The sequence below is a fragment of the Capsicum annuum genome, chromosome 3 (genome assembly GCF_002878395.1).
Source record: "Capsicum annuum cultivar UCD-10X-F1 chromosome 3, UCD10Xv1.1, whole genome shotgun sequence".
Classification (NCBI taxonomy): domain Eukaryota; kingdom Viridiplantae; phylum Streptophyta; class Magnoliopsida; order Solanales; family Solanaceae; genus Capsicum; species Capsicum annuum.
In genome coordinates, this window is record NC_061113.1 from 36,158,414 (window position 1) to 36,222,544 (window position 64,131).

The 64,131-nt window shown below is 34.0% G+C and overlaps 1 pseudogene; it reads right to left on the reverse strand.

Annotated features, from left to right (window-relative positions):
* Positions 1-29,474: 29,474 nt before the first annotated feature.
* LOC107865465 lies at positions 29,475-60,745 on the reverse strand (annotated as a pseudogene).
* Positions 60,746-64,131: the final 3,386 nt, after the last annotated feature.

Consider the following 64,131-nt stretch of genomic DNA (forward strand, 5'->3'; position numbering starts at 1 on the left):
TTCAGAAGTTCCACATGAAGAACATGGTCAATGTTCAATTTCATCTCCAATGCCAAATGTTGTATGGAGAAAGAATTATTCTCAAGTACAACCCAAAGAAGATCACATCTTTAATCACTTTTAAAAGTATTGAAGACTCAAGTCAAGAGTCAAGAAGCTGGATAGATAGAACTGTTGTAATTTCAGTTATCTCTAACTTGTAATTTTTATTTTTGATATAATGACAGAGCCGCAAACCAAAACCTCAACAAAACCTCACTCGACTCTCCAACTTGGTATAGTCACTTTCCTTGTCAACCTTAAAACTACATGTGACTTAATTCCCGTACAACTTGAAATAGACAGGATGCCCAAAATCAAGATTCGGTTGCACTCCATCCTTCTGTTTCTTCCTTTTGAATAATGGTCAAATCAAAATTTTGTTTTGTTGTCTACATCTTTGTATGCAAACACTTTGTGTTTACAAACAAACAGGGGCATGATGTAGACACGTAATTTTTCCCCTCCAAACGTTGATTTTATTCATTTTACCTCACCTTACCATACACCCCATCCTATTTAATAATTTTTCCACAAAAGAATAAAAATAACTAATTCTCAAAAAAATAACAACTTCTCCAATTAAATGTGAACACCTCACTTTTACCTCACCCCTACCTCTACACCCTTTCACCTTTTCCCTTCAGCTTTAACATCACACACACACAACAAATACTAGGAATCTTCACCGATATTCACACACACAGAAAATACACATCACCCTCACTAAAAATACACACACTCTCCCAACTTTACACAATACGCGAGAGATATACTGATACGAGAATAATCACGAATATGGACTTATGAGAGTGCGAGTTAGACTCGAGCCTTGGTGTGTGAAATTGAAGTGTAAGAGAGGTCCAATATGCACCAAAATCAGTCCATAACTTACACTTGATGGGAGCCCACTATTTGAAGGGCCTTTTTGTTATTTTAACTTATATTTTGTAATAGCTATAAAAGGAACATTATAGGGATTTTAGACTTAGATTTTTGATGAATATTTAGAGTGTATAACACTTTGTAACCCAAGTCCTCTCTTCTCTAAGAGGCAAACCGGAAACTAGGGCTTATACAAGTGTGGAATCACTTGTGTATACATTTTACTTGGAAACATCGATGCTTGAAAGGTGGAATCCGATCTTGTGTCACATAAGAGATAGGTTTTGTGTTGTGTGTGGTGTTAAGGGTCCAAGAGTGGAATAAGTTCTTGGGTTCTTAAGATTATACCAACCATTGGTCTATCTATCTATCCTTTTACTTTTATGAATCTTGTATTGTTTTCTCTTGATTAGTGTAAGCCGGGTGTATTCCTTGTTGTTTTTATTGTTGTCTCTTTTGTTGTTGCTAATATAGTTTGTTGGTTGGATGATTTGTTGTTAAAACACCTTGTAATCCCCTCCTTTTTGTTCTTGTTCTTGAATTCGAGTGTGGTCTCCTAAAGGGTCCTCGGCTCATTAAGTTAGTGGACTGTTTAGGGAGTATGTTTTCATGTGTTGTTGGTCGTTATCATATCATTTGGTATCAGAGCTTGTGGTTGATTTTGTTCAAATAAAATCAATCTTGGGCTTGGTAGTTGAAAAATACAAAAAAAAAAGTTGTGTTCTTGAGATCTTGTTCTTGGCCGAAAGTTGTATCTTCTTGTTGTCTTGGATGAAAACTTGTTTTCGTGTCTATATCTAGTAATCTTTTTGTTAGTCTAATGTGTTTCTTGTGTTAGTTTTTTGATTCACTAACACTAAAGATGTCTAGATCTATATTTGAGCTTGAACTTGTTGAAGTTTTGTTGTGAACTTGAAAGGTGGCCGTGTGTTGTGGTGTTGTTGTGAAGAATTAGAGCGCGCGTTGAAGGTGTTGTTGTTGTAGTTCTTGAAGATTGTTGTTGTGTTCATCTTGTTCTTCACCTATTCTTATAACTTAACCAACAAAAAGTGCAAAATAGATTCAAAAAGTTGAAGATAAAAGTTGTAAAGCTTATTGGTGAAAGGACTTGAACCTATCACTTCCTAGACTTGCCATCAACTTTTTTCAACCACTTTTACTTGTTTCAAGGGCCTTGTTTTGTGGAAATAGTACTAGTCAAGTCAATACTTGTGTTTGAAAATTGGAAAGAGTTCCAAGACTTGTAGTCTTCCCTCCATTAACCAAAATTCACCATTTCAAATTGTAAAGTGATCAAAACTTCAAATGGTGAATAAAATAGCGCCAAAACAGTGACCAACAGTGGGCTTCCATGTCATCACTTTTACTATTCACATAATATATTTTAAGCTCAAATTTTGATTTTTTAGTCTCATTTTGTGTCTTTAGTTTTGTTTGTTGATTCCAAATCTAACTTACAAGCTAGTACTAAATTGTAAATTAGTTTTGAAGTTGTTCTTCGTGTTAACCATCCTTTATGTGTCTTAATTCTTTTGAGTCATTGTAGTACGTCCTTGTGTGTTTTCCTTACTCTTTGGAGTACTATTAAACGTTGGATTCACCTCTCAACACCTCTCGGAGTACACACAAGCTTACAACACTTGTGAGATTAAGAGTGAGGGATCCGACAAACACGAAATAAAAGAGAGAGTGAGGATATTTTGTACAACTAACATGTTTTCTGTTTTGTAGGAATCTCCTTGGCAATAATGGACACCATTTTGGCCCACCTAGATGCTATTGCCCGAAAAATAGCTAAGGCAAATACGGATCTTGAAAAATTAGGCTCGAATATGTCTACTATACTTGAGAGGGTGGATCAAGTGGAGAGTCGAAGGAATTCTTGTGTTTCTACTTCCAAAACTCTACCTCAAAAAATCAATCCTCCAAGACCACCACCAAATGACACAGACATAAGCCAAGCCACCAAATGTCCTCCTACCCGAGACCTAAGTAAGTCACTTCTCTCACAATTCGATCAAGTACAACAAGAAGGAATTAGAAGCCAACCTCTTCCCATCCAAGCTCCACAATCAAAGCTCCACATTACCAAATCAATCCTTTCATTCGAAACTCCACTTTACCTAAACCGATATATCCATATAGAGGAGTGTGGTAGAAAGGAACATGAGGGATATGGAGTCTACAATGATGTGTCTAGGATAGAAGAGAAGTTGAGGGAAAGACATAAGGAACCACAAGGAACCCGTCACCATGAAAAGAGGTGGGATGTGTTTAGTGTTTTCTTTGCCATTCACTATGTGTTTCGGATGAGGATGAAGACAACGCTCAAGATGGAGAGGAAGTCAAGTTCAAAATAAAGATGTTGGCCGAGACTTGTTGTTCTTGAGCCCTCGAATTCTTTATGTTTTTGTGGACTATTTTTGACTTATTTTTGTGACTTATTTGTGGACTGTTTTGAGTAGGTTTCCTTTGAAGTGACCAATTGAACGAGGTGAAGCCTTGAATTTGTGGACAAATTCCTCTCAATATGGAGAGGATGATACAAGAATAATCACGGATATGAACTTATGAGAGAGCGAGTTGGACCCGAGACTTGATGTGTGCAATTGAAGTGTAAGAGAGGCCCAAAATGCACCAAAATCAGTCCATAGATTACACTTGATAACCGCCCACTCATTGAAGGGCCTTTTGGTCATTTTAACTTATATATTGTAATAGCTATAAAAGGAACATTGTAGGTCTTTTAGACTTAGTTTTTTTATGAATATTGAGAGTGTATAACACTTTGTAACACAATTCCTCTATTCTCTAAGAGGCAAACCAGAAACTAGGGCTTATACAAGTGTGGAATCACTTATGTATGCAGTTTGCTTGGAAACATCGATGCTTGAGATATGCAATCCGATCTTGTGTCACGTAAGAGATAGGTTTTGTGTTGTGTGTGGTGTTAAGGGTCCAAGATTGTAATAAGTTCTTGGGTTCTTAAGATTATACCAACCATTGTTCTATCTATCTATCCCTTTACTTTTATTGTAATCTTGTATTATTTCCTCTTGGTTAGTGTAAGCCTAGTGTATTCCTTGTCGTTGTTATTGTTGTATATTTTGTTGTTGCAAATATAGTTTGGTTGTTGGATGATTTGGTGTTAAAACACCTTGTAATCCCTTCCTTCTTATTCTTATTCTTGAATCCAAGTGTGGTCTCCTAAAGGGTCCTCGGCTCATTGAGTTAGTGGACTGTTAGGGAGTGTGTTTTCGTGTGTTCTTGGTCATTATCGTATCATATACTCTCATACCCACCATTCCATATAGATAATACACTCTTCACATATACTCTTCGATTTCAATCACACGCCATACATATATAAAAAGGCAATACACTCTTACATACAGTAGAAGAAGTAACGGGCAAAGGGAGAGTAGGGAAAGACAATAACAGTAAGAGAAATTGAGAGAGATGGACTAAATTGATAGAAAACACATAGAATAAAATTGAGAGAAAAATAATAATAAAGCAGTAGAGAATAGAGGGACAACAGTGAGGAATTTGGAGAGAACGAGAGACAAAATAGGAGAAAGAAAAGAGAGAGTTCGAGAGACAGAATAGAGAGAATCAGAGAGAGACTAAGGAAGGAGAAACAAAAAATGGGGAAGTGGAATTAAATAGAAATATAGTAGGAAAAACGGAATAAAACAAGTTGGTCACTCGGGTTTTTCGACAAAATTTTGCCGAAAATTAGAATACTATTAAAAATCCAACCAAATCGATCCTGAATCGACCCTTCCCGTCGATGCCCGAGCTCACTAGAGCTCCAGCGAAAGCCAACCACCACCTCCTCACCCAAACCCACCTTGCCGAAAAATAACCACACATGCACAGACAGAAAAATGCAAAAGAGGAGATAAGAAAAAAGAAAATAGTGGTCGTTCTAGTGTTTTGATGTCGAGTTCAAAGAGGTTTTAAATTTGAGGTCATTCATTGAGGTTCTAGATTCTGGTTACCGGTTTTCCATCAATTTCATTTTCATAAGTATGGATTTTATTCACTACTTGAATTCAAGAACTGCATTCTATTCCATTCGAGTTTGTAAATTGAAATCAAAAGCGACATTAAGCTCTATTCTTCACTAATCTTTAAGTTTTTGATACTTTGTGTGGTGAATTTGTGGTGTTTAGATTTTGTTTTCGCTGATTTTGATACCTTTGAATCATTATAAATGATTGTTGATATTGATTGATTGATTGATTATTTGAATTCGTTAATCGAATTATTTGAATTCATTTGGGGTAAAACTTAATTCGGGGAGGAATTAACCTTGATAAAAATGAATACGATCGGCTTGCGTGATTTATCAATTGTTGTTCAATTCAGAACGAGCATTAATTTTGTTGAATATGGTAGTATTATGATTAGGCCATGGTAGGAAAATGGTAGGTTGGTTAGGCAAACCTTAGGATTGTATGTTATCGAATGTGTGAATGCTTATTTGGAATGATTTTTCTCTTTATATTGTATTTTCTATCAATTGTACTCATTTGATGGGGGAATGCCCCAAGTTTTATTTGTATTGATTTATTTAGGAATGACTCAACAGAGATTTACTTGAAGACGGTGCATGATCAAGGCCCAAAACATCGGGTGGAGCTTAGTGTAGAACTAGTTTAGGATAGAGTAGGTTTATATTTTTGCATTTTTCATTTTCCGGGACTGTATAATTGGACATTATTTTGGACCCTCGTATTTGTTTGTGTGCATGTTTCCTTATGTGATTCTATGTAAAGTTTATTCATTTTATAATGTCGTACTAGCCAATATACTCCATGAAGCGACCGTGGTCGAACCACGGGACTGAGAGGTGCCTAACACCTCTCCCTCAGTCAATAGAATTCTTTATCCAAAATCTCTGTTCGTGGACCAGTTTTAAAGAGTCAATCATTTTGAGTTTTTCAAAGGTGACTTGGCACACCATATTTATGCCAAGTGGAGACTCTGAGTTTATAGGTAAAAAATTCTTTTCGAAACACAGTTTATCTTTTGTCACATAATAATAAAAACCCTTTCAAACATAAAAATTAATCTTTTTGGTTAAAATAGGAGTGTGACACTGGGAAGGACCCAATGCACACCGAGGGCATACCCTAGCATTATGATCAATCTCGTGACACATAAAACACTCTCTGCGACTAGCATCACACCGAGAGGGCCCAAAAAAACTAGAGCGATCACCCTAGCCAGATGTCTGACTACCCAAAGTCACTGAACCTGAAGGACTACCACCTGATCCATGCAAATAGAACTGAAATGGTCTACCATGAGAGACTCTACTAAAAAATTCTCTACCTCGAGAGGCGTGTCCACTAAACTCATCATGACAATGCACCTTCTCGATACCCCCTTGAGTAGCCTGGATAATCGACTCGATCATCTTGGCATGTTCAATAATACTTTAAAAAGTAGCCCCAAAGACTACCATGTGAGTTGTAACCAACTATAAGTACCATACAATCCTTTCACAAAATTTTGAATCTGCTTGGACTTGGGGAGATGCTAGGGGCTGAATATTTGGCAAAAGTGTGGAACTTTGCTCCAAATGATCAAAATTATCATAAGTATTTTCCCTCAAACTATATGGTACAAACCTCTCCAAGAAAGTCAGAAAATTGAGTCAAAGTCATAGCAAGCGAACTCAAAGATCTACAACTCAAATACAACCTCCACCAATCTCTAGCCACATCCATCAATTGATAGATAGTATAAGAAACTCCATGAGATTCAAGGGATCTAAAATTATGTAAATTCTCCTGGATATCAATGAAACAAACATAGGCATCCTCGCCAATAGAACTGCTGAACTTGGGCATAACCAAGTGAATGAACCTCCCAAACCTCTTTTGATCATCAAAAAAATAATTGTACCCAAAGTAGCCGGAGAGATAGTAAGTCTTGCAGGCTGAGAATCCATATATGGGGGTACCATAGATGAAGAATGTACCCTTAAACTAGGAATACCATGATTAGATACTGGCACAGAAGGTGGAACTAGGGTATGCAAAAATTGAACCGGTCAATAAATCGAATCAATAAAAATGCTATTGATTATTGTTATTGTGTTATTGGGTTAACAGTTTCTCAATGATTTTATTAAAAAAATTATTGTGTTATTGGTTTGATTTTGATTTTTTATTATTGGGTAACTAGGTAAACTGATAACACAATAAGAATATTTTAAATTATATCTACTTAAATATAAGAAAATCAAATATGAAAAAACCTAATATTTCAATTATACAAACTTTTATTTCCTCTTAACCAACATTTAGTTCAAGCATGAAGATTCTTGTAAATTAAACACATCATGTAGGATTTTGGTTGCAACTAAGATTTAGTTACTTTCCATATTAGTTGCTACTATTTTTATTTTATGAGTATTTTCATATCGGCTAAACCAAAAATCGAACCGTTAAGGACTAAAAGTTGATAAAAAAATATCTTATTGATATGGTTATTAGTTTAGCATATTTTAAAATAAAAAATCGATAAAATAAATCGATAATACATAAAATTGAACCAGACCAACTGGTGTACACCCCTAGGTTGAACACAACTCAAAGTCTAAGAATATCATAAACAGATGCCAGTACTGGTGACGGAACTACACTCAGGGTTGGAGGAGTACCATAAAAGGGCGTTGACACAGACGACAGTACCATGCTCGAAATTGGAGAAACACCAGGTGCACTCAAGGGAACACCGTCCAAATGAGTCAATAACCGAATAAATAGACCTTCTAAAACTGGGGTAGCAAATGAACCCCGTGGGACTTGAGTTTACCATGAATCTCTTGTACGCTCAATCTCGAGTTTAAGGGAGGTCCCCCTAGAACTACCTATGACAGGGGAAGATCCTCGTACCCATCCTCTACCTCTGGACCATCTACGACACCTACCTCACCATCTAGTTTGGGCTCCATCCTCAGGTGCTAGCACAACATCCCTAACCTTTCGAGACCTAGTCCTCCCCATTTGTGCAAAAAAGAGTAGACCACAACATAAAACATAGGGTATGAATAACCTACACGATAAGGAATCAAAATATAGAAGTTTTTTTAAAGACAACTTATAGCCTCTCAAAGATAGATACGAACATCTACATACTGATTAGAGAAACTCTACTAGACATTCTGCCCTTACACTTATGAGATGATAAACGTGACTGCTCTAATACCAATTTATCATGATCCAAAAATGGGTCATGATAACACTTATCATGTCTGAGCCTTGATAAGTAAGACAATCACCACAACTGATAACATAATACAGATATAGAAAAATCAAGAATAAGGCGAGACTTCTCAATGGAAGTCAGACCAATAATAATATAATAATAGCAGAAAAACTGAAAAGAATGTCATAATAAATCCAAGACGTGGTGTCATACATCAAGAACATCTAATACAACCCAGAAAAGTACAAAAAATGCTTTTCTGTCTCCAAAAGTTAGTAAAGACATAAAGGAAATAAGATGAGATCCGAAAGTCGTCCTCAAACTCGGAAGCACATCGGTACCTCAAAGATTAACCCAATCTCGTATGAACTCAAATATCCTTTGTTGTACCCGGACCTATATCTACACCGAAAGGGTACATTAGGGACGAGTACAGGTCCACTTATACTCAGTAGATATCATACGCCGACTGAGCAAAATAGCTCACCTGCAAGTAGAAAAGTTTCAAACGGTAGCTCACATCATCTCCACTAACAGTTATATATATATATATATATATATATACACATACATACATACATAGAAACAATAGCATCAAATAACAAATATGAAGGAGAAATGCATGAAATGAAAAAAGATAATGATACGATTTCTTAACATCTTCATTTTGTAGGAACATAAATTCTAGATTTTTGAACTTTTCTTCAAAACTCCCAGCTTTTATTTTAAAAGTTGTTAAACACACTAAAAGTATCCCAAAATTCCATATGTTTCCAAATCTAAAGGATAGAGGAAACCTTTTTTGGGGACAACAAAAGCAACATGTTATATTAGGTGAAAAATAATGCTGAGATTTCTTATCAATTTCATTTTGTAGGAGTAACAATTCTAGTTTTTTTTCCCTTCCTTGTGTTTACTTAATCGGGAGAAATGTTCTTATTTCATAAAGATTTTATAGAGCTGTCAATACGGGTCGGTTCAGCCCATACGGGCTTTGGAATTTGAGGGGTCAGGCCGGGCTGGCCCATCAACATAACAGGCCAAAAAATAGCAAGTCCAACCCATCACACTGTGGGCTGTGGACGGGCTGCGGGCCTCCACGAGACAGCCCATTTTTTAAAAATATATTATTCTTATAATCTTAATTAATTTAAATTTAAATTGCTAATTACATAAATATGTACAATATAATATTACATGAAATCACTACTTGTTAATGAAGTCTCAAATTTACAAAAAATTCAAATAATCTATGAAATTAAATAACTTTTGACACCAAATTTAAATCAAATAGAGATGTTGAAAAACAAATGAAACTAGTAATCAGTAATAATATAACTAGCTAAATAATAATATTAACTTATTTTTGTTTTAATTGATCACAATAAAAAAAAAACAAATGTCAATGTTTTGTTCATTAAAAGTGAAAATGAACTCCTCAAAAAGAAATTCTCATGACACTTATGAGTTATAGTGTGTTCAATATCGCCACATTATCTTCATCAAATATATTTGATTCCTTAAAAATTTAGTATTTTAGTTATTTATATATTTTATAAACATATTTAATATTTAAATATCTATGGCGGTCCAAATAGACTTTAAGTTTGGACTCTTTTTTTAATTCTTAGTACTCTATTCTATTTTTTATCATTTTTTATTTGTCTTACGAGCCAGCCCAGCCCATATGCTCAAGCCCCATGGACTAACGAACTTATAAACGGGTTGTAAAAATCATAGCCCTGCCCTATCAAAGTACAAGTTGGGTCAGCTCAACCCAACGGGCCTAACCCATATTGACGGCTCTAAGATTTTAACAGAAGATGAGTAAGGGCATATTTGGATACAAACACATACTTTAAGAGCATATTTTTGGTTCAATTAATCATAACTGTGATTATGTAACAACTTGTATAGTCATATTTATGAAGCAATTTAATTAAATTATAGTAAACTTTCTAAACCTGTCAAATGAGCTGGGTTGGCCCATTTCAGCCCGTTTAGTCTGACCCAACCAGTGGGCCCAGCTCGATTGATCCGCCCTGGTTATCCCACAGGCTGTAGGGCTGTCGGGCCTGGGCCAGCCAAGTGGGTTTACCCGGTGGACCGGCCGATTAAAAAACCAGACTAGACCCATCGGTTAACCAGACTGGACCAGCCCGGTTTCAATTATTTTTTTTTTAAATTTGTAGTCGTTGAGGCTTTGCCCCACATGGACCGTTGGAGGACCAACGACTATAATACCATTGGCCTACCAAAGGCTATTTAGCTAATTACCCATTAATTTTAAAAAAAAAATTCTATAAATATCCCCAATTCAAAATTCATTTTTCACACAAATCTCATTCTCTCAAATCTCAATATCTCTCAAATCTTTTAATTTATCTCCTAAAGAGCTCAATTTTATTTGTTAATTTTGCAATTACAAATACAAGGGGAAGTTTCTAAAGTCGCAACTTTCGAATACTTCCAAAATTTGGTATTGTCGTTTTTTAATTAGTGTGTTAATTGTTGAATATTTATTTTTATTATTTTTGTATATTTAAAATATTTTTGTTTATTTTTTAATATTGATAAAATAAGAAACCTCGGTAAAAGTGTCAAAATATTTTATCCTGAAAGTGATAGTGGTAGTAAAAACTGAATTGGTGTTGGTTTCGGTAGAGGTAGTTCAAGTAATAGATATACCTATGTGCCTTCGGTACCGGTTTGTCAACCTTTTGAGGGATAAATAGGTGTAGGTGCTCACAATATGAATTATGTAGAAGCTCAGGAAAATTATGGTATAGAAGAAGAAAATAAAGTAGATGCGGATAATTTAGATGAAGATGATGATAATATTGGTGAGACACCCGCAGTAGAAAATGCTAATGTTAAATCTGAATTGGTTAATCGTCCTCCCCGTGCCCCAAGAGGTCGTAGAAAAACTAGTATTGCATGGAAATTTTTTTCTGAAATAGAAGGAGAAAGTAAGGTGCAATGCAATATTTGTGAAATTATATATGAGCATAAAATCGGAGGCAATAAACGGGGTATGGGTTCATTGATGAAACATTTAAGAGATAGACACACTAGAGAGTTATCTATTGCACAAGGTGATGAGGCTGTTGGTGGGTGAACCAAACTAGATTGAACCCAACAAGCGTTCAATTAATTAAGAATTATAATAAAATGAAGGACCAGGAAGAAATAGAGAAAATGATAGTTGTGGGTTGTTTGCCTTTCACTTTTGCTTCTTCGGATACATTTATTCATTATACTCAAGAAATTTATAATCCTATGTTTAATGGTATTCCTAGAAGTACTTGCCGGACCGATATTTTTAGATTCCATGCACAATATGTTTATTGTTTATCTACATTATTAAAAAATACTCAATGTAGAATTACTCTAACTTCTGATCTTGGTCGTGCCGTTAATAAAAATGATTATTTAACCATTACTTGTCATTGAATAGATAGTAATTTTGTTATGCAACAACCTATTCTAGCTTTTTTGTATGATGAAAATCGTAGACATACTGAAAAATGTATTTCGGAATCTATTACTACTAAAGTCACAGAATATTATGGTATTGAAAGAAAAATTTTATGTATTGCTTTTGATAATGCATCTAAGAACAAAGTTGCTATTGAAAAGTTAAAAGTTGAACTTTCTCTGTCGTTACCTGAAATTTTTCATGTTAAGTGTGTTTGTCATATATATAAATTAATTGTAAAAGATGGTCTTGAATTTTTTGAGATTTATATTGAAAAGCTTTGGCTTGCTGTTGGCTTTATTCACGAAAATAATCGAAGAGGTAGAGTGAAAGAATTTAAGGTTAAATGTGAACAAAATGGACTTAGACTGATATTAATGCCTGAAGAATGTGATACTAGATGGAATCCTACTTATACTTATTTAAAAACTTGTCTTGCTTATAAAGTTTCTATTACAATGACTTTTAATCAATTTTGTGGTTCTTTTTCTGAGTGTATGTTACATGATTCTGATTGGACTGCAATTGATGATCTTGTTAAGTTTTTGGAAAGATTTTATATAGCTACGGTTAAACTTTTCAGTGTTTATTATCCTACTGTTTGCAATATTTTAGCTTATTTAGCCGATATTTCTTGTTTGCTTAAAGAATATAAGGATAGAGAAGGTTACAAAGAAGCTATTGGTGCTATGTTTGCTAAATTTAAAAAGTATTTTTTCACTTTCCCCAATTTACTTGGTTGGTGCTATAGTAAATCCATACATGAAATATAATACTATGTGCGACTTTAGTACTATTATTTATAATTCGTTAGAGATAGAGCCTCAAGAAAAACCAGATTTGTTTATGGCTATGAGTGAGGCGAACATTTACATAGAAGCATTATATAATCATTATGTTGATTTATTTGATGTAGCTGTACCGACAAATATCACTCCAATTATCGCTTCTCAAACTCCCGAGGAGCCATTATCTTCTACAAGGCCAGCACATAGTGGTTTCCTGATTATTTTTATGATTTAAATATTTGGGGCAGGGTTTCTCCGTCAACAACATACACAACAAATTATCGGGAAGAGCTTAGGTATTATCTTCGACAGCCTACAGAGGATCGTAGAGCAAGGATCAATGCATTAAATTGGTGAAAGAATAATGAAAGATAATATCTTGTGCTTTCAAGATTAGATAGATATATATTTAATGTTCCAATGTCAACCGTTGCATCAGGGAGAGCTTTTAGTCTGGGACGACAACAGCTTGGAGACAACCAACACTCATTGGGAAGCAATGCTATGAATATTCTAGTTTGCCTTAGGGATTAGATTAGAGCAGAACGAAGAAATCTAGGAATGGAGGTGGAGCCAAAAGACGAACAGAATATTGAAGAAATTATGACTTCAAGGGAGAGCTCAGCACAATCAAGTCCAATACATGGTTTTGTTCCCATTGATTTTGACTATCCTATGGCAGTTCCCGTTAATATTAACATGAATAAGTTGAAAAAAATGATGCGAGATTTGTAATTTTTCATTCATGTAAATTATAAGTTTTGGATCATTTTCCAATCAATAAAATACAACATTCATTCACTCCTTATTTTGTAATTTTTTGCATTTAAATTAAATTTCTTGTTTGAATTAAATACTTTTAATATATTACTATCAAGTGTATACACCTTGTATATAGTGTATACATGTTGTATGTATATTGTTTCAAGTGATATTTTAAGTAGTATATATTCTACATATATGTCTATATATATGTGTATAAGTTTCTAAAGTAGTATAATATGTAATATATAATATGTTACTTTTAATATATTAGTATCAAACTTTACACTAAGTAATAAACATAACAAACATATATACACATAATGAAAAAATAAATATCTTTTAAGTTCAAATACAATGAAAACATATAAGAATATATGTTCAAAACTTCAACTATTATTATATTAAGTAGCATACATTGTAATCTTGTATATGTGTTTCCTAGAGTACTATAATATGTAATGTATATATCTTTCAACTTTCAAGTGCTATTTAAAGTAGTATATATTCTACATAAATGTGTATATATTTTCTATGTACTCTAAAGTAGTATATATTTAGTGTATATATGTTGTATGTATATTATGTAGAATAGTATATATATTGTATTGTACGTATATATGCGCATATATTTCCCATAGAATCTAAACTAGTATCTATTTAAAGTGTACACGCGTATATATTTTCTAAAGTAGTATATATTACGTGTATATATGTTGTATGTATATTATGTAGAATAGTATATATATTGTATTATACGTATATATATGAATATATTTCTTATAGAATATAAACTAGTATATATTTAAAGTATACAAGCGTATATGTTTTCTAAAGTAGTATATATTTAGTGTATATATGTTGTATGTATATTATGTAGAATAGTATATATACTGTATTGTTCGTATATATGTGCATATATTTTCTATAGAATTTAAACTAGTATCTATTTAAAGTATACACGCGTATATGTTTTCTAAAGTAGTATATATTTAGTGTATATATATTGTATGTATATTATGTAGAATAGTACATATATTGTATTGTATGTATATATGTGCATATATTTCCTATAGAATCTAAACTAGTATCTATTTAAAGTATACACGCGTATATATTTTCTAAAGTAGTGTATATTTATTGTATATATGTTGTATGTATATTATTTAACGTTTTTAAAATGTATATAGGTGTGTATATATTGAAAATTTTTTGAAAATATGAATTTATTTATTTTTTAATTTTGAGTGGTTTTGATTGCTCAAAATCGGATAATTCTTAAGTGGGCCGGTTTCGATCTATTTGAGCACATTTTACTGTTTGGGCCCGGCCTGGCCCAGCTCGTTTACAATGACCCGGTACCGGAACCGGCCCAAAACTGGTAAATTTTCACGGGCCGATGCTGGTTTGACCCGAACCAGCCCACTTAACAGGCTTTCTCATCAATTTTAAGATATATCATAGACATATTATGAGCCATTGTATCGTCATCTTTTCGAGAGCCCAGAAACCATTTTAACGTGTCATTTTGTACAACGAAATAATTGTTATTCTGAATTTTCAGTAAGAATATGCCTCTATATATTAATTGAAAGCTTCAACAAATTGAACTACAGTGCAGGAATTTGAAACATCTCCAAATTAATTAAACAACACCACAATGTGCTGGGATTTGAATTTCACTCTAAGTGAACTTCTAGCAATTTATTATTCCCTCCACCTGAAAATAGGTATTACTTTAGCATATAACATTATCCCAAAATACTAGGTAATTCTTCTCATCCGTCTAGCGTTGGTGAACAGAGTTACTTAGTCCTGCTGACTACCATTGATGGGAGGTGACAAGTATCTTATGAATTTAGTCGAGGTGTGTGAAACCTGGTCTAGACACCAAAGTTATCAAAAAAAGAAAAACAAAATAAGTGTCTCATCTTCAAAATAGTGCTATTTCAACTTTACTCTTATATTAAAGGGCTATTTCTCTAATAGTGCTCAATTTTCAAGAAATATTACCCCTACGTTCTTAAATATTTGTCATCCTTACTAACAATAGATATTTTATAATTAATTGTTTCTTTTTATTTTGTTACTCTTAGTCATAAATATGGAGAGATGTTAATATGGTGTAAAAGAGAGAAGTAATATTTGATAGAAATGAGTGAGAAATAAGGATAATTTAGTCAAATTATCTTTTAGTTAATTATTTTTTAAGGGACGTGCAAACAAAAAATGTGACATATATTTTTGGAAAGAAGAGTGTAATAAATAAGGATGATTTAGTAAACTATGTCTTCTATTCACTTTTTCCCTTTCACATTTATTTGTCACTATTTTTTTTAATTTGATTTTCATTTTTACTTGTCATTTTTGACAAATCAAAAAAAGACGAAAAAAAATCATGTTTTTACCCTTAGCATTAATTATTTATTCTCTAAATCGTTTTTCAATATCGATTACTAAGCATCAATTAATTGAGGTAATATGATAAAGTCACTATACTAATAATTATTTTCTTATTAGGTAAGTCATGTGAAAAAGTTGTTAGAATTTGCCCTGAATTTTCTACTTTACCTGATTTTCTACCATAATTAGAATTACCTTTTTAGTAGAAAAAGATTTCCTCGTTGTAAAATATCTCTTTCCCTATTAGGTTTATTCTTTATTTGGTGAAGGGTTTTATACCTTTATTTCTACAATAAAAGATCTCTCTTCTTAAATCACAATACAATAACATCCACAATGAGTTTTATACCTCTATAATAGAAGATCTCTCTTCTCATACCACAACACAATAACATCCACAATGCAGTTTTTTAAGCTTTGAGAGTTCTGTTTAGGGGGAGATTTTCACTCTAAAGTTTTTATGATTCTTTTATATTAGGTTTTATAATATGTATGTCAATTGGACAAAAAATAAAAATAATTTTATGTTTTTTAGTATTATTTTCTTTGTCATCTAATTTATCATCTCATGGTTTGCTAACTATGATTTTCCGCATGATGCCCCTCAATTTCGAACCCAACAAATGGTATCAAAGCCGGATTCAATGGTCCGAACCTATGATTCAAAAGTCTAGTGGTTTGATGAAATGAGGTCGAAAACAAGTTCAAGGCGGTTCAAATCAATTTACAATCAATTTGATGATAATGATATTTTATTCGAACTACTGTGGAGAACAAGAAGTTTCAACCATATTGCTGCATCTTTAAAAATAAAAATAAAATAATAATTTTTAATCTATTTTAAATTATGATATTTTAGACCTTATTTTTAACCATGACAAGCAGCAGCGATACAAATTATATGACGATTATGTGAAGAAGAAGGTGAAGATTGATTTGCCAGAAAATTCAGGCCAAGGGAGATTTATTTGGATTTGTCCTGAATTTTCTACTTTACCTGATTTTCTACCATAATTAGAATTACCTTTCTAGTGGAAAAAGGTTTGTTCGTTATAAAAAATCTATTTCCCTATTAGGTTTACCTTATTTTCTACCATGTGGAAAAAGTTTCCTTGTTGTAAAAGATCTCTTTTCTATTAGGTTTATTCTTTATTAGATGAAGAGTTTTATACCTCTATAAATAAAATCTCTCTTTTCAAACCACAACATAATATCAGTCACAATGTTGCCTTTTAAGATTTGAGTTTTATTTAAGGGGAGATTTTCTCTCTTATATTTTTATGATTTCTTTTATATTAGGTTTTATAATATGTAGGCCAATTGGCCAAAATATATAATAATTTTTAATGCTTTTTAGTATTATTTTTTTTGTCGTCTAATTTATCATCTCATAGTTTATAAACTATAAACTTCTGCATGATGCTCTCTAAATTTTTAATCCAATAAAAATAATAAGTAAAAGTAAACGAAGAGGTACTACTTTTCATAATAAGTGTGAAATAAACTAAGCAAAAGGAAAAATATAGAAACCAAATCTTGAGAAAAGGAGTTCAAACATCATCACTGAAAAACAGGAATAATTAGCTTGCACGAATTATTAATCTGTCTTATTTCTTATTCATATTGTACATTTGTGTCGCTTTATGTGACATACTTTTATATTTTATCAATTCTAAAAAGGATATTACTTTTTTATATTAGAAAAGAATTTAACTATAAAGTTATCATTTTACCTTTAGTGAATTGCACAAATGTCCAAATTTTGTTTTGAACCATAAATTTAAAAATTAGACATTTTTCTTATACTTCATATATAATCAAATGATCTCACATAAAGTAAAATGAGTAATGAATAATAGGAAAACATGAAGCCATGGATGGTGAAAGAAGTGAGAGGAAGACCACTTGTAACCCACAGTAGTTGTAGTAACTCTCACCAGCTACAAAGGTAAATCTAGAATTTGAACATTATAAGTTGTCACCGTGAATGACATCCATTAACCATCCGGTAACAGAATCATCTAATGCGAATCATTACCAAACATTTAGCCATTTTTAAGACAAGATAATTCATTAATCCACTCTAAATCATAAAATATCTCGAAAACCAAGAAACAATATTGTGCGAAAATCAACATCTAGCTATTACAATCCCCAAGATTCAAAAGTCATCGTACAAGACTTCTAGAAGAAAACATGTTTAGGAATATCTCAAAAGTAAAAAAACACTGAAAAGCCTCATTGTTCGAAATGAAGGAAAACATCAATGTGAAGATCCATGACAGTCTAAAGAAGTAGTGTTCACCTTTGGATCAATATCAGTTGTTAACAACTAGAGAAAAGATCATATCTGACCCTCTGGGACACTTTCTACACTCAACCAAAAGAAGAGCACGTGATAGCAGCAGTACCAATCACTATGTACTAATACGTATCATAGGCCGACTCAACTTAATAACATGTTGTAGACACGTAATCTTGCCCCTCAAAAATTAATTTTTTTCTCATTTTTACCTCTCCCTACCTTACCCCCTACCTATCCTGTACCCTACCTAACCTCACCTAAACACCCCCTAGTTCCCTCACCCACTCCCAATAACTATACTGCCATTTTTTTTCTTTATCTAATAGCAACACACACAATACAAGACACAGACATAACTCGCTTTTTTTTTCATTCCATTAATCACTCTCACAATAACAACACACAGCCACTTACCCTCACGACGCACACAGAGACCCTCACCGGAGAAGACCCGAACACACACCTATGAGAGAAAAAATGAAGATCGAATAGAAAATGTGAGAAAGAGAACAAGTGAGAGAGAGAGCTGGTCGGAGTAAGAGAGAAACGGAGAGATTTGGTTGGAGGAGAACAGAAAAAATGAGAGAGAGAGATTGCGCGTGAGAGAGAAGAGAGAAACAACAACTCGTTCACGCTACTGTTCTGACGTCCTTTTTGTCATCGAAAAACGGCATCTCCTTATCAAAAATAAAAACAGCCGGTCAAGTTTAGTGTCAAACCCATAAAAAATAGTCGGGTTTAGATACAAAATAGATTGTGATTCAAGAGTTATAATCTGGTCCGTAAGTCAAGAGTTATAATCTGGTCCTCCATATTGCTCCAAGTCGAAGAGAAAGTTATGGCCAACAAGGATACCGAGGTTGCTGTCACTAATCAGATAGGGAGTTCGGGGAATGAAAATTTAGGAGCTAATGAAGAGATTTGAAAATTAAGGTAGTAAATGATAGAAATGCATAGAGCTCAGGCTAACGGGTTGCCTCCTCCTCCATATCTGGATGATCTCGACAATACTTCGAATTACCCGTCAATGTCTCAAGTATAGTTTTCTGGTCTCACTGATATGCTCCAACATGCACCAGGATTCATACCATGTCAGTAGTATCCTGGCACTTCTAGTGTGCCCTTGTCAGCTCTGCAACAAAGGCCTACTGCCCATTTAGCACCGCTTGGGGAACCTGTGTTCGTGGCTTCTCTCTCATCTGAAGCTACTACTTTTGATGTTCATCCACCGCTTGTGCCTCGCTACTCTATGAGAGATCATGTATTGAATATTTTGGGTGATCAGCATTATGCTCCCGGGGCCATATTTGAGTCGACTGGTCCTTATGGCTACACTTGACCTCTCAAATTTCCTCTTAACACTGAGAACCTTTCTGTGACAAAAGAATAGGAGGGCATGACACAAAAATTAAAGAGTTTCAAACAAGCCATGAGAAACTTGCAGGGGCTCGGGGATTACAAAAGTGTCTCGTATAAAATCTGTGTATGTTTCCAGGTGTTAATCTCCCTCTTGGTTTTAAAATGCAGAAGTTTGAGAAGTATGACGGACACGGTGATCCACTGGAACATTTGAGGTGCTAAACCAATTAAGAGGTGCCGGAGGTAAAAAAGAATTACTCATGGATAATTTCATTGAGAGCCTTTCGAGTCTAGCCTTAGAGTGGTTTGTGGATCAGGTCATCGATAAGTGGATTAGTTGGGATGGCTTGGCTAATAAAATTATACAATACTTTCATTATAATATGAAGCTGATTCCTGATGATAAATCCCTGACTAATATGAAGAAGAAGAAGAAGAAGAAGAAGAGCACCAAAAGCTTCAGGAAGTACGCAATAAAGTGGCGTGAACAGGCCACCAGGGTAAAGCCTCCGATGAAAGAGAATAAATTGGTAGAGGTCTTCATTCAGGTACAAGATGAGACCTATTATCAACACTTATTGCCTGCATTAGGCAAGACATTTATTGAGGTTCTCAAAATGGGGAAAATGATAGAGGATGAAATTAAGACCGGTCGCATTGTGAGTTTTACAACATTGAAAGCGACTACTCAAGCAATTCAAAAGGGTTCAAGAAATTTTGGAGGGAATAAGAATGAGGAAGATGTAACTATTATTGCAGTTGGACAACGGGAACATTCGAGAAGACCGCGTCATTGTTACCCTCATGTTCAAGCCCAAGTTCATACATAAGCTCTACATAATCACTCCCAAAATCCATTATACTTCATTCCCCCATCTCCATATCCAGTATATAATGCACAACCATATATTCAACCCCTATCTTACCCACAATGACGTGTACCAACTCCTCAGAGTCATACTTCAGCTCCACAAACATACAAAAGCCCTTCTAGGCCCGACTTTTGATCCAAGCCAAATAATGAAATGAGGCAGAAGTCAAGGGATAGTTTCACACTAATTGGAGAGTCGTATGCTAATTTATTTTAGAGATTGGTACAGTGAGGTATGATCACTCCTCTCCTTGGGTATACTCCTGACCCGCATTTAAGAAATTTTGATCCTAATGTGTGATGCGCATATCATTATGATGTTTAGGGTCATAGTATTAAAGATTGTCATGCTTTGAAAAGAGAGATAGAAAAGATGATTCAAGATAAATCGATTATGGTACAACACATTGACAAAGGTGAAAGCTCTAGTCATGCTGATGTGCAAATCGGTGGCTAAAATGTCAAGGTCAGCAATTGAGAAGTCACTCCTCTCCTTAATTAGAAAGATTGTTGGTAGTTTATTTTGTTTTCCTTTCTGTTTTTTAAATTATTTCAGGATTGTAGTTCGAAATCTATTTTGTTTTGTGTCTCTGTTGTCTTTGTTTAACCTTTTTTATTTTTCTTTCAATGTAATGTGGTGTCTCTTGTTGTTTTGTCTTATGTTAAGTTGTTTGTTTGTCCTTTTTTACACAATACATTTTATGATGGTTGTAGTGTTATGACATATTTGGGGAATTTTCAGCCAGATCTTAAAATTCAGTTTAATCATGAAACATCGAATTCGAGGGCTAAAATTAGGGAAAAAAAGACATCTGAGAAATAGGTAGAGTATTAAGACATTTGGTGACCATGCTGAAGCCTTCTTTAAAAATTAAGGCAATTATTTTGAGAATCACAAGAATAACTTGGTCATCAATTGAAAGGCATGTCTCAATTAGGTCAAATAGTGAACGCGAGATTCCTATTCAAGAGAAACAGGAAGATAATCGCTCCACGAAAGCATGAGTCATTCAATGTGAGGGACGTACAACAAATGTAGAGTTGTATGTTTGACAAGTGTAGAAGAATAAGTGGCACACATGCTCGGTTAAGTTAATATTGTTAAAGTGTCACAAATGATCTTAACCTTTACTTCATATTGCATGATGTGTACTTACATTTTCAAGGATTAATATGACGAAGGCATTTCATTCTGCTATCCAAATATTGTGTCATCTTTTGTTTACCCCATTTGAGATTTTGTGTTATTTTATTTCATACCCCTCTGTTGGAATCAAGATAGAGTCAGCAAAGCTCAAAAGAAAAGTGTCGAGCAAAAGAATAGAGTCAGAAAAGTTTCCAAAAAAAGAAGAAAAAGAGAAAATGAGTCAAAAGGAAAGAAAAGTGATGAGTGCCAAGAAAAATAGAGTTAGAAAAGCTTCAAAGAGAAAAAGAGTCAATAAAAGGAAAAAGAAATCATAATCAAGCAAAATAACAAGTTGTCGGAACTATGTGTGACCTGATTCCCCTTTCTCAGGGGTGAGATACGTAGGCAGTCCTATTCTGGACTCGGTCCAACCAAATAAATAATTTAGAATAGCCCAGTTACAAAAACTAGGGCATGAGTTAATCTTCGTTATTTAAGTCAATTCCAAAAGTTGTAAGACCCACCCCACTTCAAGTATCGTTTGGGCCTCATGTCATCCTTTCTTTCTACCCCTATCCAAAAGCCTAGTTATAACTAAAGAAAGAACTTCAGATCAATATTTGTGAATGTTAAGGCTAAGCATACAATAGATATGATGAGGCATTTGGGTACTACTTATCTTCCTCATCTTAAGTAATAAAATAAGAGAGTCTTATTAGTGAAAACCCGCACGGGTAGTGTAAGACTACTGTAAGTTGAGAGAAATAAAAATGAGAGATCCTTATTGGTGAAACCCCCATGGGCACCATAAGGCAAGGGTGAAAAAAATAAGAGAGGTTCGTTGGCGAAAACCCTTCAAGGTGCCACTAGCAGAATGAGGTCTCTGAATGCAACTGGCCCAAAGAAGTAACTCAGTTTCGGGGTCATTAACTCAAGTATAATTGGTAGAAATTTTAGATTGAAAGATCAGACAACCTAATCCAAAATGCATGGCATAATCATTAGAGTTGACTGTCACTTTCAAATAAATTTTTCTTCTCTCTATTTCAATGGAGACATTCATTGCCTTTTCTTTCCTCTTTATATTTTTATTTGTGTTTTCTTGAATCAATTATTCAAATGGAAAGTCATTTTTCTCATGTCTTTGAGTCAATTCCATGTCAAAACAAGTGAGAAAAGATTTCAAAATTGGCTACCAACTTCTTCAATTTCACAAAGCAAGACAAAAGGCCGACACATGAAAGAGACATGATTATGAGCTTAAATAAGGCATGTAGAAAGTTTTATCAAAAGACAAGTCTGGGAACTCCTTAAAATACCAAGTTCAAAGGGTTTATGTGAGGAGCATGGCAAAGCAGAGATATTGTGTTTGTTTCAGAGTCAATATTAATAATCTGAGTTTGGGTCAATGATGCAGCAAGTCAATGACTTATGCTAATGGTTGGAAGCAAGGTTAAATGTGACGAGGGCAAGAGCGATTATCGGAAAAGCTAAAGCCATAGACCAGCCACCATGTTTTTAAACTAATAAGTTTTCTTTGTATGAAATAGGAACACATGTTACCTTCAAATCAAGGATTTCAAAGCCTAAACATCAAAGGTCGTAATTCCTCATTTCTGCAAATGCAAGAGCAGTGATGTTGTACAGGTTTGGTAATCGCAATCATGGTAAAACCCATAATACAATATCCCTTGAAGATACACTTTCTTGTCCGGGTAATTTAAGTTTTTTTATTAGGTGATGCACTTTCTAAATTAAACCTTCACTCCTAGAAGCCGCATTTGCTAGTTGAGTCCTTTCATTTAATTTTTAGGAGATGTATTTCCTTGTTTAGGTAATTTAAGCGCCATTTGTAAGGAGACACATTTTCTTGGTTGGATAATTTAAGTGGAATTTGTAAGGAGACGCATTTCCATGGGTAATTCAAGTGGCATTTGTAAGGAGACGCATTTTCTTGTCTGGATAATTTAAGTGGTATTTGTAACGAGACGCATTTCCTTGTTTGGGTAATTTAAGTGGACTTTGTAAAGAGACGCATTTCCTTAGTTGGGTAATTTAAGTGGAATTTGTAAGGAGACGCATTTCCTTGGTTGATTCAAGTGGAATTTGTAAGGAGACACATTTCCTTGTCTGGATAATTTAAGTGACATTTGTAAGGAGATGCATTTCCTTGTTTGGATAATTCAAGCGGTATATGTAGGGAGATGCATTTCCTTGTTCAGATAATTCAAGCGGCATTTGTAAGGAGACGCATTTCCTTGGGCAATTCAAACGACATTTGTAAGGAGACATATTTCCTTACCTAGATAATTCAAGTGGCATTTGTAAGGAGAAACACTTTTTTGATTGGGTAATTCGAATTTTACTTGTTAGGTGATGCACTTCCTAACTTAAGTCTTGACTCCTGGGAAATTCACTTTCTAGTCGAGTCATTCCACTTGACCCTTAGGAGACACACTTCCTTGGTGGGTCTTCAAGTTTTGCTTGTTAGGTGGTTCACTTCCTAACTTAAGCCTTTACTTCTAGAAAATGTACTTTCTAGTTGAGTAGTTAACCCTTATGAGACCCACTTCCTTGTTAGGATAGTTCATGTTTGGCTTGCTAGGTGACATACTTTCTAACTTAAACCTTTACTCCTAGAAGATGCACTTTCTGGTCGAGACCTTCCATGCAACCCCTAGGAGATGCACCTCCTTATCTGAGTAATTCAGGTTTCATTTATTAGGTGATGAACTTCCTAAATTGAACCTTCACTCCTAGAAGCCGCATTTTCTAATCGAGTTATCGCACTTAACCCTTAGGAGACGCACTTCCTTGTCAGTTTTCATTTGTCAAGTGGCACACTTCCTAGCTTAAACCTTTATCTCTAGAAGATGGACTTTCTAGTTGGAATTCCTCACTTTAATTCTTAGGAGATGCACTTCCTAGTTTTGGTCATTTAATTTTACTCTCAAGAGGTGCATTTCTTGGTCAGAGTCTTAATTCATCATTGCAACATGCAAGTAGTTATGATTGGATTTGACATTCGCAAAATTTTTTTAATGATAAACTGGGGCAAAAAATTAATTCCTGTTATTTGGAACTGTACTTTTTATGGCAAATGGAATCTCTCTTTATAATAATCTGTGTTTGGAATAATTTTCTTTCTAGTTTTGATGTGATTTCATGAGACCGCCTGGAGAGCAAGGTGAAGAAATGGAAAGTCAAGAAACAATGTGAAGATGTTGAAAGTCAAGTAACAAGGTGAAGAAATTAAAAGTCAAGAAACAAGTTGAAGAAATTGCAAGTCAGGAGCCCGCCTGAAGAATAGGGTGATGAAATAACAAGTCAATAGTCAAGGGAAACTGCATAGATAGGACTTCTATAATTTTATTTATGTTTTTAACTTGTAATTTTTAACAAGTCGGGACCTCACTCGACTCTTCAACTCGATTGTGCTTCTTTCTTCTATTTCTTTCGTTTGAATAGTGGTCGGGTCAAAATTTTGTCTCACTGTCTACTTCTTTGTCTGAAAAAACTTTGTGCTTACATCCAAAGAGGGGCATAATGTAGACATGTAATCTTGCCCCTCAAAAATTAAATTTTTCTCATTTTTACCTCTCTCTACCCTACCCCCTACCTATACCCTACCCCACCTAACCTCACCTGACACCCCCAGTTCCTTCACCCATTCCCAATAACTATGCTGCCATTTTTTTTGTTTCTCTAACAGCAACACACACAATACATACCTCTTATTTTTCATTCCATTCATCATCTCATAATAACAACACACAGTCACTCACCCTCACGACACACAAAGAGACCCTCACCAAAAAAAACCCGCACACACACACACTTGTGAGATAAAAAATAAAAATCGAAGAGAGGACATGAGAAAGAGAACAAGTGACAGAGAGAGAGTTGGTCGAAGTAAGAGAGAAACGGAGAGAGCTGGTCGAAGTGAGAGAGAAATGGAGAGATCTGGTCGGAGGAGAAGAGAAAAATGAAAGACAGAAGAGATTGTGCTAGAGAGAGAAGAGAGAAACAACAACTCATTCACGCTACTGCTCCAGAGACCTTTTCATCACTGAAAAACAGTGTCTCCTCCCCTGAAACAGCAACAGTCGGTCAAGTCTAGTGTCAAACCCATCGAAAACAACTGGGTTTGGGCACAAAACAGATTACGAGTCAAGATTTATAATTTGGGTTTTGTGTCGAGTTTTGAATTGAGGTTTTACGGGCGCGATTCTATCTTTGCTATATTAAAATAGATAATTGAGGTCCAATTCTTCAACTCTTTCTCTTTATTTCATCTTAAATTTGGGAAATTGATTTTATAATTATGTGTTGGATGATGATGATGATTGAGTGATTTTGTTGACTTTGATGTTACTTGTTATGGATAATTTATTATGGTATGAATTCAATATTGGTATAGGTTGGATAACCATGTCTCGTATAAGAAATTTCCATGTCTCGTATAAGAAATTTCTATTAAAAAACTATTTGGGGGAAGGGATTGAAAATCGGTAAAAGTGAATATCGACTTGTGTTGATTAATTGGTCTGTTTGATTTGGAATGGATGTTAAATTCATCGAACTTGACAGTATCATGTATTAGGCCGGATAATCGATCGTAAAATGTTAGGTTGGGTAGGCAAAACTTAGGGATTGTTGATCATTGAATGTTTGGAATGTTTGTTGAATGGTTTTATTTTTCTCGCATTCAGAAAATGTATTCATTTTGCCGGGGAATGCCTCGAGATCATTTGCATTTATTCACCGGGGAATTCCCCGACATATTATGTAGGCGGGATATGTTCGTGATCAAGGCCCGAGGCATCGAGTAAAGCATAATTAGAATAATTTAGGTTTTAATTTTAGTATTTTATTTTGGTTTGTAATAAATTGGACTGGGCACTATTTTTGGGACTTTGAGTGTTTTGGTTGTTTGTTTTCGTGTTTATGTGTTTGTGGGTTTATACATTCATAGTTTCATGCTAGCCGATATACTCCATAAAGCGACCGTGGTCGAACCACGGGATCGAGGGGTGCCTAACACCTCTCCCTCGATCAACAGAATTCCTTAATCGAAATCTTTGTTCGTGGATCAGTTTTAAAGAGTCAAACCATTTTTTAAAAAGGATTTCCAATGGTGACTTGGTACACCAAATTTATGTCAAGTGGCGACTCTAAGTTCAAATGAAAAAAAAATTCTTTTCAAAATAAATTTCATCTTTTGTCACTTAATAATAAAACTCTTTCAAACTTAAAATCTACTCATTTTGGTGAAAAAAGGGGTGTGACACATGTATACATCATAAAACAAACAATAAATAGACCGGCATCAAGACATAACAAGTAAATCAACGAATCAACTGATACATCGATAATGGACAAACAATACCCATAAACAAGCCCCTTAACCAACAAGATTATCATCCATATCATAAACAACTACGAAATCAACAACCATAATGTAAATCGAAACTATGTCCATTTTAACTCCACAATTAGAACATTGTTAGATCGTTAACATCTTATTATCCATATAACCTCTCAAATCACACTAGTTTGTACACATGCTAAGAGACTTATTTGTCAATCTAGTCATGATCTGTAGGGGACAATCTAAGTCCATGTACCATGCCGGTGTGGTACCAATCCTTCTTAATAAGTAACATCCATAGCCATATCTATATTGATGTGGTATCTAATCCTTTATAATCATATTATATTCACTTTATGAAATATACTATCTCTCAGAATACAATACAGTGTACTAAATTTACAATACACTTACAATCATCATATTTCGATCAAGTTCAATAGTAAATTATCTATTCATACGAGTGTCAACGAACCTAACCATCATTAATTACAAGCATGTCTAAAGACAAATCAACAAGAATCCAGTTTAGGATCATTGCAGACAATCAAATTGAGTTTAAATTCCATATAAACTATAACCTACCTGAATCGAAAAACACAAAAGCAGGTTAATCCACAAGAGCCTTGCCTTTTCTCAGCACCTCGGAATGTTCAAAGTCTAAAAACAACAATGTAAGAGTAATTAATCATTTATTCTCCAATTCTAAGCCTTAGGGATTAAAACCAACTGATTTTACCCCTTTCCTAGCCTAAATCATAGTATAAGGATTTTTCAACCATTAGTTTACCCCAAATCTCCATAATTCACCTTCAAGGGAAGAAATTTCTATGCTAGGAAGTGTTAATTAACAACCTAGAATCATTATTAAACAATTTCACACTTACCAAAGAATTTTTCATCAATAATGAAAAATATAGGGCTTAAATACAAAAATTCCATCATCAATCCCTATTCTAATCACTCTACTAATTAAACGATGTTATAAGGAAGTAATAATCTTACCTTTTGGTGAAAATCACCCCAAGGTATAGAAAATCGCCTCTCTCAAGCCTAAGTATGCCCCCTTAAATTTTTGGAAATAAAACACTAGAAAATAAAAATTGAAGCACTAAACTCTCGATGACCGCAGCAGCGGCACCTGGCCGCTATAGAGGCCTTGCTAAAGTGGCCTAACCTTCCCTCGCTCATGTCGCCCAATGGCTGGTTAGTAGTCACAGTGGCCTCACCGCAGCAGTGACCTAGCCGTGACAACGGTAACTAAACAGTAGCTTGGGGGAGCTTCAACTAAACACACTTGGATTTTTGACAACAAAACTTAAATCTAACGTGACAACCTCAACAATCGAAGTTTTACTAACCCAAATTTTATTTTAAAATTTTTTACAAAATCCTACACCTTTCTACTATCCATTAATGCTCACTACGCCACCAAATACTACACCACAAGAGACAAATCATCTCTTAACCACCCAACCAGGTTTTCGTCAGAAACCAATGTAGCTTGAGATTTTATTAACTCTCGTCCTAGAAAAAACTCTACTCAGGCAGCTACACCATACCCCGTGCTATAATGATGGGACAAGTCGTTAGCAGGTTCGAGTTTGAGATTTTAAAACACATACATTTGATATACTAGGTTCCCAATTTAAATCTAAATATTATACTTGTTTAGTGACCGTAATATTTTGTTATGTCTCTTGAATTGCTTTGATCAAACTAATTATTTCTTCCATCATACTTCAATATGAAGTTACCATCCCCTGTCCAAAATCATCATATGGTGGATTAATTACATCATTCAAGGAACAAAAATCTCAAAAATCAACTACACATTCAGCAAGATGGTAAAAGTTCAATATCATGGTGAAAAGTGCAACCACATACAGGTAGATCAAGAAAGCGGACAAATAACAAGAAAAAAACATCAATTTAGGCAATCATCTCAAATTCCACAAATGCCAAAAATTGACTAAAACACTCGCTCCACGTCAAATTGTGACTACTACTGAGTAGCGAGGGCAATGGGCGGTGCGGCTACCGAGCGGTGCGGGTTTTAAGTTATGTAACGGTGCGCGTTTTAAGTTATGTGGGGCGGGGTGGGTTAACATAATTTTTTAAAAAAATTGTGCGGTGCGGGTTGCGGGTATATGCGGATTTAAATTTAAAAAAGCTAAAAATTAGTATTATTCTCGTTAATATACCTAAAATTATATGTATTCTTTACTTAAAATTTTATGAGATATTTAAAATATCATGTATAACACTATAAATAAATAATTTTATAACTTTTTTAATAGCTCTATTCATTTTAATAAAAATATAATATTTGATCATTACTTGTACATGTGATACTTTTTGACAGTTTCTTAGTGAAAATGATATAATAGAAATTAATTTTTATTTTCAAGTTGTAGATTTGGAAATATTATGATTTTCAATGGAGTTACAAATTTTTTAAAAAATAAAATAAAATAAAAACATGGGATGATGCGATGTGGGTATGCACGGGTATGAATGTGGATCGGATTTATGTGGGTTAAAGGTGATGCGATGCGGCGTGGTTTTAAAACTTGCGGGTTTAGAAAAAAACTCACACCGCACCATTGTCATCCCTACAATACTAGTTTATAAAGCAAAGAAATGACCGGTCGGGCATAAGATAGATCACGAAAAAACCTATAATAAATGGAGCACCTAAGAAGGTTATATTATGTTATTCACAAAATGAAATTCATTAGACCTTCAACAATCGAAATATAGCAGTCAAAAGCAGCTCATGAATAATCTTGAAAGTCTTCGCAGCAGCAAACACCTACTTTATTTTTTGGTTCTCGCCATGTCTTCATGTTATTAACACCTACGATATGATAGGGATCCTACCACCAGCAGCCAGGATTTGCTGCTCCAGCTGCATTATCAAACAAGACAGATCAGATCGTTTCTTGAGCTAATTTGCAAACTTTCAGATTCTGAAATCCTTTTTTACTTTAGAAAGCATTAGTATGTATGAAATACATATGTCAAGGTCTTTGATTATCAAAGAAAGTTTAAAATGAAAGCTTAAGATGTTTTCGGACGTTGTTGAACTTTAAGGAACAAAAAGAGGTTCTTTCTGAAACAAAGAGGATATGAGCCATATTTCTCTATAGAAGAAACTTTGACGCCAGGAATTTAATGTTCCACAGCTTAATGAAGGCGACAAGAAGAGCTAACTTTTCCAATCAGTTGTAATCTACAAGTCAAAAAGATCAGTCATTAGAGATTCAAGGACCAAATAATCATTGGATAGAAAAGGTTGAAAAAGGAAACGAAAAGGTGAGAGAGGTTGACATCTTATTTGGTTGCCAAGCACTACGCCTTAAAGTTAAAAATTCCAAACTTAAAGAACATGTTGTGTCAAGGAGTTCATAAACTATGACACAGATCTCATTTGTGAAAACAAGTCAGTGATTAAGCGCAGGAGAACCTACCAATATAAACTGTTAAGCTACAACGCAGTTCTAGTATTATTATCACTATCTAGATAAAACTTATTTAGAACGAAATGGTGGTTGATCTGGTACTTCTTTGGATTCTTAGTGGAGTACTGACCTTAAACAAAGTCTCAAGTTTATTCTTCTCAAGAAAATATATATTCACGCTTGGCATGCTGCAGACATTGCATACACCTGCACCCAAAACAAGAAAAGAACCTTACTTATCCCAGAAGTACAAAATTGTGGTTGTCAAGATCAGAAACACAATCTTGAAAACCAAAATTTGAAACGGGACAAGTCATTTGTGTAAACAATTCTTCAACCTGTTTTTTCGAATCAGGAACTATGTACATCAACCTTAAACACAAATTACTAGATTTATGTTTTAGATTATCCCATAGATCAAACTGTTAGAACAATAATGATAATTGTACAAGAAATTCAAAATAAAACTTGCTTGGATTAGAGGCACGCTAATACGCTTCTTGAAGATAGTTGGAGTTTCTCCCACGAGCAAACGGAAGAACAAGTGACAACTCTATCTTCGGGATTCAACTAAGCCACAAAACAAGTAGCATTCAAGAAGGTTGCTCTTCTATTCTTGAATTGGTGATTTCACCATTTGATCAATGTCTCTCTAGTGTTTTCAAGGGGAAAGTAGTTTTGAGTGCTTGTCTTTTCAAACCAAAGAAAACACTATTTATAGGATGAAAGTTTTATGCATGAGAAGCATATTAATTAAGTAATAGTTAATAGGTTCATGTATGTTTTAAAACAAAAAATGTCATTCTTTCAAGAACCTATAACGTAAAACTTAATGAATAATGAATTTGTCAAATACATTTTCTTTGTAACTCAAAACTTATGAATAATGAATTTATCAAATTCATTTCCTTTGTAACTCAAAACTTTAAGTGATGCATTTTTTTCAAAACTAATTGAAACATAACTCTTAAAAATCTTTAACCAATGTATTTGTTTCAAAATTTATTGAAACATAAAATCAACAATCCCCCACTTGTTTCAAGAAATTTTATCTTTAAAAAACAAAATTCATTTGAGACATCAATCTAGCAACATGCATCAATAATGATGTCTTTTGGACTTGAACCATTAGCTAGTGAAGACTTTCTAAATCATTGACTACTTAGTGAACAAATCTTGAACTAAGTGGTTCATTGAATGAAGTAGAAAAATACTCCATGCATATTGCTATGTTCCGATGAAAATCAAAATCCTTTGACACCTTATGGTCATGTGTCCCGAATCCTTTTAGCTAAGTGCTTTAAGATTTTCCTGTAAAAATCTTATTGAAGCGGCCTCCACTTCGCACTTAGTGCGGTGAATTCATCAAGAGTAACTTTGCATACTCCGACTAAGTAGTCTATGAATTTCATTAAGAGAAATTAATCTCATCCTCCTTTACAACAAAGTATTAGTAAATCTATCAAGAGTGTTTCTACACACTCCAACCGAAATCGGTGTATAGACTTAATAAGAGAATATAATCTCATTCTTTTCGTTTGTAGGAATACTGTCAAATCTATCAAGAGTGTTATTATTTACTCCAACCGATATTGGTCTTATAGATTTATCAAGATAATAAATCTCAACTTATGCACATCTACCCACTCTCTAGGGAAAATAGAAATTTTATTGATGTGCGTCACAATTGTAACTTTACTTGTTTTTCCCTTTGAACCTAAGATTACATCATTAGGTAGGGTTACCATAAAGTACAATCAATCTACAACAGGCTTTATTCCCATCCCATTACAAGTTTGTACCACCAATTCCTTGTCTAACCCTTTAGACAAAGGATCTGCTAAATTGAGTTTGGACTTCACATATTGAAGCGATATTATGCCATCCTCCAATAATATTCTCACATGATTGTGTTTGATACGAACTTGTCTTGACTTGCCATTGTAACAATCACTTGAAGCCTGAAATATAGCAGCTTTATTATCACAATATATAGTCAAAGGTGGTATTGGCTTACCCCATAATGGAATATCTATCAGCATACTCCGCAGCTAATCAGCTTCTTCTCCAGTAGAAGACATAGCGATAAATTCTGACTCCATGGTTGAGTGAGTAATACATGTCTGCTTATTTGATCTCCAAGATATTGCTGCTCCAGCCAAAGTGAAAATCCAAGCAGTAATAGATTTAGAGTCATTCAGATCAGAATTCCAAGTAGCATCACTATAGCCTTCAAGAACTGCTGGAAAGGTAGAATAATGCAGGGTAACATTTATTGTACCCTTCAGATACCTTAAAACACGAATTAAGGCATTCCAATGCTCAACTCCAGGGCTACCAGTAAACTTGCTCAAAGTTCCTACAGCATAACCAATATCTGGCTTGGTACAATGCATGGCATATATAAGACTCCCAACCATCTGAGAATATGTCAATTGATCAAGAATATCACCAGAGTTTTGTACTAGTTTGATGCTAGGATCAAATGGTGTAGGAGCAGGCTTGTCGTTAAAATAACCAAACCTCTTTAGAACCTTCTCAATATAACTTGATTGAGTAAGAGTCAAACCACTTGCCGATCTTACAATTTTAATGCCTAAAATTGCATCAACTTCTCTAAGATTTTTTATTTCAAACTGAGAAGCAAGAAAATATTTTGTTTCTTTGACTCTTTCCATATCAGTTCCAAAGATCAACATGTCATCTACATAAAGACATATTATAACACCAGAATTTTCTTAAAATTTACTAAATTTGCAGATATCTCCAGCATTGATTAAGTAGCCATTAGAAATCATAACTTTTCTAAATTTATCATGCCATTGTTTTGGAGCTTGTTTTAATCCATAAAGAGATTTAAGAAGTTTACAAACTTTACGTTATTGACTAGGATTGACAAATCCTTCTGGTTGTTTCATGTAGACTTCTTCGTCTAGATCTCCATTCAGGAATGCAGTTTTCACATCCATCTAATGAATCACAAGACCATGAATTGCTGCTAGAGCAATCAAGAGACGAATAGAGGTCATCCAAGCTACAAGTGCAAAAGTATCAAAATAATCAATATCTTTCAATTGAGTAAAGCCTTTAGCTACCAAACAAGTTTTGTACTTATCTAAAGTACCATCGAATTTTATTTTATTTCGAAAAATCCATCGACAATCAATTGGTTTACATCCAGGAGGAAGATCTGACAATATCCATGTATTATTAGATAATATAGAATGCATTTAATCATCAATGGCTTCACGCCAAAATGGAGCATCATGTGAAGACATAGCTTTAGCATAACTTTCAGGATCCTTTTCAACCAAATAAGCTTGAAAATCAGGTCCAAAGTCTTTTGATTTGGCTGATCTTGAACTACGTCTTGGCTGACTTTCTTCCAATGGCTCAACTATTTTCCTTTTAAGAGGAGGAATAGAAGAGCTTGAATCTTGTTCAAAAGAATCTTTTTTCTTGGGATATATATGCTAAAAAATGTTAGCATGTAAAGATTCAATAATTATGTGAGGACTTGGGGTCTCAAGATTTAAAAATCTATAAGCCTTACTGGTTTGTGAATAACCAATAAACACACAGTATACTCCTCTATATCCAATCTTGGTTAAATGTTGATTTGGTAATCGAACCTGAGCCAAGCAACCCCATACTTTAAAATAATTTATATTTGGTTTTAGATTATTCCAAAGCTCATATGGAGATGCATCATGATTCCTGGAAGTAATTCTATTCAAAATATGACATGCTGAAAGCAACGCTTCAGTCCACAAATTTTCAGATATACCAGATCCATAAAGCATAGAATTAACCATTTCTATGAAAGTCCTATTTTTTCTTTCTTCTATACCATTTTGTTGTGGTGTATAGGACATGGTCAATTGTTTTTCAATGCCTTCTCTCTCACAAAAATTAATAAAATCTGACTTTAAGTACTCTCCACCTCTATCAAACCTAATAGACTTAATTTTCACACTCAATTTATTTTCAACTTCTGCTTTATATGTTTTGGAAGTCTCAAATGTTTCATCTTTTGTTTTCAATGGAAAGACATAAGTATATCTTGAGTAGTTATCAATAAAAGTGATAAAATACCTCTTTTCATGACGTGACAAATAATTCATCTCACAAATATTAGTGTGGATTAATTGCATAAGTGTGGAAGTCCTTACAACTGTCTTAAAGGGCTTCTTAGTAATCTTGCATTTACTACAAGTAAGACACTTAGTAGTATAATTCTTTCCACAATCTTTGATTAATATATTATTCACCATAAATTGAATGGATCTAAAATTCACATGTCCCAAACGTTCATGCCATAAGTCCAGAGACTCCACAAGATAAGCAAAAATATTTTCATTTTCAATATTGAGTTTAAACATTCCATTTGTAACATAACCTTTTACAACAAACATGCCATTTTTAGATAAAATAAACTTATCTGCCTCAAAAACCATTTTAAAACCATGCTTCGAAAGAAGCGTACCTAACACCAAGTTCTTTCGAATATCAGGAACATGCAATACGTCCATCAATGTAACTATCTTTTCGGAAGTAAACTTAAGTTCAACAGTTCCTTTTCCCACAACTTTAGTAGAGAAGGAGTTTCCCATATATACAATTTTACCATCCCCCACTAATTCATAAGTCTTGAAAGAATTTTGGTTACTTGATATGTGACGAGTTGCGCCAGTACCTATCCACCATTCCACTTGATCTATGTGACGAGTTGCGCCAGTATCTATCCACCATTCCACTTGATCTTCCGCTACAAATACTTCTGTGACCTTTGCCACAAGATCATCTTTTTTATTTTTATTTGCTTTTTCTTTCTTCTATTCGGCTTTGAGAATTCTACAATCACGCGCATAGTGACCAACTTTGTGACAATGATGGCATTCACCAGATTTAAAATTGGCACCATTATGCTTGAAATTTGTAGTCTTCTTTGCCTTTGAAAAATTCTTATTTTCATGTTCCTTCTTGTTTGATTTTTCTTCAACCATATGAGCTTTCATGACAGGTTCCTTCAAACTATTATTATCGCGCCATCGTGTGTCTTGTTCAATTTGCAAGTGTTGCAATAATTGTTTAAGAGTCAAATCTTCTTTTTTGTGTAAGAGTTTGCTTCGGTACTCTTTCCAAGGTGAAGGAAGTTTTGATACAATAGCACCAACATGAAAATTTTCATCAAGAGCAATTCCAGATATAGCAATTTTATTAGCTATAAGTTGGAATTCTTGTACTTGTTCAGTGATTGACTTGTCATCAACCATTTTGAACTCCATATAATTTGAAACGAGAAATTTCTTAGAACTCGCCTCTTCGGCTAAATAAATAGCTTGAAGAGTGTCCCATATCTCTTTAGCATATTTGCACTTAACATACTATTGATCATAATATTTGTTAGACATTCCTCCAAAAAAATAATTCTTGCATAAATAATCATCATATTGTCATTTGGCAATTTGTTCTTTAATCAAAGTAGCCTCGTCAAATGCTACCTCAGAACCAGGAGTATTAGGGCAAGGTTCTTCAAGAACATATGCCAACTTTAATCTTTTTAAAAAGAATTCCATCTTTCCACGCCATCTAGGAAAGTCTTTGCCATCAAAAATTTCAAAATTAGGATAAGGCAAAGATGGAATACTATTTGATATTGATGTAGAAGCCATAGAGACAATTATCTTCAAATTGTTAGAACAATAATGATAATTGTACAAGAAATTCAAAATAAAACTTTCTTGGCTTAGAGGCACGGTAATACGTTTCTTGAAGATATTTGGAGTCTCTCCCACGAGAAAACAGAATAACAACTGACAACTCTATCTTTGGGATTCAACTAAGCCACAAAACAAGTAGCATTCAAGAAGGTTGCTCTTCTATTCTTGAATTGGTGATTTCACCATTTGATCAATGTCTCTCTAGTGTTTTCAAGGAAAAAGTAGTTTTGAGTGCTTATCTTTTCAAAACAAAGAAAACACTATTTATAGGATGAAAGTTTCATGCATGAGAAGCATATTAATTAAGTAATAGTTAATAGGTTCATGTTGTTTTAAAACAAAAAAATGTCATTCTTTCAAGAAACTATAACGTAAAACTTAATGAATAATGAATTTGTCAAATACATTTTCTTTGTAACTCAAAACTTATGAATAATGAATTTATCAAATTCATTTCCTTTGTAACTCAAAACTTTAAGTGATGCATTTGTTTCAAAACTAATTGAAACATAACTCTTAAAAATCTTTAACCAATGTATTTGTTTCAAAATTTATTGAAACATAAAATCAACACAAACTTATTATGAGGGAACACTAAATTAAACTAAAACACCCATTCACCATATGTTTGAGTTAAGATGTCAAATAACACCCAATTTTGGCTCTATATGGCCCGAACTACTGAATCAGATGACTTGACACTGAGCGTACTAAGATAGATATCATTTTTCGAAACTATGCTCGCTAAATTACTTTATTTTTCCAATAATAGCTCATATTATGCAGTTTGATGCTTTCAACCTAGCTAACATATTCTCTTAAACCATGGTACAACGAGATTATGATAATTCGAAGAAAAGCAAACACATGTGTCTGAGAAAAGCTGAGCCAGACAAAGTTCAAATGTTACGTTTTCAGAACCTAGCTAGCATGTTCTCTTAAATCACGGTATACCAAAGATTATCATAATTCAAAGAAAAAAATTCAAATGTATCTTAGAAAACGTGAGCCAGACAAAGTGTAAATGCTGCCTTTCCAGATTCTCCATAATGGGGTCCACTTGGGAACAAAAGTAGATATAACGAAAATCTTGCGTAGTATGGTAATTTAGAACTTTAAACATGTAACTTAAGTGTTTTTCTGGCACTGCAAAGCTACTTGAAGAAATGACATTCGTAAGATATAATTATATAAACAAGTACAAACTGGTCTAAATCTTCAATCTATCTTCTAAAGCTGGAGATATCTCCTTTCTGGAGTCCAAAAGATATAACAAATAAAAGATAAAGAGATGAGAGATGTTAACAAAGATCCACTTGATTTTGTTTTATACCATCAATTTAAAGTAAGAATTATATACAGAAATATTATATGGGAAGGACAATTGTATACGCAATTAGTTATACTGAATCAAGTATATACTAAAAAAGGTCTCCTCACAAGAAGAATGTTTCAAGACTCTGGGGATTTTCTGCCAAAATGCCCATTTTTGAAAACTATTTTGCCAAATAGACACAAGTTTGAAAAAATTGGTCATATACCACTAAATTCCACATCACCACTAACTTTTTCAACTTAACAATTTCACCCACAAGTTTTATAATAATTCACTAAGTTTTCCAACTTAACAACTTCACCCACAAGTTTTATAATAATTCACTAACTTTTCCAACTTAACAACTTCACCCACAAGTTTTATAATAATTCACTTTAACCCAATATTTTCAACTTAATAAATTCACCCACAAGTTTCTAATAATACACTTGAACCCACTTCATCATCCACCATTATATATAAAATATATTGGGTTTCTAAAAATAATTAAGAAAAATCCAATAGCTTAAAATAGAAGCTTCCATTTTCCTCCAAAAAGTTTTGATTTCAGCCACTTTTCCAGCGTTATTTTCCAGCGATCAACTCTAAATCAGTCCACAAACATCATAAGCTTGTTCATTGCATCCATTGTTACCCCATTTATTTGTTATCTTCTCAAACACACTTTCCACCATTGTTAAAAAGCTTTAAATCACTCACATTACTCAAAACCACTTCAGAAAGTACATTACAACAGGTCAGGCAACTCCAAGTTTATTTCTCTATTTCATAAACCCAACGATCATTGATTAGAAGCAATATTTGCAATTTTAAGTTTTTGGACGGATATCTACTCAGTCATCGACCATGCATACATCCCGACATAAACCTTCAACATAATCTACCATCGACCAAATGTTAATTCTAGAATGTCTATAGCAGAATTTGTTCAGGTTTCTAGTGATTTCATGGGAGAATGGGAGGAGACTCCCAAATATTAGAAATGAAAATCTTTTACTAAAATGACATTGCCCATTGCGGTTCGCCGTTGTGGTTCATATGATGACTTGGTTGTAAGCGTAATGGAAAATGAGAATCTAGATTACGCGCTGAGCAATACGGTGTTTAGTTATCTAATGCATTTGAGGAAAAAGGTGCATCCTACGATCATAAATAATGATAAACGTGTGCCGTTATACATGGTGGATGTTGATGGCTTTAGGCCTATTTTAAGAATAAATGTAGTTGAGGAGCCCTTTAAAGAACCGTTGAATTCATCACCACCCCCACCTAAGTGCCTGTCAGTCGACGACGATTTGAATGATTATGAGAACGATGGCGATCATCCAATTAATATGAAAGATATTTCTATGCATATTGAATACGTTTTATTGGACTCACAAGATGCGGAAGAAGATTGTGGAACGGAATCACAACCAAGAAATTTCTTCGCCGATGAAACCAATTTTAATCATGATCAAATATTTTTGGACAAGAAAGAGCTGAAAATGCTACTAGACGGAGCATCGGTGAGGCAGTCTTTTAATTATTTTATGCAGAAGAGCTGCACCAAATTGTTGAAGGAGAAATGTGTATCTCATGGTTGCGGTTGGTTGTTGTGGGCAAGGAAGTATGAATCATTGAAAATTTTTTGCATATACAAGTATGTTGGGTTCCATACGTGCGGTGTTGAACACGCCACGAACAAACATAAGAAAATCTCATCGAGATGATTGTTTTACTATGCGTAAATTATTTTTGTGATGGTAAGGGTTCAAGCTTAAGAGAAATTCAGAGGATTGTGTTTAGGGAGATGCTTGTTCAATGAATACAATTGTAGACTGACTTGATTAAATTCACGAAGAGTAAAAATTATGTGATAATAAATTCAGATCACATATATATTCGATCAAAGATAAGAAAATCGATCTATACTACACCAGATAATATTTTATACACTATCATCAATCTTAGACACTGTCACTCCTCGACTAGACATATAGGTCAATCGTAAATATTATGAATTGATGAATCATCAGTAGCTTGTAGTTTGACAAAAAAAATTAAATTAAAAAAATTTAAACACATAATCACATGATTTGAAGGTGGTGAAAGAAAATAATTAAATTAAAAAAGTTTAAACACATAATTACTTGAACTGTTGGTTAAACAAACAATCTTGAACTGTTGGTGAAACTTAATAGACTGTCATCGATGTTGACCCATGTCAATCCCATGTAAAAAATATACTTGTGCTTTGAGGGTCCATCAATTCATTTGGTCTATCGTAGATCTACATTGTAGGTCGTGCATCGATTACTCTCTTGATCATTTGTAGATCACATAGATCTATGTACATGGTTATAGGCCCTCACTTGGATGTTGTTTAAAAATAAATAATTAAATAAAAAATAAATAAATTATGGATTTCTACACATATGAAGGAGTTTAAACAAGTCACATGATCTTGTTAGAGCTTATACAAATTGGGGGTGGTGATTGAAGGATTATGTGGATGAAAAGTGGTTGAAAAATCAACATCCTCAAAGTAATATTCGTCAAAGCACAAGTATGTTTTGAAGATGTTGATTGCATTTGATGACTACCCATCCATATACTCTTTTGATTTGGGGTGGTCATTGAAGGAGTGTGTGGATGGATAGGCATCAAATACAACCAACATCTTCAAAACGTACTTGTGCTTTGACAAACATTACTCTTAGGATATTGTTTGTTCAACCACTACCCATCCACACACACCTTAATTCACCACTCCTGATTTGTATAAGCTCTAATATGATTATGTGACTTGTTTAAACTCACTCATATGTGTAGAATTCCACACTATATTTATTTTTTATTATTTATGTATTTTTAAACAACATGATAGTAAGGGTCTATAATCATGTACATACATCTACGAGATCTACCAATGATCCAAAGATCAATCGATGCACTACCTACAGTGTAAGTCTATGATAGACCTATTGAATCGATAGACTCTCAAAGAACAAGTATATTTTTTACTTAATTATTTTTTTTAAACATGTTATTGAGGGTTCGCCGATTAAGAGTGTTTGCGATAGACTTTAATATCTCGTTGATTATTGACATAGGTCACGATCGATGACAGTCTATTAAGTGTCACCAACAATTCAAAAATTACAATTACTGTTCCAGCAGTAACAAACGGCTAATTTTGTATTCCTTCAATATTAACACTTCTTTTTACTTCATATATAAAGTCATCCATCTCTCATTATTTTATTTCATCTACTTTATTTTTATTTTAAAATTCTACAATGTCTCAAACATCTCAAACACTGAATTCTAAAAAAACTCTAATTTATCATAGTGGAAATGCGGCTGTCTCGAGGACAATACGTAGACTCAAATTTAGGTCGCAAACTTTATAATTGTGCAATTGATTTCAGCCAAAGAAATGGAGAATGAACTAAAAATGATATTATGTGGTATAATGCTAGTATTCGTTGTTTGGAAAGAGTGAGATTGAATAAATAAAAATACTTATATTTTTCTATAATGTTAATACTGTTTTTCATAGAATCATAGTTGATCAAACAACACATCAACTTAAAATCGAGTAGCATGGTATTTATAGACTATGCTAACAGTATACCAAAGATTAAATATGCATTCTATGAAGTCAATCATACACTGTATCAGTTATAACAACATAATGCACATTAAAATTTCATGCAACAATACAGTTTGATAAAAATAGATTCAGTGCAGAATCATAATAATTTTCATAAAATAAAAAAATGTTTGTCATATCCTAACAACAAATCATTCAACTCCATTGTTTCTAAAAAAAAAAAATCTTAAACATTAACAATATTAGCATTCAAATGTCTTTTTCCTCATCATCACAAATGTTATCGTTGATGAAATCAACGATATCCAAGACCACATCATTTTTGTCTTCTTCTTCTTTTTCTTGTTTCCGTCCGTCTGTTTTGTCTTCTCTTTCTTCTTTGTCTACTGCTTTTTTCTTTCCATCTTCAGCTTCTTCTTCAACAATTCTATCATTGTCAATTCATAGACCACAAGTCTATTAACAGAAATAATTTAATGCTCAAATGAAAAAGCCAAAATAACTAAGAATTATCCCACCATTAAACAGTTCACAACGTGATGAACGAAAAAATTTCAATCAAACATGTAGTATCAAAACTCAACTATTGCTACAAATAAAATTAATTAGCTATTAATCTTTTAATTTTGACAATTTCATCAATCATATCTTAAAAGAATTTCATACACCTAAATATTAATTTTATAGACCACAAGTCTACGGACAGAATCAGCTCACTGCTTGAATCAAATAGCCAAAATAACTCATAAATTAATAATTATCCCACCATTCAATACTACAGTGCTTAAAAAAATCAGAACTAAAACAAAATTCCTTAACAAAAATTTTAAAATTCCACACTGTGATCGACAAAAAAATTCTATCGAAACTGTCGAATCAAAACTCAACCATTTCTTCAGAATCAAATTAATTACCTATAAAATTCTTATATTTTAACTATTTAATCAACCACATTCGAAAAAAATTCCTATATTACATCACTTCAAAACGGTTAACAATAAAAATCGATAAAATGGATCTACAAATAATCAAAACTTGATTTTAACTTACTTTATAACACAAAAATGAGCCCTTTGTCGTTGGAGAAGAGGAAAAATAAAAAATGGCGTTTGGGAGAAAATTCTTTAAAGTAGAGGAAGAGTTGAAGTTGAAGAGGAGAGAAAAGTTTTTTTTTTATATTGAAATAAGTTGAGGGTGTTAGGTGTATATATTAAATTTGCAAAGTTGAAAAAATGATGAAATGGTCCCTTGGCCCACGTGTGGGCCTCACTTTTTCAACTTTTCCCCATTTTTTACACCCTAACCCTAAAAATTAAATCAAAAAGAAATTTATTAGGTATTTGGTAAAATAATTTTGGAAAGTGTCTTCTTTGCCAATTTTTCTCATTCTCTGAGTAGTAACTAAGTCAGGACTCAAGATGAAGCACGATCACTGTGATAGAAACTAGGATATCTCTGGATTTAGTCACTATATTATTAAACTAAGTAGTGAATAGATGTGCATAATTACAATTGCCGACAAAAGACATGGTAGACTACACTATGTTATTCTTCCAATAACTCTTTTACTAAATTAAGCAGCCGTGTTTGTGCATTGAAGTATTTTTTTCCTTCGAATTTGACTCTATGTAGCAAGGAGTTACACTTACGATCATAAAGCAAAACTCACCCATCGAGGTTCTTTTTGTAACACCCCGTATTTTCGAGCTAGAAAATGAACCTTCATTCCTACGTGTGTAAAATCTAATTCCATGGTTTATATATAAAGTCATATTCCATGATCCTTATCCTAGTGTATGAAGTGATTTTGAGGTGAAAAGTGTTCAAAAAAATAACTTGAAGCAAAGTAGAGCTAAGAACACTTTATTAATTCAAAATTGGATATTCGATTCTACAAGGGTCTACTTTGAACGTGTATAAATTTTCATAAACATAAAATTTTGCAGCTCAAGACCCACCAAATTGTAGATAATTGAATTAGCTTTTCAATGATACCAATTTCTCCAAAATCCACTAACCAAACAAAAAGTTATGATATTTTCTGTATGAGGCAGTAAGCCGATGCGATGTCAACACGATCCGTCAGTCTGCGCCTTACGGAGTTGTTTCACCTGCTATTTCAGTTTCTCATGGGTCTAGAGGTATTTTGGTCATTTCCCCTCACCGTAATCCGCCTATAATAGTTGATTTCCGCACCCAAAAGGCATAATACACTCTATAATTTAATTTTCCTCTCAAATCAAAACCCTAACTCCTCCCCAAAGATCAAGAACTCATCCATAAGGTTAAGAATCCCAAGAAATGGATCAAGATCTGAGTTTCATCTTGTCAAATCTTATAATCTAAAGTATGTGGGACTACTCTAAAAACCTTGGGCATCAGTTTAAATGTTTTATCAAGATTAAAGATCTCCAATTGTGATTTATAATGAAGTATTCGATATGATTTTCATAAAGTATGCATCATGATATTGTTTTGATGAAATTATATATTGTCTTGAATCACTTTTCATGGAAATTGAATTATAACTATATATATGTGTGTGATTTGGTGTATTTTGTAAGATTGATTGAGAGCATGAGTAAGAATCCCCTCTCTTGTTGCTAACTAAAGTATATTTATTCATTGTGAATGATTTGAAATGCATGTTTTGAGATTTGAAAGTGATCTTCTCAATATCATGGTATTTGACATGGTTTATACATGATGAGAGGGAGTTTCTTATTATAGCTACATTCTTACTTTAAAAGGAAAGAATTGCATGTGATTGAATAAATTGGCATGACCACCATATTTTTTGAATCTTACAAAGAGATGATAAATGCCTAAGTTTTCTTGAGATTTTAAAGTGATGACTCTATTGTGATGTTATGAATCTTGGGTGGTCATGTGCATGTTTTGAATATGATGGGCTGTGAATTTGATATAATATTAACTTGCAAGTCAGGGTATGACGATACCCGAAAGTGACACGCCCTTAATAAAATAACTATTGAACATTTTGAAAGTATGAAGCATGATTTTTGAAGAACTAAAATTTGGGCTTAAGAGACCTAATTAGTTACCCGAATAAGGCATTTGAGTGTAAGAGCTCATCGTTGGAAACCGTAGTTGTCGATACGGGTATTATCCTGTAAGGGGGATAATGTGGACGTCATGTAAGGGTGATGCCATAGTATACTTATAAAGGGGTATACTATTTTGTTAAAAATCTAATTCTTGCGGCACACTTGAATTGGTGGCTTGACCGTCGAGTCAAGGACGAATTTCATATAGCCCATGGAATTGCAGATTGTAAGGTGTACCGATTTGCTTAGAAGAGTAACAAAGTATTAAGTCATGATTGCAAGGAAGTTTTTGAAACTTTAAATTATGCCTATGTATTTTATTTAACTTATGTGTAATGTTTTATGAAATGCTCACATCTATTCTATATAAACACATGTCATTTTGAGTGGTTTCACATACCAGTACATCTGTATTAACCCCTTATATTTCAGGATATGAGACACAAATCCTGGGGTCCCACTAAGTAGTAGATTGGGTTGTCCGAAGTTTGCAGTTGGTGAGCCTCCCTTATTTCGGAAGGCCTATGTATAAGACATTTTCATTTTATTTTGATTCATGGTCTGACTGGAGGCCTTGTCCTAGTCTTCAGACAGAAGTTATTTTCTGTTAGTAGAGATTTCGCAGACTAGTATCAGGTGTTTTGAAATATTTCATGAACTTATTATTTTTGTATTGTTTAGTTAAAGAAAAAAATAGTGACCATCCTTCTGTCTTGACTTATATTTCGCATCTTTTCTTTATTAGATGAATGTTGTGCATGATTACCAGATATAGAAGGGCACCCGGGTCTCCATAGTTTGGGATGCCCATCACGGTTAGGGCCCCGGCTCGGGTCATGACAAACTTGGTATCAGAGCACGGTTCATGGTCCCAGGGTATCTACAAAATCGCGTCGGGTAGAGTCCTATTTATGGGTGTGTAGCACACCACACTTATAAGTAGGAGGCTACAAGGCATTTAGGAATATTTCTCTTTCTTCATGTTCTAGTTTGTGCTATGGTGTCAGAATGTTCCTTTTTCACACTCTAGTTCGTGCTATAGTGTTGTCCATAAAAAAGTTATCCAAATTCTTTCATTACTCTAATTTCATGGGCTATGCCTCATTGTCAAGGTGATACAAGTCTAAGTGTCTAGCTCCCCCAGAGATGTGGTTCTCTCTGATTGAGTTGTCCATAAATTTATGAATTTGTACAAGGACTGAAAGGAGTCCATGAGTGCTTTAAAGTGTGTTGATTTAAGCATATACCCCTATCTGTATCAGTTGTGCAGTTGAGCCCTATGGAGTTTATTTAGTCTCCTTTAATAAATTCTTGTTGTGGATATCATGTTTAAGGATGAGGATGTGTAGAAGAATGTTGAAACTGTATTTCCACCCAAGTGGTAGTGTATGTTAAAGTGTCATGACCTATTGGTACTGAGATGGTCTAGAAGTTGGTGACATGAAGTCACAAGGTTAGCAGTCAGAGTGAGGGTGACATTTGCGCAAATAAATAGTTTTAGTTGTGTAATCGTGGATTTAGGAGTAGGTTGCCATTGTATAGTGATAGACTAATGTGGTATCAATATTTGTAGATTGTATGGTAGTCTGTGAAGGGAGTGGCTGGCTATGATTATTATCTATTTGAATTGGGGAAGGAATCTAGTGCAGATAGTTATGGTGGTTATAGAAATCTGTTATAGGTTGTAAATGGAAAGGGGTAGATTAGTTAATAAGTTGTAAGTAGAGACTCATTAGTTTTTATTGAATTTTGAAGATTATTGTGATGTACGATTGGGTAAGTAAATAAGATATGAGAAATTAGAATATGTTGATAAAATTGAAATGGGTTATATTACAAGATTAAGACCGACTAATCCTATCATGTGACTTTACCCCTTTAATGGTCCTTTCTTTAGTAGTAGTGAACTAGCACTTCATGTGAGAAGGTATGTAGTGGATTTTGAGTTGTAATAATGAGGTTATGGCGGGGTTGTGATTATAGGTAGTAGCTAAGTGAAGTGAAGTATTTAGGTTGATTTCCCAATTTGATAGACTAGAGTAGTATGAGGCATGCTTTACTGGTGGTATATAATTGAGGATAGACAACAGATTTGGACTTTAGATGTGGAGTGTAGTGGTGAGAATAGTAGCTCGAGATTGATGATGCATATTTTGTAGGAACTAATTAGTAGGCTTGATGTGACTTGTAAAAGAGCCTAGGTTGATAATTAATGAAAAGTTTAAGTGGTAATTGTGAGGTATATATGTATATGAAGAATAGTGTTAAAATAATGAATTGTGGGTGAGTCATTAAGTGGATAAGGGCGTAAGTATAAAAGAATAAGTTGCACCCCCTATTAGTATGGCATTACTCGTTAGGTAAGATTTTACGATATAAGTTATGCAATTAACAGTCTAATGTTAGAAGGTTTAGTAGTGGAGAGTGGATTTTTATGTAATAAGGAGTGAGGTCGTGTATGCTCATGAGACTGCGTGTTGCAGGTTGTTAACGATAGAGGGAAGAAAAAAAATTAAGAGTAGCGTTCTGGGAAAGCAATGCCTTTAGAGTATCCCTAAAGAGGGAAAGTTTAGCATTTATGTTTATAAGTGTTTTAAATACCTAGTTTGTGTTCTTGAAATTGTAGTATGGAGAAGTCTGGTGAGTTATTGTTCGGGGTTCGTTAGAGTTGAATTGAGAAACTATTAGTAGGCAATATGAGTCTTGGGTGTGATTTTACAAATTCTGTTAAGTTGTAAGTTATGTGATTAAAGGTGTAATGTGAGTATTCTAAGGATTTGAGGATAGAGTGTTAAGTATTTGGAAGCTTGGATATCCATGCCTATAATAATGTTAGTCATAAGTTAGTAACTTTGGGTGTTAGAGGAAGCTATGATTAGTATTCCTGAATGGAAGGCTCAAAAGGTAATTTAGTATCTTTGTGTTAGAAACTAATGAGAGGAGTTTGTGCTCATGTATATACTGATACCCTTTCTGTGATAAGGAGTGTAGATGTATGCGCTCATGAGAATGGAAGTTGTATAATGATGGCTATAGAGGTTAGCAGAAGCTAAGAGTAGCATTTACAGAAAAGCAAGGCCTTCATAGCATAGTTCTTCAGGGGGAGTTTAAAGTTTAAGTGTGTGGTGATGTCTCTTTTATGTTGAGGGTTGTGGCTATAGATTTTGATGTGGGGATATGTCCATAAGCCTAGGATTGTGACTTTGATCTAAGGGGGAGATAGGGAATTAAGCTAGTTCCCGAATTTTTCTCAATGCGGCAAGTCGCGGGGAGGAGTCATAATAATCTGTTCCTACTCAAGTATACTCCTCCTACTTTTATTTCGGAGATTATTCTGCTAATGTCATATGTCATATGTTCAAGTCATGCCTGTGCCTATGGTTCGAGTTCGCTTCATGATATGACCTCCAGACTAGAAGTAATAATGTCCCTCAGTAATCCAGTCTTTTATGTGTTCTAGCCATATGTTATGTTTTTCGTGATCCATGGAAATCTATGTCTCTCAGCATGCTTGGTCCTAAGGAAATATGTTTCTATATGTCACCGATTCATTCAATGTTGGGTTTAGCCAAAGTGATAAAGTTTATGCAAACTCATGGCAAATCTCAGTTCCTTAAATGAGGAGCAATCGCTTCAAGTGGAAATCGTTATCTTAGTTGTAATGTAACACCCTGTAGCATTCTCGACTCAATACCACAATTAGTTGCATACATAGAGAGATTACAACCTGAAATTTTTCTAAGTATTAAAATACTTACCCATATTTCTTAGCTCTTAACTTTGATGATTTTTAAATTGATCTTCCCAACCTCGAGACATAGATTTTTAAGTTGATTTATGTTTAGAGATGTAAAGGGGATGTCTCGGGGAAGTTTCAGATCTTTTGGACAACGTTAGAGATGTGTTTGGATGTTGGAAACAGTGGCCCGACGCGAAGCCGACGTGCCGTGTTGATGACCGCATCGATGGAGCAGTGGCCCGACATGATATCGACGCGTTGGGTGCCCAGTTTGCCTTACTGACTTTAGGTTCTAGGAGGGTAATTCAGTTTTTTTCCCTCGTTTTATCTTGATATGTTCACCAATGTTTTCTCACTATGCTCTATTCTAAGAATTCATGTTGTATTGTGTTTCTTTCGAACAACTCTCTACTTATGATCCAGATACTTGATATAGGAAGTACTTCATGATGGTATCATATCTTTACCTCATGTCCCACCTTGATTTAGGTCAATAGGTATGTGTTATAATTGAGTAGTGTTTCTCCCATTCATGACCATTATGCTCGGGTCCCTTAATGACCCTCCGTATGTTAGTGTGATGGTGGATGTGAAAGCGTGGTGATGTGTTAGGCAGGGGAGTAGATGTTCTTGAAGGTGAAAATAATTGATGTGCTTCTCGGGCTAAGGGTATAGGTGAAAGGGGAAAAGAAGGAGATGAACTTTTGTTGTGTAAAATAGCTAAGAAGGAGGAAGCGACAAAAATATTTGTGAGCGTGATTGAAATTGTTGGTTTTGGTGGGCAGATCCATGAAGTTGGTGTAGTAATGATTAGGCTTGAACGTTGTGATTGATGAAAACACAAACCTATCTGCTATGTGGTTAGTACCCTCTTAATCAAAATCCAAGGGTGTTTGATGATATTGATAAGGTGAAGAAATATTCTTAAGGGGATGTATAGTACAGGGTCCTGTATCTTAAGTTAGCACCTTTTAACTCCGAGTTAGGCTTCAACATAGCAGTACTAAGTAATGGAACTCAATTTCTTGTGGCTAGATGTGTGATTGGAGAATTGTAAGTTGGTGAGTGTGAAGTATACTATTTATTGTTTGGGGTGTAGACGATTAGTGCCTCTAAGTTTAAGACTATTCGTGGTACTTTATAGGGTAGAGAATGCTCCTAATCCTATCATCCACGAAATCTTATGTCATTATTAGTACCAATATAAATCAAGTTTATGATCATCAAATAAATCTCTGCCTTATGTTGTGATGACTATGTCCATATAACACATGTGCAAGATCATCCCTATGTAAAGTCTCATTATCCCATAGTTCGTGCTTTCACGTCTTACTAGGGGTTATCATGAAGCTCGGTAGATGCCTTTGCATATTTTGTTAAGGAAAAATATTCAATGCGAGGTTTCATTCTTTATTCTACACTTTTATAACTTCAACAAGTCTCTACCCATCATTCGGGGATGAATGATCCTAAGAGGGAGATAATGTAACACCCCGAATTTTCGAGCTAGAAAACGAACTGTCAATGCATAAAATCTAATTTCATGGTTTATATTTAAATTCATGTGTTGTGATCCTTCTCCTAGTGTATGAAGTAATTTTGATGTTAAAAGTGTTCATAAAAATCACTTGAAGCAAAGTTGAGCTAAGAACCCTTCATTCATCCAAAATTGGATATTCGATTCTACAAGGGTTTACTTTAAACGTATATAACTTTTGATACACAGATAATTTTGCAGCTCAAGACCCACCAAATTGTAGATAATTGAATTATCTTTCCGACGATACCAATTTCGCCAACATCCGATAACCGAACGAAAAGTTATGACATTTTCTATGTGAGGCAGTAAGCCGATGCGATGTCGACGCGACGCGTCGGCCTGCACGTTACGGAGCTGTTTTACATGCTATTTCAGTTTCTCATGGGTTTAGGGATATTTTGGTCATTCCCCCTTACCCAAATCCGCCTATAACACTTGATTTCCTCTCCCAAAAGGCATAATACACTCTATAATTCAATTTTCCTCTCAAATCAAAACCCTAACTCCTCCCCAAAGATCAAGAACTCATCCCTAAGGTCAAGAATTCCAAGAAATGGATCAAGATCTGGGTTTTGTCCTTTCAAATCTTATAATCTAAAGTATGTGGGACTACTCTAAAAACCTTGGGCATAAGTTTAAATGTTTTAACAATATTAAAGATCTCCAATTATGATTTATAATGAAGTATTCGATATGATTTTCAGAAAGTATGCATCATGGGATTGTTTTGATGAAATTATATATTGTCTTGAATCAATTTTCATGGAAATTAAATTATAACTATATATACATGTGTGTGTGTGTGTGATTTGGTGTATTTTGTAAGATTGATTGAGAGCATGAGTATGAATCCCCTCTCTTGTTGCTAACTAAAGTATATTTATTTATTGTGAATGATTTGAAATGCATGTTTTGAGATTTGAAAGTGATCTTCTCAATATCATGGTATTTGACATGGTTTATATATGATGAGAGGGAGTTTGTTGTTATAACTACATTCTTGCTTTAAAGGGAAAGAATTGTATGTGATTGAATAAATTGACATGAGCACCACATGTTTTGAATCTTGCAAAGAGATGATAAATGCCTAAGTTTTCTTGAGATTTCAAAGTGATGACTCTATTGTGATGTTATGAATCTTGGGTGGTCATGTGCATGTTTTGAATATGATGGGCTGTGAATTTGATATAATATTAACTTGCAAGTCAGGGTATGACGATACCCGGAAGTGACATGCCCTTAATAAAATAAGTATTGAACGTTTTGAAAGTATGAAACATGATTTTTTAAGAACTAAAATTTGGGCTTAATAGATCTAATTGGTTATCCGAAGAAGGCGTTTGAATGTAAAGGCTCATCGTTGGAAACGGTGGTTGCCGATACGGGTATTATCCTGTAAGGGGGATAATGTGGATGTCATGTAAGGGTGATGTCATGGTATACTTGTAAGAGGGTATACTATTTTATTAAAACTTCAATTTTTGTGGCACACTTGGATTGGAGGCTTGGCCGTCAAGTCAAGGGTGGATTTCATATAGCTCATGAACTTGCAGATTGCAGGGTGTACAATTAGCTCGGAAGAGTAACAAAGTATTGAGTCATGATTGCAAGGAAGTTTTTGAAACTCTAAATTATGCCCATGTGTTTTATTTAACTTATGTGTAATGTTTTATGAAATGCCCTCACCTATTTTATATAAAAACATGTCATTTTGAGTTGTTTTACATACCAGTACATCTGTATTGACCTCCTATCTTTCAGGATCTGAAACACAAATCCCGGGGTCCCACTAAGCAGTCCGAAGTTTGCAGTTGGTGGACCTCCCTTATTCTAGAAGGCCTATGTATAAGTCATTGTCATTTTATTTTGATTCATGGTCCGACTGGGGGCCTTGTCCCAGTCTTCAGACAAAAGTTATTTTCAGTTAGTAGAGATTTCGCAAACTAGTGCCAGGTGTTTTGAAATGTTTCATGAACTCATTGTTTTTGTTTTGTTCAGTTAAAGAAAAAGATAGTGACCATGCTTCCGTCTTGACTTACATTTCCGCATCTTTTCTTTATTGTATGAGTGTTGTGCATGATTACCAGATATAGAGTTCGGGATACCCGTCACGGCTAAGGCCCTTGCTCGAGTCGTGACACTTTTCTTCACAAAAGTTTCTGAAAGTAACAAGGACATTCTTTACTCTTTCTGCACCTGCACTGCAAAACAAAAGAGGGGCTTTTAATCAAACAATGAACTTGGATACTAGCAACCACCTGAAAGAAATTAACAGAATACTAACGTGGAAAGTCAAAAAGTTTGAAAGGAAAGAGAGAGAAGCAGCACAACGTGATATCAGAACTGAAACAACTACAAAGGGATTGGTCGAGCTTGAAGCCATTTCCCGATGATTTCTAGTGTATATAATTGAATTTCTTCCAAACAACCAGGAAGAAATGAAGGATAGACTATAAAGCAATTCACCTATCTAAACTATATAATTTCCTACTAACTGCATTATACATGTTCCTAAATACTCCTCGCCAGAAGAAGCCATTTTAAAAAGTCGACATATAATCTGCAGTTATAGCCATCGAAGATCAACAGGAGATGCTAACACTAAGTCTCGTTATCTGAGGTAATTGTGAAATAGTATCAGATAGGAGAATATTGGCCCTAAGCAATGTTTGAAGGTTTAGTTAGTGATAGTTTTGCAAACTACTACATTATAGCTTTGGATAGCATACGTTTAGATCTAGCTCATAAGTTTTCATTTTATTCTGTTATCTCAATTATCTCGTCACCCAACAAGATAGACAAGGTCTGTTGGCTATATTCTATCATTAGATAAATTTTCCTAATACAACCTAGCGTGTTAGGTAATTACCATTAGGACAAGGAACACAGCTTGAGATCTAACAATTGTTCTCATCTTCAGGAGTATATATCTAAGAATATGAAGAGCTTCTTGACTTGCCATCGACCCATTTAAGAGTAGTAATCACATCATCAGCTTAAGTGAAGGTTAAATACGCTTTGGTAAATAATACAAGGATCAAAAGAAGGAAAAAAACAATAATTCAAGGAGATCAAAGTGCTGTTTTCCCTATCTGGATTTAAATGACAAAAGCAGAATCCTAAGTCAATTCTTGATTGAAATAAGAAAACTTAGGCTTCTCTTAGTTGTCCACATGCCATGGAAATAACCAAATGGAATGCTTAAGACTCAATTAAAGATGATTAATGTTAGCAAAGTCTCAACCAATATAAAATCCAAATACCTGGAACTGCTACCCTTGAATTGGTGGACATGTGCATCAACCTGCTTAAAATCCACAACCTGTTGCTGCCTGTATAAATAACCACAATACATACCAAATGATGAAACTAGGCCAGGTTGATTCGGCATAAAACTACTACTATTACTCAGAGACATGGCCAGGTTGTTTAGAAGTTTTTCAGCATCTTCAAAGAAAATGGAGATCACTTCAACCACGAAATCAGGACTGCTGCATCCTGCAGTTTCTGCAACTGAAGAAACTGACTATCCAAGAATCCCTTTTGTGTTCAACAACAAGAAAATCAAAAAATCTTCATCAGCAATGCTTCAAACTAAGATAAACCCGAACCAAATACATGCAAAACAAACCAAAAAGAAAAAGGAAAAAATAAAAGAGATTAAGATTGCTTCATTTGGTACTCTGTTTTTTTCTGGATTAGCATTTCTTTAAGACTAAAAGACTGACCTCACGATAGAGAGACGGCATGAAACGAATGTATTCTTTCTGCAACTTGCCTACAATTTCGATGTCTCTTTTTCCAACTTTACTGACTATTCTCTCACACTATTTCTGGACTTGGAAATATGGAAATCACGGGGATGCACAACTAGTATGGGATTGAGGAAGACGTTGAAAATGACTTTGATATGGTACGTGTTCAATGGTGTGTGTGATTAATCTTGAATCGAATTCCCTATTAACTGTCACTTCTGGCTATATATATACTATTTCTTCAGTTTTATTTTAACTGTTGCATCTTATTAAAAATAAATCACTCACATTAATTGATTACTTACTAAATTAAAATTAATTTATTATATCCTAACAATTACAATTTCAGTATTTATTTTCTACGTCTAATGAATATCATTAGAATATAAATAAAGAATAAAATAATAAAATAATAAAATTCTTCATTTAATTGATGATTTCTTAATCACTATCTAAAATGATATCTACCTAAATCATATCTCTTTTCTAGTCCTACCTTCTACTCACTCCTTTTCTAAATAAGTGGAGAACAGAGGAATATGTCCCTTACCAAGGACTACAATAACACTCTCGAAGTTGAGGAGGATTATTGAAAGCTTCATTCTAGAATAAGCTGGCTTAATGATGGTGATGTTAATATCAAATTTTATCATATTTCTGTTATTAATAAAATACGTAATAATAAAGTTTCTTATTTTAAAAACAATGATGGCAACTGGATTACTGACCATGACCGTATTGCAACTCACGCTTTTAATTATTTTAGTAACTGTTTTACCTCTGAACGAACTAGCTCTTACTGGAATATTAATTTTCCTTCTTCTTATACTTATTGTAATCTAGACCTTTCTATCCTTGATAGACCCCTTACAAATCATGAAGTTTATAGTGCTCTCTTCTTCTTTAAACCCTTCAAAACTCCTGACCCGGACAGGATCCAGCCTCATTTTTATCAATATCATTGAAAGACTGTATGTAATATTCAATACCATTGGATTATGAAATACTATGTATACCATTTTATCAATAGCATTTTGGAGTGTTGTCATCAAATTTTTAATATTCAATCCATTTTGGTCTCTTTAAATGATACCTACCTGTGTCTTATTTCAAAATTCAAAGCCAATCTCTTAAAGAATTTTAGATCTATTGGATTATGCAATACTGAGTACAAAATTGTGACCAAAATTATCACCAAAAGAATTAAGTCTTTCCTTCCGAATCTTATAGGCCCCACCAAACTAGTTTTATTAAAGGGCATTGGGCTTGTGATAATGCTATTTTTGTTTAAGAACTTTTTAATCATGTTAACAAAATTAAAGCCAAAAGGATTGTTTAATGTTTAAACTCGATTTAGAAAAAACATTTGAAAGATTAGAATGGTCTTTTGCGCTCCGTACTCTTCTTTTCTTTAAGTTTCCTAGAAACATCACTTCTCTTATTATAAACTATATCACCACCAATAACATCTCTGTCTTGGTTAATAGATCTCCGATTAACTTTTTCTCCCCCTCCTGTGGTATTCGTCAGGAAGATCCGATGTCACCTTACATTTTTCATCCTTTGTATGAAAATGCTATCTATTTATATATACTGTCAAGTAAATCTCCTTCAATGAGAAGTTATCTCCCTTTTCAAGAATGGACCCCTTTTTTCCCACCTTTTTTTTTGCGGATGATCTTACTCTTATTACCAAAGCTACCCCGAGCTCTATCCAAGTTGTAGCTAGTTGTATGAATTTTTTTTGTATGCTTTTTCTAAGTCAAAAGCTATTTTCTCAAAACATTGCGACCCTAATTCTCAAGCTCTAGTAGATCAACTTTTTCATATTAAAGCTTCCGTAAGCTTTGACAAATACCTTGATTTCCCGATCCTTCGAGTTAACCCAAAAACTAGTGACTTTCAGTATATCCTCGATAATATAAAAAAGAAGCTCTCTAATTGGAAAACTAAATTCCTAATTCCCATGGGCAGACTTACTTTGGCCAAGTCCCCTCTTAATGATATTCCCGCTTATTTCATGCAATATAGTTATCTTTCAATAATTATTTGTAAAGCTATTGATAAAATCTAACGAAATTTTTTTTTTGAGGTTCCACCAATATATAAAGAGGAAATTGCACTATGTTTCCTGGGAAAATATTACACGTCCCAAGGATTATGGGGGGCTGGGGCTAGTAGAAGCCCACACTAAAAACCTCCCTCTCCTTACTGTCCTTTTTTGGAGACTTTTTTCGAATAATACGTCATTCTGAGCTCGTGCTTTAATTAGTCAGTATAATTCTCCTAAACTCACTTCGCCCTCCTTCATTTGGAAAATATCTTACGGGGAGGAAAAATTTGCTCGCCAAATATAGGATTGAAACCTGTTAATGGTAAAGCTTTAAACTTTTGGTACTATAGATGGATTCCTGACTCTCCACCCATCCGTAATCTCGTACATGGTCCTTTGACTCATGAAGAATACCATTATAAACTTTCTGACCTTTGGAACGGATTTACTTGGCAATGGAATAAAATTTCGATCCAACTATCCGGTGATTTTGTAGCAAAAACTCTTTCCGTTCATTTAAATTCGAACTTCACCACCTGTGATTCTTCTTACTGGGCTGCTACCTCCAATGGGTTATTTTCCATGCAAAGTGCTTATCATTACATTCTAAATTCTAGGAATAATCATGAGCCCCTGTCTTAGAATTATGGTTGGACCTGAAAGCTTAACACTATTAATAAATTTAAGTTCTATCTTTGGTTTTGTTCCAAAGACCGACTACCTACTATGCAATATCTTCATCATATTGGACTTCTTGATAATCCCATCTGCCTAGTTTGTAAATGCTTCCCGGAATCCGTTGCTCATATATTCTTACACTGCTATGTTGCAAAGAAGTTTTGAGCGAATCTCGGGTTGAATATAGACCTGCCTCCCTCCTCCTCAAACCATTGTCTAGTCGAGCTCAAATGCTTAAACTTCCCACCCCCCCCCCCACGCCCACCCCAAGTCCAATATACTTGGCTGGATTTCCTACCTTTTGCAATATGGTACCTTTGGTGTAACCGTAATAATAATGTTTTCAAACAACTCTGTTCTCTTTTGAGTGTTTCTATGGTGAATTCCAAAGTTTAGGAATATAAATTTTTAACTGATAAAGATCCCTCCTTGGATAAACCCATCTCTATTCCTATCGCTTGGATAAAAGCCCCTCCAAATTACTATAAACTCAATGTCGACGGTCCTTTTACCAAAGGATCTGATAAGGGTGGATTTGGTGGAGTGGTTCGAAACTCGACGGGGGATTGGGTTGTTCGTTTTATGGGCAGTTGCTAAGCCCAAAATGCTATAGCTGCAGAGCTTAATGCTCTTCAAAAAGGACTTGAAATTCTTGACTCGTTCAACCTTCGTCCCATCTAATAGAGGTGGATTCCATAGATTTATGGAAAAAGGTTCAAATATAGTTAGAAATGACTCATTTATGTTATCAGTAAAAAATTTGACTCATTCATATCATCGTTGCTACAAAACCAACACATCCATGCCATGTTATTACCTTTTAACTATGATTTTCAAAAATAACTTTGTCACGTGATCTTTTATTAGAGGTACACGTCATTAATAAAATAAATCAATATTAATGTCAAAATACGTATTAAAGACAACACTTTCCCTTTAATTTAGGATATCCAGTAGGACTGAATCAATGGATAAACGAGATCTGGTGCATGAGCATTTTCCCTTGATTAATTAAATCGTGCTTAGAGTAAGAATTTCGTAAGATTTAGATGCTGAAAATCATGTACAAACATACATCTACGTCTTGAATAAAATGTATAGCACGTTGATATAGCTAGCCAAAGAATCGAACTTTTTATATGATTTTCAGAAGCAATTCTTACTTAAAATTAGTCCAAGACTCCACGACATGACTACAAATTTGATAGATAATATACTTAGACTATTTTCAACTATTTTCAACTAGTCTAGATAACACCACTTATTCTAAATTCTCTAACAAAACATATTCAAAATTCAAATCGACTTCTTCAAATTTGTTCAATGATATTGTAAGGTTATTACTTTTCTAATATAATTTTTACCATCTAAATCTTACAAAATTCGTAGTCTAAGCACGATTTAATTAATCAAGAGAAAAGGGTCATGCACCAGATTTCGTTTATCCATTGATTCAGTCCTACTAGATATCCTAAATTAAAGGGGAAGTGTTGTTTTTAATGTATCTCATATTTAGAAATTAATATTGATTTATTTTAATTAATGATGTGGACCTCTAATAAGAGGCCACGTGGCAAAATTATTTTTGAAAACCCACCATTAAAAGGTAATAGCGTGGATGAACTGATTTGTAATGGCAATGCCACGAATGATGGCATAAATGAATCATTTTTGATAGTTTAGTGGCATATTTAAGCTTTTTTCCTAGATTTATTAAACTTTCTTGAAAGTGTCCTACCATGCTTAACTCTCTTGCTTCCATGTGCATGTCGTGGTTGAGGAGCAGGGGCGGACCCATATTTATATGTGGGGTTGCACGTGCACCCGTTAACGTCGAAAAAAATTGTGTATATATATGTGTATATAACTTGAGAAATTGGGATATAGCTAATAGTGCATCCTAAGATGAATGGTAATGCACCTTGGTGTGCTGGTTGAAGCTGGCCTTTTCGTCCATGTGACCAGGGATTGATCCCTGGGTCACACAGCACCTTAATTTTTATTTTCAATACTTCAAATTTAAAGGAAATGTTAAAAGTAAACTTCATATTAGAAGAAATTATTAGCTTAAAACTCTTATTTGTTTTATATATTTATTTTTCCAGTATTGTTCATGTCTTTAGCGACCAATTGAATATGATAATATTCCTTAATCGACACCGAAAGTTTTTTTAACGTCTTAAGATAATATTGGTGCCCTACAATATTATCAAAAGCAATAAGCGTAAAAAAAGCTTCAAGGACTATTGTGTTTAAGCATAAAGTACAAATAAAGCGTGAGATTTAACGAAAAAAAACATAAAGGTAGAAAAGATATAAATATATGTCTAGTCCAAGACTAATAATACAAGCATTAATGATAAATATATAAACAAAAAAATTAATTTTTTTTATAAAGTGACATATCAATTGTTTTGTGTTCGTCTCCTCAGAAAGCCTCATTAACAAGGGAAAATATGTATCAAAAATTAGAACCTAAGTTGCACATTAAGCGAGGCGAGCACTCAACACATTTTGAGTCTTACTTCAAGACTTATGCGCATATTTGACAATACTAGTGCAGCCACAGACTTCAAATCTTGGGTTCGTCTATGTTGAGGAGGCTGGGGAATCTAATGCTTCGGCATAGCTTCCGTCAGGTTAACTGCGTAGCACATTTTTTGTGTACGATGGGCTCCCAGCCATCTTCTTCTAATCTAGTGACTATTTTGTGGCATCCTCCAATGCAAGCCTTACCGCTCCTTCACAAGGATAGGCAAGAAATCCCAACTTCTGGAAAAGGTAATAGGTTTTCATGTAATAAATTAGCTTGTTGGGGAAACCTATAGTGCTCAACACACTACTACCTCATCTATAATATTCTAATTTTTCTATAATATATTTCAGGTATCCAAAAATAAAAAAAATAGAACCAAGTAACACTTATTTGGAACTATTGAAAAGCTGAGTTTAAAAGCAAACCTAGAAAAAAATAAGCATGATGTAATCGAACAAAATTTTAAGTGAAAAAAGAAATCAGTCAATCCTTACTGTTCAGGAGCAAAATTTTGGCTGAGTGATCATTATATTTTTATTTGATATTAATTAAGATTTGATTTAACACGTCATGATAATTGTTAAAATTGTAGCTAAATATTTTGACGAAAGTTTATATTTCAATTACAAAAATGTCTTAACAAAAGTTATGGTAATTGTTTGAATTTAATCAGAAATTCTGATAATAACCATAATTGTTATTTACAAATTTCAGCAACATGTTTTTCCTTTAAAAAGATCCAAATTATTCCAAATCAACTCCGAATTTGATATTCAACTGATTCAATTCAAACTTTCAAATCTTAATAGTCTCATTTTGTCTCCTTTCTTTACTTTTGTTTTTTTTTTAAACAAACTCAATAAAATTTAAAAATGGCATTCAAGTTTTTTTAACTAAACCAATCCCAAAAAAGCAATGAGTAATCAATTTTCTATTGCACATATTAATAATATTTAATAAAATAAAATAGACATTTATGACACGTCTGTTTCAGCTGCTTCAATCGTAATTTTATATATCACCCCTAGTTAATTATCATAAGTCATCTAAATATTACAAAATTAATAATATTTAATAAAAAAAATAAAATAGACATAAAATGATAAATTAATTCTTAATGTTTTAAATTAACTTGACATCTTATATGAGACCCGCTTAAAAAGAATTTCACAAGTAATTTTTATAGTGATTTTGTTATATCACTTCTAATTAGTTACTATAAGTCATTTAACACATATCTGTTTTGCTGTTTCAATCGTGATATTTGATTGACTGTCGAAATTGTATGAGTGTCACTTAAATTGGAATAGAAGAAACAATATTATAAATCACAAAAATTAAAAATTTAAATAATTTTAAAAATATAATTGGCTATAAAAGTTTGGACAAGGAGAATAACATATATTATTTAAAAATGAGAAAATGCTTTATTTTCACCTTGAACTATACGCGAAAAGGCTGAGACATATCCGAACTTTAGGAGGGTCCTATTACTCTTGGACTAATTAAAATCGTATTTTTGACAACCTTAGTGCCTACGTGGCACACACGCGTGCCTACGTGGACCCTTCAGTGTGTTGTGTCACATGTGTGTCACGTAGGCACTAAGATTGACAAAAATACAATTTTAATTAGTCCAGGGGAGAGTAATAGGATCCTCCTAAAGTTCGAATGTGTTTCAACTTTTTTACACATAGTTCAAGGTGGAAATAGAGTATTTTCTCTTTAAAAATTACACAAAAAGTATTATAAATTACAAAGTTAATAACTTAAAATATCTAAAAAAAATATTAAAAATATAATTGATTATCTAAATTCTATTTATATCACATAAATTGAGACTAAAATAAAATATATATTGAATTCGTGCTACCACATATCCCTCGATATCTACAAAAGAAAATAGAGGAGGAAAAATGACTGCGGATGTATATATGCCCATTTTGCACAACTTTTTTTAACGGTAAATTTAAACACCAACTTATGAAAGGTCACCTCGTGTAACTTCTTGAAATCACTTAACTATAATGGGTGTATTTGGTAAGAAAAATATTTTCATCAAAAATAAGTTGATTTTTTAATTTATTTTCTCATGTTTGATTTGTGAGTGAAATATATTTTACAGTGCTTGGTTAATGATTGGAAATTTTTTTTCAAAAAATATTTTTTAGTGTTTGGATAAAGAGTAAAAAATAATTTTTGACCCGGGATCTACCCCTACAATCGATCTAGGATTCGACCCTACCCAAATCGGGCCCAATTCTGAGACCCGACCCAGACTTTAGAACCAATAATCAAACTCGATAGCCGATGGGACCCGACCCCAACACCCAAGAAGCGGCCTCGAGAACTAACCCCGAGACTCAACCCCAACACCCATCCTAGAACTCGACCCCAACACCCAATCAGGACCCAATTTTGACACCTGACCCAAGACCCGACCTTGACTCAAGACCTGATAACCAACCCCGGTAGCTGAACCGGGACTTGAACCAAAATTCAATCCTGAAACCCGACCCTGATACTCGACTCGGGACTCGACCTTGACTTCCAACTCGAAATTTGATCTTGACATCCGACCTCGACACAAGATTAGAACACCCAAAACGAAACTAGACCCTGCACCCGAATTCGGACTCATCTCCTGGCCTTGTCATCAAACCCCGACATATAACCTAAGACCTGACCCAACACACGACCCAAAATTAGACCTCGACTCTTGCACCGAGGCCCGATCCGGACTCCCGTTCTTAGACCTGGGACCTGACCCCAAATCCCGATCCTGAATCTCAATCTGAGACCCGACCTTGGGACCTGACCCAGGCTCTCATCCCTAGACCTAACCCCAACACTCGATCCGAGACCAAATCTCGAGTCCCCACCCCAACTCCTAACTCAGGACTAGGGAACGTGGCCCTAAATCCCGCACCCGAACCGAAACTCCTAACCCCCACTTTAGATCTAAATCCATCCCCAGTACCCAAATCGAGATTCGACCTTAATTCTCGATCCAAGATCTGACTCGGGACCTGACCTCAGTACCTGACCTAAGATCCAACCCCAACATCCGACACCTGCTCTCGAGTCGAGAATCACGAGTTTGGGGCAGGCACCGAATCTTGAATTAGTGTTGGGAATCGATACCAGAGACTTGGGTTAGTGTAGAAAGTTGATTTGTGGTGTTGAAAGAGAGTTTTTTAAAAATGTTTTTCCTACTTTCTGAAGGGAACTCATTTTCTTTAAATTTGAGAAATAAGTTGATTTTAAAAACATTTTCCAAATCACTTAAGTCAATAACATGAAAGAATTGAAAAGTATTTTCTAAAACATGTCTTACTTCGTACCAAACACACTCAATAAGTAGAAATTCGACGTAACCATTAGATGAATAAGTATTTTACTCAAATAGAAAAACACTAGATTTTGCTTTTACGGTTCAACTTTGTATGTTTTTTTTTTTTAATTTAAATAAAATGGCCTTCTTGGCCTTTTTTTAAAAATAAAAATAAAAATAAAATAACGCATACATATGATTCTTAAAAATCAGGAAAAGTCGCAATTGCATTACAATATCAATTTATCAACTTAACAATCCTTTTTTGTTAGGATTAATTTACATTTATTCTATATTTTTTTCTTATAATATATTTTAAAACTCCTTAATGTTTAAAATAAATTTTCTTCCTATCATATATTTTAGAATTCCTTAATTTAGTGATTGATTTCTAGGTTTTGCCCTAAACCTAATTGGTTATTTTTAATTACATAGATCAATAGTTCAAGTCGCATTCAAAGGTAGGGCATTTCCCATTTTTATACGAACTTCAGAACCATAAACAATGATAACTCCAATTATAGCCCCTCTGGGATCTAAAATATTTCTCTTCTCACCATCCTCATAGTGTATGAGACAAATGTATGCATTTTGATTAGGGTCGTATTTCACGATTACGATTCTTCTATATATGTCTTTTCATTTTGTCGAAAATTAATTTTATGGTATAGACACTTATGACCTCCCCCTCTATGCCTTGCGGTAATGATTCCTCTGGCATTGTGACCTTTACCGCAACGACGCTATCCATATATCAAATTATTTTGTGGATTAAATTTCACTTAACTATCTACGATTTTATTGTGTGTGCTCGGGGTAGGAACTTTGTATAAATGTATCGTCATGATATTAAGTATTTTTATTTAAATTCTTTTCTTTCTAAGAGGTGGAATAGAATAATCCGACTGAAGCATATTATGTATATATATATATATATATATGTATATATATATATATATATATATGTATATATATAATATGCATAGATGACTTTAGAAAATTATTTAAATAGCATTAGATAATATATTAAAATAATAAGTATTTAATATTTACAGATTTTGTGAATGAAGAATTGACCTATAATGCCAAAAAAATTTGAGACGTGACATAAATTGTTGAAAAAGAATAATATTAAGTCAAAAATTTGATTTAGTGGAAAATAGGGTTCAAACTTACACACAGAGCGGTCTTGACTTCGAAACCCGTTCATGATAGGTTTTGAAGGAGACCCTTAGAGTAACTGGTAAAGTTGTCGACATGTGACCAAGAGATCACTGGTTCAAGTCTTGAAAACAATCTCTGGCTAAGGTTGCGTACAATACACCCTTGTGGTGGTACTCTTCCCCAAATTCTGCTCATAGCAAAAGATTTAGTGCATCAAACTGTCCAATATTATAAAAATAATTTAGTATACGAAAAATAGAAGAAGTTATCAGTGTTTGAAATAATTCAAAAATAAAAAATAATTAAAAATTTGGCTCTAAAAATTTTAGACTTGATTAAAGTTGGATTGGGTATATTTATGGATCAAATAAAAGTATTTGATTAAACATATAAAATAAAGTAGCGAGGACATCATATTGTGATATCAATTATACGTTGTATAAGCTTACTAGTTACTAGGACAAAGAAAAATGGACGGGAGAGTAGAAAAGTTTGTAATCAGATAAATTTGTATTGGATAATTTAGCACAAGGTGTTCACAGTTTGGTTTTTCACCAAACTGAACCGCGATCCAAACTAAACCGATTAAAAAACTGATATTTAGTTAGTGTTGGACAATAAAATTCTCGAGACCAAAAATAATAATTGAGACAAGAAAAATACTGCAACAATCGATTTATTGATTTCAATAAATGAGTGTTACAATCTCTATGATTCCTCTGATTTGCCTTTTCAACTATAAATTCAAGGGCTTCGAGCTTGCTTTTGAACTTTAACTTGAACTTGACGAATTTAATCTTGACTTGTGCTTGAATCCAAGGGCTTGGTAGCTTGTTCTTGAATCTTGCGGTCTTGATCTTCAACTTGAACTTGATTTGAAGACTTGATGAACTTGATCTCGACTTGTACTTGAATTCAAGGGCCTTTGAGCTTGTTCTTAAATCTTGTAGTCTTGATCTTGAAGCTTGAACTTGATTTGAAGACTTGATTAACTTAATCTCGACTTGTACTTGAATTTAAGGGTCTTTGAGCTTATTCTTCAATCTTGTTGTCTTGATCTTGAAGCTTGAACTTGTTCTTGAACCTTGAACTCTTGATCTTGAAATCATGAGCTTGTTCTTGAACCTTGAACTCTTGATCTTGAAATCTTGAGTTTGTTCTTAAATCTGTAGAGAAATTTGCTGCTTTGATCCACGAGCTTTACCTTGATTCTTGTTAAACTTGTTGGTTCCTTTTCTGAATTATGAGACCTCTATTTATAGTTGTAGGAAGTAAAGAGTAATGATAAACATGAAGTTCCTTTGACCAATCAGATTTAAGTGACATGGTCTTGATAAATATGAACATCCTTTGGCCAATCAGATTTAAGTGACATGGTATTTCTTATGGACTTTTAATTTACTGCATCATTTTGACACGTGGCATGGTTCCATTGGTTCCTTCACTTGACTTGGCATGCCACGTCATTTGACATGTGACACCAAATTGGTCCTCTATCATATGATGACATCTTGGGCTTGCTAAAGTGG